This window comes from Oncorhynchus keta, unplaced genomic scaffold (genome assembly GCF_023373465.1).
Source record: "Oncorhynchus keta strain PuntledgeMale-10-30-2019 unplaced genomic scaffold, Oket_V2 Un_contig_16600_pilon_pilon, whole genome shotgun sequence".
Lineage (NCBI taxonomy): Eukaryota > Metazoa > Chordata > Actinopteri > Salmoniformes > Salmonidae > Oncorhynchus > Oncorhynchus keta.
This window is the reverse complement of record NW_026280006.1, coordinates 1-70,000: the sequence shown is the minus strand read 5'-3', so window position 1 is coordinate 70,000 and position 70,000 is coordinate 1. Positions and strand designations below refer to the sequence as shown.

Here is a 70,000-nt window from a genome sequence, read left to right as displayed (position 1 = left end):
ACTTTAAGGATGTGATCTTAGAGAGAGGAACGTTTTGCTGGATGTGTCATCCCCCAGTGATTGGTCCAGAGTGTGTGTGTGTGTTATCTCTATGACCCACTCAGCATGGAGCCAGATGGAGCCTGTCCAGAGCTCCTAGTAGTCTATCCTCAGGGTCCCTGGGGGGCCAACATAACAAACAGCCAGCTTATTCTGGTCCCTCTTACTAACAAACCCCTGTCCCTCTTCTCCCCCCCAGTCGTTCTCCAGCTCCACCATCCCTCCCTCCATTGCTCTCACATCTGGGGACCTCTCCTCCCCCCTGCTAAGTGGCTAAGTGGGACCTCTCCTCCCCCCTGCTAAGTGGCTAAGTGGGAACTCTCAGCTGAAAACAACACGTAGCAGCCTGAGATGTAGTAAGTAAAGTAAGTAGCCTCGCTTGAGAACGGCCCATAGGGCAGGAGCCAGAAAGGCCCATAGGGCAGGAGCCAGAATGGCCCATAGGGCAGGAGCCAGAACGGCCCATAGGGCAGGAGCCAGAAAGGCCCATAGGGCAGGAGCCAGAACGGCCCATAGGGCAGGAGCCAGAAAGGCCCATAGGGCAGGAGCCAGAACGGCCCATAGGGCAGGAGCCAGAACGGCCCATAGGGCAGGAGCCAGAAAGGCCCATAGGGCAGGAGCCAGAACGGCCCATAGGGCAGGAGCCAGAACGGCCCATAGGGCAGGAGCCAGAAAGGCCCATAGGGCAGGAGCCAGAACGGCCCATAGGGCAGGAGCCAGAACGGCCCATAGGGCAGGAGCCAGAAAGGCCCATAGGAAAGGAGCCAGAACGGCCCATTGGGCAGGAGCCAGAACGGCCCATAGGGCAGGAGCCAGAACGGCCCATAGGGCAGGAGCCAGAACGGCCCATAGGGCAGGAGCCAGAACGGCCCATAGGGCAGGAGCCAGAACGGCCCATAGGGCAGGAGCCAGAACGGCCCATAGGGCAGGAGCCAGAACGGCCCATAGGGCAGGAGCCAGAACGGCCCATAGGGCAGGAGCCAGAACGGCCCATAGGGCAGGAGCAGAACGGCCCATAGGGCAGGAGCCAGAACGGCCCATAGGGCAGGAGCCAGAACGGCCCATTAGTCAGGAGCCAGAACGGCCCATAGGGCAGGAGCCAGAACGGCCCATAGGGCAGGAGCCAGAACGGCCCATAGGGCAGGAGCCAGAACGGCCCATAGGGCAGGAGCCAGAACGGCCCATAGGGCAGGAGCCAGAACGGCCCATTGGGCAGGAGCCAGAACGGCCCACAGGGCAGGAGCCAGAACGGCCCATAGGGCAGGAGCCAGAACGGCCCATAGGGCAGGAGCCAGAACGGCCCATAGGGCAGGAGCCAGAACGGCCCATAGGGCAGGAGCCAGAACGGCCCATAGGGCAGGAGCCAGAAAGGCCCATAGGGCAGGAGCCAGAACGGCCCATAGGGCAGGAGCCAGAACAGCCCATTGGTCAGGAACTTATCTCTTGTTGTAACTTGAGGCAATTTGATGTATAAGTACACCCCCTGGACAGGACACAGATTGGCCTGATTTGGCATGGGATCAAACTCTACCCAGTCCCCTTCTGTCTCACACTCATACCTTTATTGTCTTCTTTTCACTGTCCTATCGTCCAATAAAACCACACAAACATGGAAGAGAGAGTGGGACTCAAGGCTGTACTGTAGGCTATACAGGCCTGCCACAGTCGTCACCGGCTGGTGTCGGCGCGGCAGCGCTTGAGGAGATAAGCGATAACGAGTATTTGTTCTTTCAGAAGCTCCTCATCCTTGGAGAGACACACACACCCCGAAGGTAATGCAACAGGAAAAGATTACAGATGTGCTTCAAATGGTTGAAATTAGAGGCAGTCAGGCAACCGACAGAGGTTCAATTGCCGGCATCCTTCTTAGGTTTGCAGAGACTCCCGGAGGAGGATGTCTCACCGCGCCATCATTACATCAGGGTTATTGCAAGGTGTGGAAGGAGATTGTTATGATCATTACCAGCATGTGATTGAGATTCATTGAACCAATAAGGAGAAGCCTAGACAGTGATAATTGTTGTTTTGCTCTAATCTCCAACATAGATGGTCTACGAGATGTTTGTAATGTGTGATTACTTGGACTAACGGTGGCAGGTTTTGTCGAGTTTATGGAAGGACAGACAAACGGCTCGTTCTACAGTGACGGACAGGAAATACAAAGAACATGTCTGAGGAATCGTCAATATCCCGATTGTTGTTTTGTCCTCATCGCCAACATACACGGTAGAACATTACATGATGTTATGTTTGGTTGTGGGCTTGGAAACATATTGATAAACAGATTATGGATGAACAACCGAACAGCTCTTTGGCTCAGTGACAGCCAGGAGAAAATGAGTGTAAAAAAACAGACCCATTTTTTGTATTGTTGTGGCAGCAGAGGGTAGAGACCAAACAGACTCAGTTATTAGCTATTTGCTGTAAAAGCCCAAACAGACCAATAAAGGTGGGGAGTAGGGACTGCCTGGCAGCATGGCATCTTCAGGACTGTGAGTTATCCCATCTGGATGAGGCCCTCTGGCTGTATTTGATTGAGCAGAGATTACTGTGTTTACTCTGGGGGATGATGTGTGTGTGTGTGTGTGCGTGTGCGCATGTGTGCTCTGTGGATGGTCTGCGAGTCATAAAACAGTGGTAATTGAATGAGTGAGAGACTGGAGCCCCCCTTCAGACAGATAGGTAGTAAATCACAGGCTGTGACAGGAAGGTTATCCTCTAGTATCCTCCTCCTACACTGTGGTGCTGTGAACAGGCCCATGAAGACATCTCTGACAGGCTAGGGCCCAACCTGTACTCAAGGCTCTATCCCAACTGACATACAGGTAGTGAGTCGGACTATGACAGTAAGGCTATCTTCCTCCTACTATATATTGACCTGGACTAGGGGCCTGAATTACATTCTAGGAAGCACCCCAAATAACACCCTATTCCCTATATAATGCACCCTATTCCCTATATAATGCACCCTATTCCCCATAACGTGCACAAAAAATAGTGTCAGTTGAAATGGAGCAATGTTGTAAAAAAAATGTTTTTTTAAAAGTTTACCAAAGATGAGTGAAAATATCTAATTTGTCGAATAATACATTCATCATGACACGCTTGGCCCTCTTCAATATCTGTTGGCCCTCTTCAATATCTGTTGGCCCTCTTCAATATCTGTTGGCCCTCTTCAATATCTGTTGGCCCTCTTCAATATCTGTTGGCCCTCTTCAATATCTGTTGGCCCTCTTCAATATCTGTTGGCCCTCTTCAATATCTGTTGGCCCTCTTCAATATCTGTTGGCCCTCTTCAATATCTGTTGGCCCTCTTCAATATCTGTTGGCCCTCTTCAATATCTGTTGGCCCTCTTCAATATCTGTTGGCCCTCTTCAATATCTGTTGGCCCTCTTCAATATCTGTTGGCCCTCTTCAATATCTGTTGGCCCTCTTCAATATCTGTTGGCCCTCTTCAATATCTGTTGGCCCTCTTCAATATCTGTTGGCCCTCTTCAATATCTGTTGGCCCTCTTCAATATCTGTTGGCCCTCTTCAATATCTGTTTGCCCTCTTCAATATCTGTTTGCCCTCTTCAATATCTGTTGGCCCTCTTCAATATCTGTTGGCCCTCTTCAATATCTGTTGGCCCTCTTCAATATCTGTTGGCCCTCTTCAATATCTGTTGGCCCTCTTCAATATCTGTTGGCCCTCTTCAATATCTGTTGGCCCTCTTCAATATCTGTTGGCCCTCTTCAATATCTGTTGGCCCTCTTCAATATCTGTTGGCCCTCTTCAATATCTGTTTGCCCTCTTCAATATCTGTTGGCCCTCTTCAATATCTGTTGGCCCTCTTCAATATCTGTTGGCCCTCTTCAATATCTGTTGGCCCTCTTCAATATCTGTTGGCCCTCTTCAATATCTGTTGGCCCTCTTCAATATCTGTTGGCCCTCTTCAATATCTGTTGGCCCTCTTCAATATCTGTTGGCCCTCTTCAATATCTGTTGGCCCTCTTCAATATCTGTTGGCCCTCTTCAATATCTGTTGGCCCTCTTCAATATCTGTTGGCCCTCTTCAATATCTGTTTGCCCTCTTCAATATCTGTTGGCCCTCTTCAATATCTGTTTGCCCTCTTCAATATCTGTTGGCCCTCTTCAATATCTGTTGGCCCTCTTCAATATCTGTTGGCCCTCTTCAATATCTGTTGGCCCTCTTCAATATCTGTTGGCCACTTCACAATATCTGTTTCATTCATGTCATCCCATTAAGAGCTCTCTGCTCCTGGCTGATTGTTGTCCATCACACACATTAACACACACATCCCTCCCTCAGGTGCATCAGGTTCCAGCTACAACAAGATACTCATAGAAAAATGCAGTTGTATAAAAAAATCTGCATTTATGAATCACCGGCATGACTTTTTTCTAGAAATGCAAAAAATGTATAAAACCTCTAATGACGCATTGCGATGACAGAGGGAAGTGGTGTGTGTGTGCCCCCAATACTTTCCACAGGCCATTGGGTTCTAATAGGATAAGAAGGCATTCCATTAATTTCTAGCATTCTCTTTTAGTAGGTACCAGTAATGAAAAAGCCCATAGAGACTGTGGAGAGAGAATGACAGGAGAGATTTGTATAATATAATATAATATAATATATTGCTTTATGGGCTGGAGACCAGAGACGGACTGGGACCAGAAATCGGCCTGGGCATTTCTAACACACCGGTTTTCCTCGAGGCCCCCAAACTAGCCTATTGTTTTCTTCAAGGCCCCCATAATGGCCCATGGTTTTCTTCAAGGCCCCCATAATGGCCCATGGTTTTCTTCAAGGCCCCCATAATGGCCCATGGTTTTCTTCAAGGCCCCCATAATGGCCCATTGTTTTCTTCAAGGCCCCCATAATGGCCCATTGTTTTCTTCAAGGCCCCCATAATGGCCCATTGTTTTCTTCAAGGCCCCCATAATGACCCATGGTTTTCTTCAAGGCCCCCATAATGGCCCATGGTTTTCTTCAAGGCCCCCATAATGGCCCATTGTTTTCTTCAAGGCCCCCATAATGGCCCATTGTTTTCTTCAAGGCCCCCATAATGACCCATGGTTTTCTTCAAGGCCCCCATAATGGCCCATGGTTTTCTTCAAGGCCCCCATAATGACCCATGGTTTTCTTCAAGGCCCCCATAATGACCCATGGTTTTCTTCAAGGCCCCCATAATGGCCCATGGTTTTATTCAAGGCCCCCATAAAGGCCCATGGTTTTCTTCAAGGCCCCCAGTATTAACCAAATAATTATAATTCTGCTCAAGAAAAAACTATTTAGACAGGCCCACTCAGCTAACAATGGACCAGCCCATCTGGCATTTGCCAAACTGCCCTACGGCCGGTCTGTTTCTGCTGGAGACTGGAGCGCTAGGCTGGTGTATAGATTCATTATAAACCAACGGACAGAGAGGAAGAGTTACCGTGGTAAATTTGCCGACTGTGTCTGAATAGGACAGAGACGGACTGTTTCAACTGTGTCAGGAAAGGCGAGTTGTGCGTGTGTGTGCGTGTGTGTGTGCGTGTGTGTGTGTGTGTGTGTGTGTGTGTGCGTGTGTGTGTGAGTGTGTGTGTGTGTGTGTGTGTGTGTGTATGTATGTGTGTGTGTGTGTGTGTGTGTGTGTGTGTGTGTGTGTGTGTGTGTGTGTGTGTGTGTGTGTGTGTGTGTGTGTGTGTGTGTGTGTGTGTGTGTGTGTATGTAACAGGAGATTGAAATGAGTTATGATCACAATGCTTCTCAGTAGGAAGTATAAGAGATAGGAAACTTTTTTTCTTTGATAGGAAACTTTCCTCTAACAACATAACAGATACAGAATCAAGGTGTCGGGTTCCAATATGAAAGATAACACCATTACATTCAACCCCAATAAAATGACACAGAGATGCTTTCTGTAGGTATCTGTTCCAGCCCGGTAGCACACGGTACAAGTCAGTATTCTACGTCCATCCATCTGAGGACGTCTGGAGATGACGTGGAAATCAGCCACTAGGGGCAACAGTGAGCGCTGTTACCTTCAAGTAGGTTTTAGTTTTGCGAGGGTGTTGTGGACGGGGATAGACAGGAATTTCATCACAATGCAAGCACACACACACCTGTTGGCTGTGAACCTGAATCTCTTTGCGTCTGGTTTGAATTATGTGAAGGAATTCTTTGGCAATACAATCTCTGCCTGAGAGTTTACAGTTATGTGAATGTTAGTCTAGCCCTAGCTATAAATGTTAGTCTAGCCCTAGCTATGAATGTTAGTCTAGCCCTGGCTATAAATGTTAGTCTAGCCATAGCTATAAATGTTAGTCTAGCCCTAGTTATGTTAGTCGAGCTCTAGGTATGAATGTTAGTCTAGCCCTTGCTATGAATGTTAGTCTAGCCCTAGCTATAAATGTTAGTCTAGCCCTAGCTATAAATGTTAGTCTAGCCCTAGCTATGAATGTTAGTCTAGACCTAGCTATAAATGTTAGTCTAGCCCTAGCTATAAATGTTAGTCTAGCCCTAGCTATGAATGTTAGTCTAGCCCTAGCTATAAATGTTAGTCTAGCCCTAGCTATAAATGTTAGTCTAGCCCTAGCTATAAATGTTAGTCTAGCCCTAGCTATAAATGTTAGTCTAGCCCTAGCTATGAATGTTAGTCTATCCCTAGCTATGAATGTTAGTCTAGTGCATGTTGCGTTGAATGACACTGCATGTTACGAGCCTGATCAAGGTTTTGCATCCGTCTAGCTAGTATCTATAAGGTTCTTCCGAGGATCTCTTGGGGGAGATTGTCATCACCACAGCAGCCTTGCTACCACAGCCCCGGGACGTCTACCCGAGACTCCAAGCCAAACTCTACAGGGTCAACCCTCTGGATCCTTCATCTGCGGCCCTCTGCTTCATCGATTCCATTCTCATTGACTTCCTGAATCCTCATTATCACATCCATTCTGTTTCCACAACAAATTTTCTAAACTGGTCCTTTAACTAATGAATAGTCATTTCCTCTGTCTTGCTAACTCTGCCAGCAGTCCTCAGCCTTATCATAAGTTGTCAGCTGCTGTCTTCATTTCCCACCATAGTAGATGCCTGATACATAATAGTCTGCCTTTTGGGTTGTTAGTCTAGCCCTAGCTAGGAATGTTAGTCTAATCCTAGCTATGAATGTTAGTCTCGCCTAGCTATGAATGTTAGTCTAGACCTAGCTAGGAATGTTAGTTTAATCCTAGCTATGAATGTTAGTCTAATCCTAGCAAGGAATGTTAGTCTAGCCCTAGCTAGAAATGTTAGTCTAGCCCTAGCTAGGAATGATAGTTTAGCCCTAGCTAGGAATGTTAGTCTAACCCAAGCTAAGAATGTTCATCTAGACATAGCTATAAGTGTTAGTTTAGCCCTAGCTATGAATATCAGTGTCACGACCGTCGTATGGAATGGACCAACGTGCAGCGTGGTGAGCGTACAGTTTCCTTTATTTGCAAATGTCGCCAACAAAACAATAATACAACAAAACGACCGTGAAACTCCGTAAGGCTTTACATGCACAAACGAAGACAACTACCCACAACTACCAAAAGGAAAAAGGATGCCTAAGTATGATTCCCAATCAGAGACAACGATAGACAGCTGTCCCTGATTGAGAACCATACCCAGACAAAACATAGAAACAAACAACATAGAATGCCCACCCCACATCACACCCTGACCTAACCAAATAGAGAAATAAAATGGCTCTCTAAGGTCAGGGCGTGACAGTCAGTCTAACCTAATGATGAATTAAGGTCAGTAGTTATGTTTGGCAACACTGCTTCCTGTCAATGTATTTGTTCAGTCACATTGTTAATCAAAGAGCCTTTACCACCTACTGTTCACCACCTCTGTGTTCATCATAAGACAAACATATCAGGGGCCCGTATCCACAATGTCTCAGAGTAGGAGTGCTGATCTAGGATCAGTTTTGGTTTCTGGATCAAAATGTCAGTTTATGTTTAATGCCATTACAGACTGCCAAATAGGAGAGTTCTTAGGTCTAATCTCCATCACACACCCACAAGCTGTCCATCATCACCCACTCAATGTGACTTCAGATTAGAATAATAATATCTCTCCCTGAACATGAATTTGAGAACACAGTGAAGCTCTGTCCCTCCTTTACAACAGTCTTTATACTGTATGCCCTCACACAGTGAGGAATGAACACCCGGAACACTGGATCAGAGAGCACCAATAGGAATGGGTCTTAATATAACTGTTATAATCATCTATCATTATTATATCAGAATTAAACCCTATAATATAATATACTCTAATATATCCATGATTGACGTTTGTTCATGGGAAGAATCTCCTTTATGATTGTGTGTGTGTGTGTGTGTGTGTGTGTGTGTGTGTGTGTGTGTGTGTGTGTGTGTGTGTGTGTGTGTGTGTGTGTGTGTGTGTGTGTGTGTGTGTGTGTGTGTGTGTGTGTGTGTGTGTGTGTGTGTGTGTGTGTGTGTGTGTGTGTGTGTGTGTGTGTGTGTGTGTGTGTGTGTGCGTGTGTGTGTGTGTGTGTGTGTGTCTTTGCTGTATTCTGTTAAAGCCTCATTAATGCAACTGTGAGCGACTGAAAACATCAATGTTATGTCTCTTATCAGAGTGAACAGGAAATCTTCCTGTTTCCATCTACGGCACAGAGAGAGAGGAGAGAAAAAAACGGCTGAGTATGTGTGTCTGTTTAGAGTTTGTGTCTGTGAGTGTATGACTGTGTGCATGTGCGCCTGTGTGTGTTTCAGAATGACAGGAAGGCTCAATAATCAAATCCCCAAATGTCCTCTGTTTGTCTGTGAGAGGATGAGAGATAATTGCGTTCGGTAATAATGAGCTCTGGAAAATAGATTGTCCACCCAAATAGTTTTCCGGGAAATCTGTGTTTAGGGAATTTGGCATCATGGTATACAATACACCCAGCCTAATACAGTACTATCCATAGAAATATAGATCTATTCATTTAAAATAGATATTCATTATATTTCTATGGTACTATCATGTACAGGTAACTGACAACCTAAAGGAAACACCAACATGAAGTGTCTTAATAGGGAGTTGGGCCACGACGAGCTGCCAGAACAGCTTCAATGCACCTTGGCATAGATTCTAGAAGTGTCTGGAACTCTTGGAGGATGCGACACCATTCTCCCACGAGAAATTCCATCATTTAGTGGAAAAGGCTGTCTCAGGTGCTGCTCCAGAATCTCCCATAAGTGTTCAATTGGGTTGAGATCTGGTAACTGACTGACACACACACACACACACACACACACACACACACACACACACACACACACACACACACACACACACACACACACACACACACACACACACACACACACACACACACACACACACACACACACACACACACACACACACACACACACGCACACACACATACCCCTATGCTCCTTTGCGACCCCTCTTTCAAAGTCACTGAGAGCTCTTCTTCTAGCCATGGTAGCCACAGTAGTGGGCAACTGGGCATTTGTATACATGACCCTAAGCATGATGGGATGTTAATTGCTTAATTAACTCAGAAAACCACACCTGTGTGGAAGCACCTGCTTTCAATATACGTTGTATCCCTCATTTACGCAAGTGTTTCCTTTATTTTGGCATTTCCCTGCATTTATCATAGAGATTATTAAGGTTATTATTAAGGTTAACCATAAACTGGTTTTGGCATATATTCATCATGTGTTGGACATACAGCCCGATCCATTATCAAATAGATTATTCCAGTTGAAGTGAACAATAGCTTTATGTGTTCACCCAGACTAGAATACAGTAGCTACCATCATTATAAATAAGAATTTGTTCTTAACTGATGGGCCTAGTTACATAAAGGTTCAATTAACAAGAAAATATATAATGTAGTTGTCATGGAGATTATTATTAAGGTTACCATGACCTATTGTTGGTATGTCCAACCTCTATGCTACAATCTCAGTGTACGAACAGTACTAATTGCAAATAGATTGTTGCCGTTATTAAGCTAACATATTTAATAATAGGTATTAAGTTAGGCCTACTGGAAGTTAATAACAGGTTTTAAATCCGATGAATCATCAACATTTTGGGGGGTATTCTACTGCCACGTAGACGACATTCTCATTGTGGAAAACACAGGTAGCTAAATACATTCATGTATCTCTTTCTCTCTCTCTCTGTCCTTTTTTATTTCTTCTTTTTTTTTTTTTTCACAATTCGTCCATTTAAAAAAAATCCTTGTTCCAGTTGAAGTCGGAAGTTTACATGCGCCGTCGCCAAATACACAATTCCTGACATTTAATCCTAGTAAAAATTCCCTGTCTTAGGTCAGTTAGGATCACCACTTTATTTTATCAATGTGAAATGTCAGAATAATAGTAGAGAGAATGATTTTATTTCATTTTATTTCTTTCATCATATTCCCAATGGGTCAGAAGTTTACATACACTCAATTAGTATTTGCTAGCATTGCCTTTAAATTGTTTAACTTGGGTCAAACATTTTGGGTAGCCTTCCACAAGCTTCCCACAATAAGTTTGATGAATTTTGGCCCATTCCTCCTGACAGAGCTAGTGCAACTTGAGTTAGGATTGTAAGGCCTCCTTGCTCACACACGTGCTTTCAGTTCTGCCCACAATTTTTCTATGGGATTGAGGTCAGGGCTTTGTGATGGCTACTCCAATACATTGACTTTGTTGTCCTTAAGCCATTTTGCCACAACTTTGGAAGTATGCTTGGAGTCATTGTCCATTTGGAAGACACATTTGTAACCAAGCTTTAACTTCCTGACTGATGTCCTGATGTTGCTTCAATAAAACCACATAGTTTTTATTTCTCATGATGTCATCTATTTTGTGAAGTGCAGCAGTTCCTCCTGCAGCAAAGCACCCCCACAACATGATGCTGCCACCCCGTGCTTCATGGTTGGGATGATGTTCTTTGGCTTTCGTACCCCTTTTTTCCTCCAAACATAACGATGGTCATTATGGCCAAACAGTTCTATTTTTGCTTAATCAGACCAGAGGACATTTCTCCAAAAAGTACGAACTTTGTCCCCATGTGCCGTTGCAAACCGTAGTCTGGCTTTTTTTTTATGGAGGTTTTGGAGCAATGGCTTATTCCTCGCTGAGCAGCCTCTCAGATTATGTCAACATAGGACCTGTTTTACTGTGGATATAGATACTTTTGTACCTGTTTCCTCCAGCATCTTCACAAGGTCCTTTGCTGTTGTTCTGGAATTGATTTGCACTTTTCACACCAAAGTACGTTCATCTCTAGGAGACAGAACGCGTCTCCGTCCTGAGCGCTATGAAGGCTGCGTGGTCCCGTGGTGTTTATACTTGCGTACTATTGTTTGTACAGATGAACGTGGTATCTTCAGGCGTTTGGAAATTGCTCCCAAGGATGAACCAGACTTGTGGAGGTCTACAATTTTTTGTCTGAGGTCTTGGCAGATTTCTTTTGATTTTCCCATGATGTCAAGCAGAGAGGCACTGGGTTTGAAGGTAGGCCTTGAAATGCATCCACAGGTACACCTCCAATTGACTCCAATGATATCAATTAGCCTATCAGAAGCTTCTAAAGCCATGACATAATTTTCTGGAATTTTCCAAGCTGTTTAAAGGCACAGTCAATTTAGTGTATGTAAACTTCTGACCACTGGAAGTGTGATACAGTGAATTATAAGTGAAATAATCTGTCTGTAAGCAATTGTTGGAAAAATTACTTCATGCATGTGTCATGTGTCATTCACAAAGTAGATGTCCTAACCGACTTGCCAAAACTATTGTTTGTTAACCTTAGTGTATGTAATCTTGCGACTTCAACTGTACCTGAAAATTCTACTCTGTGTACTTTTGATGTTACCAGTCTATATACTAACATCCCCCATCAGGGCAGCCAAGAGGCCCTCATGTTCTACCTCAATGTACGTCCCCCTAATGCTCTACCCAGCACCAATTGTATGGTGGACTTGGCTGAACTGGCACTACCCTCCAACTATCTCTTCAGAGGAGACTTCTTCCTCCAGACCAAAGGGACAACAATGGGGAGCACTATGGCTCCTATTTATACTAACCTGTATCTAGGTACTGTAGGCCCTTCCACCCCCACCTGGGTTATGGATGCCTGATGAAGACCTAGGGGTCGAAACCTTGTTGTTAATAAATATCACCTGGGAGCATGAGCAGCAGTGTGCAGCGTTTTCCTTCCTGTTGTCCATTAGTTTGCCTACAACTCCAGTACCTGAGGAAAGTACCTGGATGTGCGTATGTTTTTCAGCTTTCTACAATTCATCATCACACCAATGCCCATAATCCTATTTCCCTATTCTAACCCGATGATATTGATTGGTATGTTTGGGTAGGAACCTTGAAAAAGCTGATGTTTTTTGCTGAAAGTGCCCTGGAGGTCAGAATATTACGCAGGTGTGTTGGATTCATCATCATTTCCCTCCTCCACTATACGGTATTATAACATCACCAGTGAGGCAGTCAGGTCAAATGTGATTCCAGCTCCACAGCATCTCCTCCTAACTTCAATTGATATGTCGGAGATGGCAGGAAAGAGGGTGACATTGATTCCTTTATTTTGATTGGTTGGGCCCTCTTGGTGACAAATGAGCACTCAGGTTTGTTGATCTATCACCATGAGGGATGTGTGTGCTTTGTGTGTTGTGTGTGTGTGTGTGTGTGTGTGTGTGTGTGTGTGTGTGTGTGTGTGTGTGTGTGTGTGTGTGTGTGTGTGTGTGTGTGTGTGTGTGTGTGTGTGTGTGTGTGTGTGTGTGTGTGTGTGTGTGTGTGTGTGTGTGTGTGTGTGTGTGTGTGTGTGTGTGTGTGTGTGTGGCTGTAGACTTACCAGCCGGTCTGTTAGTTGAGCTGATTCATATGAGGTTCTTGTTATGTGGCCCAAGTGAACACAGAGCGTGGTGTTTGTTTGGAGTAAAAATCTACAAAAAAGTCTATGGTCTGTTTCTCTTAGCTAGGCTAAACTAACATAACTAGGGCTAGACTAACATAGCTAGGTCTAGACTAACATTCATAGCTAGGGCTAGACTAACATAACTAGGGCTAGACTAACATTCATAGCTAGGGCTAGACTAACATAACTAGGGCAAGACTAACATTCATAGATAGGGCTAGACTAACATTCATAGCTAGGGCTAGACTAACATTCATAACTAGGGCTAGACTAACATTCATAGCTAGGGCTAGACTAACATTCATAGCTAGGTCTAGACTAACATTCATAGCTAAGGCTAGACTAACATTCATAGCTAGGGTTAGACTAACATTCATAGCCAGGGCAAGACTAACATTCATAGCTAGGATTAGACTAACATTCATTTGATGTCTTCTTTAAATGTGAGCTCAGTAGTTAGAGAGAGCGAGAGAGAGTGTGTGTTTGTTTGTGAGTGTTCTGCCCATGACCAGTCTATCAGGTTCTGGTTTGATGAGCCAGCTTGATCCACATCCTGGGTTTAATGATGCGTGAGGTGGCGGTACGTGGAACTCTAAATGATACGTTACTCTGCAACATAGATGAGACCTGCTCTCATAACTGCCTAACTACCAGTGTGTGTGTGTGTGTGTGTGTGTGTGTGTGTGTGTGTGTGTGTGTCAGTCTGAACAGACTGGGAATTAACATTGTTCCTTTGATTACAGCTGCTAGGCTATGTTCAAAATGGAACGCTATCCTTATACAGTGTGCTACTTCTGAAATTACACACTATATTCCGTCCTCACACTGAAGCAGTGTCTTTCAGCTCTTTCGTGAACAATGATCAGTCTCACTTCTTTCTCCCGATCCCATTGTCTGTGTTCTCTCCCTAGCCATGAACTTAAGGCATTATTATTTTCATCAGAAGTAGCACTGCTCTGTCTGTCTGTGTGTGTGTGTGTGTGTGTGTGTGTGTGTGTGTGTGTGTGTGTGTCTGTGTGTGTCTGTGTGTGTGTGTGTGTGTGTGTGTGTGTGTGTGTGTGTGTGTGTGTGTGTGTGTGTGTGACCACATATACTATTGTGATGCTGTCATCTCAGAGTTGACCTTCATATAAGAGTTCAGAAACCATGACAATGGTAATTGAGAGATGTTTATTCTTTAACATAACTATGGCAAACCTTTCTCCCAGATGTAGCTTGATATCATATGAAATGGCCGTGTGTTTAACAATGAATAGAAAACACCAAGGTGGCTCAGAAAGAGACAATTATTTCAACATCATATCAACATATCATAAAATACTACATATAGCATCATACTCCTGGCCACGTTTATCCAATATTGTGTTTTAAACATTCACAAAACTGTAGAAAAACATTGGTTGAATGTTGGAACGTGGCTGGAATGGTTGAGCTTTTTTTTAAAGTCTGTATTCACAGGATAGTTTGTTTCAAGCTGTGGTGTGGCGTAGTGCTGCCGACCTTTGGAAAAACAACATTTTGATGCTTTTACTGCACGTACTGTAGTGGGTTTTAGTCTTTCCCCCAAAAGCCTTTGCAACATAAAACATGTAGATGTTTTGTCACAGGTATTTGTCATTCATACATTATTTGTTTAAAGCCACGGATCCGACCATGCACGATAACAATTTATATTTAAAAAAAAACATACAATCAACCAAAAAGTCCCAAGTCTAATCATACCATTCTTCGTTTATCCCTGCAGAGAATCTTTTTAAAAGATCTTCGGAAGTCATTGTTGAAGATTGTATAGATAATGGGATTGGCTGAACTGTTACAGTAGCCGAACCAGAAGAAGAATTTAAACAGTGTGTCAGGTATGTAACACGAGTCACAGAGCGCCGTCAGAGTGTAGGTAAAGAAGAAGGGAACCAGCAAACGACAAAACTCCAATGACCACAGCCAAGACGTAAGGTGAACCGTTTCTCCCTGTTCTGTCTCCCCTTCCATCGACTCCCCTTAGAGCTCTGTCTCACCACCAGTTTAGGCAGCGCCGGGTGGTCCACTCCTGGTTTGATCTGGCTCAGTTTGGTTTTTGCCGTGCGTTTCTTCTTCTTGATAGAACAGGGGTTGTTGACCTGGTGGTCAGACGACGAGGAGTCCTCCATGTCCACGCCGTTTATCTCCCCTTCTTTCTCGTCCTCTCCTCTGTGTTCATCCCCCTCTCTGTCTCCTTGCTCTCCGTTGAGCTTCTCGTGACAAGCGTGTTGGTCACCTCCGACTCCCCCAACTCCGTTCTCCTTCTTGCCCGTCACCGCGACACTGCGGCCGCCATTTTGGGTTTCCGGTCGCCCGGTGGTACCACGTCCGTTTCTTAGCGATCTGATAGATCCGGATGTAAACGAGGATCATGATGATGCAGGGCACGAAGAACGAGCCAATACTGGACGAGATCATGTACCACTTGTCTTCGTTGATCTTACACACCGGCCCCTCCTCTTTATCGCTCTCCTTCTCCATGCTGATGAGGGGCGGGAACGAGATCACCGCGGCGATGACCCACACGATGACGATGATGCACTTGATCCTGCGCGGTGTCCGTTTCAGGTTGTACTCGATGGCCTTGGTGATTGACCAGTACCTGTCCAGACTAATGGCGCACAGATGGGCGATGGATGCCGTACAGAAGAGAACGTCCAGTGCAAGGTAGATCTCGCACCAGACTTTACCAAAGTACCAGTAGCCCATGAGTTCGTTGGCCAGGGAGAAGGGAATGACCAGGGTTGCAACCAAAATGTCCGCCGACGCCAACGAAACCAGGAAGAGGTTCTGAGGGGCCTTCAGGGCCCGGCTAGTAAACACAGCGATGACCACTAAGACGTTGCCGAAGACTGTCAATAGGATGAGCATCCCGACCAGGATCGTTAGGGGCAACGAGATCTGGAGGCTATAGGGCGGACCCCAAAGGATGGTCTCATTGGTCATGTTGCTCATGATGGTCATGCTTGTAAGAGTCTCATTGGTCACGTTCGTCATGTTGTCCCACCCCGCCATTGATTCTCCTTAGATCCTTACAATCATGTAAGGTCAGCAAATGTCATCCAGGAGACCATGTAGTTTGCAACTGGAAGACTGGAAAGTGAGGGTGTGGGACTCTTCAGTGTTTTTGTTTTTGTTATTTTTCGCTCCATTGCATGTTGGTCGATCAAGAAGTTTAGGTTGAATACAGCTGACTGTCACTTCATCTGAAAAATAGGAGGTGCAGAAGTAAGAATTTTAGCAGGAACTGAGATGCCTTAACTGTCAATTTACACAAATACAACATAACTCTCTAGTTATACTTTCCAAGAATATAGCAGGTACACACTAAATATAACTCTTACCTCAAGCATTGTGCTGTGTCACTTGGGTCCTTTTGAGTGGCCGACAATTGAATGGACAGTGAGCAACTTCTTCATGCAGGTCAGTTACCCGAATCAGCTGGCTTCTCACGCATCTCTTCTGTGTTCCATGGACGAGCGCGAGCTAAGGTTTCACAGTCAGTTTTCCTCTGCACAGCTCTGTATCTAAGTCTGTCTCACTAGCGGAGAGCTAATAGAGCCGTAATCACGTTATCCTGTGGCTGCCTGCTCCTGCTGCCGCTGTCGGTTCTATCAGTGGAGACTATCGCCCTACTATGCTACTGTTGGCCGCTCCAAACTCAGTTCTGCCACGCCCTCTATTTATAACCCCAACCACCCAGAACTGCGTTGCTATAGCAGCACCCGGAGCCTACATACACCACGTGGAAATTAAACACAGGCTTTTGATTTACTTGGCGCGCGCCAACTCCATTCCGTTCACGAACCAACCCATTTCAAGCACCATTTATTGTCACACCAACCATTCTAAAACTGTTAAAACGATATAGAAAAAAACGAAAGGGGCTGGAGTTCATAGTCAATGGTAAGATAATTATAGACTAAGCAGTAAACTATTGACCAGTTAACATTGGCTTTAGCCTAAGCTTAATAGTTAGCCTATAGGGTAAAATAACCAATGTCAGCCCATGTGATGATCATTGATGGATCAACATTGATGGACGACCGCGAAATGTGAGTTACAGATCTGTCCCTTTTCATTGAAAGCAAGTCTAAGAAGCGATAGATCTGTTCCATGTGCACTACTTCTATGCTTCCTGTTCTTAAGTTTAGTTTTCGTGTATTTTATTTTCGATTTTGCACACCCGCTTTAAACAACTGAAAAAACAATATTTGTGGTTATTGAAAACATATTAGATGATACAATTGCTTGTTTTGTCACAAACTGAAATTAGGCTATACGGATTTTAGCAACCAGGAAATGGCAGAGCGATTTCTGCATATTGTAACATATGTCATTGAGACAGACCGCATTGGATCAACTTGAAGAGTGATAACACCAAGAGCCACTCTTCCATTTTGGAACAGGTACTTTCAATAACATAGCCTTCTATCAGTATAAAGCTTTTCTATCATATCATGTGTAGTTGGGGAGTGGAGGAAGGTGTTGTTAGTGTGATATCATATGACAGCGGAATCCTGTGTTTTGAGTAAACATCACTGCTAGTGATCATGCGTCAGCGTGCGGATGGAGCGCGAGGACACAGTGACACCTGTCGTCTTCTGAAAAAGCTTCCGCGCCCGGCGTCCGTCTCTCTCGGATTCGCTTTGGAAGAAATAGTCTGAGGCGCGCCATCACCACTGATGTTATGTGACGTTCAGGATTGTAAAACCTACCGTTAAGTATCGAATTATACCACATAGTACTCTATGCTTTTACTGAAAACAATATGAACTATTATCCGTTTTAACTTTGACCTTTTCTAATAAGACCATAGGTGCTTCCAACTTCTGTTCTACCATAAAACATTTTTAAAAAATGCAAAAGCGTCACATATTTGACATAATTTAAATAGGTTAAGAAAGGACTATCCTAGGTAAATCTTTAGGCAAGGTATTTGGTTAATGCACTAAATTGTAATGTACTCCGATGCAACATCATCATCACGTGCTAAGTGCAGTCCAAATTTGGACTTCCAGTTCAGATGACACATGAAGTATTGCGATACTTTACCAGTTATTTTACCAGATACTTTCTCCATTTTCTCGTGGTGGCTTAAATGGCAAACGACAAGACAGAAGAGAAAAAAACGTACCTCACTTGTAATATATCTAATGTAATGTATTCTGAAACCCCAGTCAAAAACCTCAATCTGACTAGAATTCAAATATATTTAGAAGTTGAAGGTTGAAAGTAAATGACGTTGACTGGAGTCGGGATGTGAGGGACCATGTTTTCAATGATCCAGTAGGGGACGCTCTTGTATTGGGACAGGCAGAGCCGTTTTCGCCTCTCTGGGTACAGGTGCAATAGAATGGAACGTGTCGAGATTGAGAAGTACAATTTCCAGTTTTATTACAGACCATATCCATCTACTTATTCATAATTCATCAACTGTAATATTGAATCAAAGTCAGACGTACCCATCCATATAAATAGAAAGTGTAATTATGTATATATCGTTTTTATTTAGACAGTTTGGAAACAGAGTGGGAGGCAGAGAAGCATCAGTACAGAAGAATGAGTGGATGTGAGATTGAACAGTGGGGAGTTGTACATGTGCCATGAATGTCACCACTCGACTACAGCTCTACACAAAGTTAGTCATTCAGATATTCTACGTGCCTGTTATTGCTCTTCGATTGCGGTTTAGACCTTTCATTGGTCAGTCTGACGTAACCTTACTGTATGTATGCATCCCAAATGGCACGCTTTTCCCAATATAGTGCACTACTTTTGACCGTAACCCCAGGGAGCCTAGTCAAAAGTAGTGCAGTGCATTGTATAGGGTGCAATTTGGGATAAACGGTCATGTGCCATAAGTGAAATAAGAGGAAGATATTGAACTAATGTAAGACTGTATTGAAACAGCAAGACACTACCAGTCTATGAATTTGTTATCGCTTTATCCAATTGGACAATATTAGGGGCAGTCTCCCACACACTAATTAAGCCTAATTGAGTTAGCTTTTAGTCCATGACCAGGCTTAATCTTTGGCCGGGAAACTGATATAATGGTCAGTTATATTTTCTCATTTGAAAGAACAACACATCCATACAACATCATTATACATTCAAGACAGAGACATGGTAACCGTTTTCTTTATGTTCAACAAGTAACAAACTGCACATTACAATTCATTGGATTAAAAGTACATTTATCCGTTTTTTTTCAGAGCTTAAATTCCACAATTTGACAAATAGTGGGAAAACCTCAAATAGAAAATGAAAACCAAAGCATTGTGCAGGCATAACGGGAGTAATATACAAACATCAGAACATTCTGAAATGATGAAGTTTGTACACTCGAATGACAACAAATGACACACACGTTTTTCTAGGTACAAAAGAGACATTTGAGAGAGAACAGCCCAGTCCTGAACATATGAAAAAAGGCACAATATTGCCTCTTTTTCAAATATGGGAAACATTTCAACTGCTTTTTCTGGGGGCGGGGGGTTGGTTAACTGACTAACATGATAATAAATCAATTCCATTTTAAATTAAGTCAAGAAGTACAAAATCAAATTCCAATTTCCCTCAATGCTCCTTTATGTAATTTCAGCAAACATCAGGAATGAACTGAATTGAAATGGATCCCTGCTGACTAACATACTGTTCAACGGTCTCTAGCTGATACTGCTGTCTATAATAGACAGAGATGTTGAATGCACTTCACTACCAAAGATATATACTGAACTCAATTTTTACCTTTAGCAAAAGGGCCAGACAATGTAGCTAGTACCGGATAATGTAGATAATGCTTCTAGAATCTACGTAGCCCAAAAACATTCTGGGCCTAGACGGTATAGCAACAATCCAAAGCCTATATGAGTTTAGTTTTAAATTTAGCTTCAGGCAACAAGTTTGGGCACCCTACGTATATCAAGTGTTCCAGAGTAGGTGTGCTGCTGATGTAGGATCCGTTTCACCTTTTAGATCATACTGAATAAGATTACATGGACAGGTGGGACTCTGGGCCAGTGTTCAAAAAGAATCTCACAGTAGGAGTGCTGATCTAGGATCAGGTCTCCACCTGTCCATATAATCTTATTCAATATGATCTAAAGGGTGAAACGGACCCTACATCAGCACTCTTACTTTGAGACAGACACTTGGGCTGCGTTTAGACAGGGAGCCCAATTCTGATCTTTTTTCACTAATTGGTCTTTTGACCAATCAGAGTAGCTCTGAAAAAGAGCTGATGTGAAAAAATCGTGTGTGATTGGTCTAAAGACCAATTACTGGGAAAAAAGATCAGAATTATGCTGCCTGTGTAAACGGTCTAAGTGCCATTCTCTTCTGTATGATTGGGATTTTGAAATTGTGCCCTTGCATTGCTAAAAGGTCATATACTGTGCAGGACTCTTGGCTTAAATGCTGCTTCATGTGTTTTGAAAATAAATACAAATTCAGTTACAGAGAAGAAGGGAAAAAAATAACAAAGACAAAAATAGGAATTACTTGAGGACATAGGCAGCTCTGTTCTGCTCTCTCAATGTGACCGGCAAACAACCAACCATGTTCATTTTGCAGTACTTTTTGGTGAAAGCAAAAAAATTAAAAATTACAAGTCACTTTTTTTTTCAATTTGTAAACGTTTATAGGTTTATTAATTAAAAAGATGTACATGCAGAACGTCAAACATTACAGTTTGTCACCCATTTTGCAAACTTGAGTCTGAATAATTTTCTTTACAATGGGTCGGCTTTGATTAAAAATTGTGTAATTTACAACCAAGCAAACAAATCCTTTTTCTAATTTCATTTGCCAAGTAATATTTAGTGAAGGCATGTCTCTCTGTACTAAACAGTAGAATGTTAAGGTAAAATAAATATGTCATGTCACCATTTTTCCAATTATTTTACATACGCTACTTGGACCATGGTGGCCACCGTAGTCAGGTCTGCATATATCCTGTACTCATATTGGTAGACAGAAAAGAGAACCTTTAAAAAACAGCGTGGTGTTCTGGAACATAGTCGATCAATCTCATTTCTGACCATTAAACAGTCAACTCACTTGTGTATAGGCCTAGGGCCAGGAGTTATTCCTAACCCTGCTGTGACCTGAGAAGGGGGGTCCTGGGCCATATAGTTATCGGCTGTAGCCAATAATAAAATATTAGCCTTAGTTTTTCCTGGTCAGGTGACTGGTCACATAACAGGTTGAGGAAAGCATTTTCCCGATTTTATATCAAACTGATTTTCTGTTTTACGTAAGTAAAAAGAGCCAAGTGACTGAAGGTCTGACTGGGTGAAAGTTGAGGGAGAGGTGATGCTTGGTGCACGACTTAAGGCAGTCAAATGAATGTTGGTTTTTGCTCCAACCCCCGTTGTAACTAACCTGATTCAGTTTATCAACCAGCTAATTATTAGAATCAGGTGCGTTAGTTTAGGGTTGGAGCAAAAACCTACAGGACAGTAGCACTCCAGGAACAGGGTTGGAGACCACTGGTATAGGGATTGTTTGGGGTGGCCTGTAGCTAGCATGGAATCTGAAATGAATTGTGTTGTTTCACTATTGCTCACTAGTGTTCCAGAATAATGAAACTGAACACAGAATTCAGTTTGGAGAGTGCTTATGTGAACTGTCAATCAATCATTAGGTCAGGTTAAAATATGCATGCACAGAGCAAGAAAGGACAGAAAATGAAAGTTATCTACTACAGCCACAGACACAAAGAAGGGTTAATAACAAAAAGGTTTAACAGTTAAGGCTGCTTGATAAAGAATAGGTAGGTAAAGCATTGCTGGCTGCACAATGTTTCAAATACTGTGAAATGTACAAAATAAATCTACAGGAAACATTTTTGCAAATACCAAATAGTAGCAACATTAGCTGGTCTTCTATATACAACGACTCGCCACATCAACGTAGTTCCAACCCAGACAAAAAACCATGTCAAATTATTTTAACATGCTTGGTTTCCTACACAATAGTCAGGCAAGAAAAAGGATTGAGACACAAAATACATTTTGCTAAAAGAAAAAATGGCCATGATTATTACACACTTTCTATGACCCAAAATCAGACGATTGAAAAATAAACACCACCTAGTTGTCTCCAAATCATTGGGATGCATCAGAACAATACCTCTTCGTCATCAACCTCAGATACAACAATCCAAAATATGACCACCCCCAAACCTAGACTGTCACACATTTATTTTTCAAAAAGCGCATTTAAACTTACATTCCTTGTTTTGATAAATGCTTTTCTGAATAATGACGATTATGTCTCAGGTTCTCTAGACATACGTCCCCTCACCTTGCAAATGGCACATAGAAACAAATATGAACAAAAACAGACTCAACATTATAGGGGACAACAGCGTTTCTCTCGCTGCATACCCTAATGCACATCTCACTGAAGGCATTTTCACAATGATTCCATTTTGTTTATAGCTAAAACATAAATACACAACCAATCCCCCAAAACAATTTACATTTTTTTTTTCATTTCTTCCGAAGCTTTTTTTAAATATAAAACCAGGAATGCAATGCCTCTGGTGGTGTTCTTTGAGCGTGAACGAGAAGAAAGCCCTTTTTACATTTTTGTCTTTTCAAAAAAGTATTGTTGTAACTGCGTCGTTATAGGCTCAAATATGCACCTTGGTTTTTCCTTGTTGTACGTCGGTCCAAACAATTTGATCTGTTTGAAAACCACCAGACCTCATGTGACCCCAAACTCAGAGGTCAAGGGCAGAGGTCAATCTTCCCAGCCAGGCTACTGTACGAGTCTTGTATATCGATGTTGATTTTGTTAAGGATAGATCTCACTTTTCCCGCCCTATCAATCGTTTACAGCATATTTTTCAAGCAGCAACAGGTTCTGCTGGTAGGATTAGAAGCAGCAATACATTTTGTCTGGGTGTGTGCTCTGCCCAGGCCTCGTTTTTCTTAGCAGTCCACAACCCACATCGAAACTGTAATCGTAAGCTGCTGCCAAAAACTAGACCCACACTTGATTGAAAATAAATACTAAAAGATGATTGAGTACAAAGCTTGGACGCAACACATTCATTTCCAAAACCAAAAAAGCTTTTGGTTTGATCTACCTTAGTTGGGATTTTAATGTACAGTCACGTGATATAATACTAACCCAATACAGTGTCAAAAAAATTATAGTAACAGAAAATGATTTACATTTTACAATGTGGATCTCAATGAATTGCAATAATTTGACAAAACATTTTTGCTTGTAGTACATATGAGCAAGATATGGGGTACTTTAATACATTTTAAACATATCAATAAGACCCTTATTGGACATATACAGTTCAAGCTAATATTTTCCATCAAGATTGATAGGACAAAAGCCAAAAGGTTTGAATTCAACGCTCCACATACTTACTAGTTTAGATTTATTTTGAACTTGTCATCTCATCCTTAATATTCATTTGACACCATTATAAAATATACATGAAACTGTTCAAAGAGATAAAATACTTCTTCACTGTGAAACAAAAATGCCCCAGTTCAACGTAACCATGGAGATAAGGATATTGTCATTGTTAAGAGGATGATGCCAATGTCATTTAGAAAGTGCATAAGAACAGCATCATTGCTGGGACAGTGTGGGACAACAAAAAAAAGGAAGCCAAGTAACACAAACTTTCAGATCTCGTGAAGAGGCGTATTAAAAAAGCAGTCAAAGAAACTGGATGTAAAAATGACAAATGGGTTTTGATTCGTGTTTTTGGCATACCTTAACGACCGTAACCATGGCAACGTTAGTCATTAGTTATATTGACACCTTTCCTTCAACGTTCCTGATATGTTGTTGTTGGTCAATCGTTTCCACGTTGTATGACAGCCCCAACACTGAAGACATAGCAAAAAAGTAAACATTACAATGACTCAAATTGCACTCAAGGCAACAATCAGTATTTATAGAATATATAAAAATCACTACAGATCACTTATCTAATCACCTGTCTTTTTATAGTTTAACTATTTTTGTTATTTTTTCTCTCAAAGCAAAAACAAATCTAATATCTTAAAACATGAGGGCAACATTACTGCCTATTTTGGAAAGGTTTGAGTCAAACTTGTTAAGTCCATTTTTTAAAGCATTAAAGATTTTGCATTTATTTTATATATTACTAGCTTACTGTTTAAAGATGACTGCTTATTTTTAAATGTAAAACCTCCGAACGCCATTGATTCAAATGTATACTTTACCGCTTTATTATATAGAATCATTGTCATCCAACTATGATAGAACTAATATAAAACAAATGTAAAAAGTAATACCATAATTCTAGAAAGAATTTGTTTAACTAAATGATACCTTTGTATAATGGACAATTGTGTTTAGAGCGTCAGAAAAACCAGTGGACCTTCCCGGGCATATAGGCACTGTTTTTTTACGTATTAATGTGAAATTAAAAACAACATTAGACCTTTGTTCTTTAACCTCAAACCTCACGATAACAAATCTTTAGTCGAGTGGTAAAAAAAATATATACATATCAAAAAGAAAAAAAAGACATGACAAAATTAACATTGATAATGGCAGCAGCAGTAAAAATTAAAGTTTCAAATATTTTTGCATACAATAGTTGTATCCTAAGCTCTCCTAATATACATACCTAATTACTGTAAATATGTTGGCATTGGGAATCTGGTTTCTATGTTAAAAGAATCATAGCCACTTTAGCTCACTGTTACTCAATATACATGATCCGGTTTGGCAAAAGGTGGTAGAGATATTAAAGGACAATTCCACCACTTTTTAATCTCCTATTCATTACCTCCAGCACTATACCAGTGTCTTCACATGTATGAAAACAGATTATGTATCATATGGTGCTGGAATTAATTAATATAATGTTTAAAAAAATAAAAGTTGTGTAATGACCCTTTAAGTTTTGTCTTACACGATTCGGGAATAAAATATTGGAGAAGTTGGCCTTCTAAATGGCTATGATTCCTCAACAGAAACACTGGAGCACAGTCTCAATATAAATGTACTTGTTTAGTTTTTTTTCCGCATATAGATAGATAATGTATGAACTGAAAATGTTTTCCTCTTTTTGTACATTTAGTTTGTTTTTGTTATGATTTATATATTTTTTACAGTGTATGACACACGTAGTTGGATAGGTAAGTGATTGGGTGGGCGTCGGCCTTCAGAATATGGGCGTGGTCTATCCAATTATGGGCGTGGTCCGTTGTCAGATCATGGGCCTTGCGTGGGCCTGGTATATCTGCCATTAAATCAGCTCTCAGACCATGGCCTCCTTCTGGGCCCTCAGACCACAATCTTGGCCTCCGGGCCCTATCAGACCATGGCCCGGTAGGGCCCCCTGCATCTTGAGGAACTGGATAATGAAGGAGGGGCCCCGGCGACGATCTGCGGGGGCAGATGGCTGAGAGGACAGTTCTCGATACTCATGATGGACAGCTTGCTGCACAGGGCCAGCTCAAACGGGAGGCTGTGCAGGTTGGGGTTGTCATTGAGGTACAGCTCCTCCAAGTTCTCCAGTGTACCTAGGATAGAAAGAAAGGATAGAGAGGGATGGAGGATACAGGAGTGTTATATTCTACCTGGAGGCACAGACAGATCAGGTACATACAGTAATTATCGCTGGGGCTAAAATATGCTAATTAAACTGTTTAGCTGAAGTTACGTTTTATATGTAATATATAAATATATGCCATCTAGCAGACGCTTTTATCCAAAGCGACTAAGTCATAGTCGTATATAGACTTATTTTTCTACTGTATGTTTGTTTTACACCATGTGTAACTCTGTTGTTCGTGTCAAACTACTTTGCTTTATCTTGGCCAGGTCGCAATTATAAATGAGAACTTGTACTCAACTAGCCTACCTGGTTAAATAATGTTAAATAATGGTTTCACCTACCTGGTTAAATAAATGCGTGCATACATTTTAAGTATGGGTGGTCCCGAGAATCTAACCACCACCCTGGCGTTACAAGCACCATGGTCTACCAACTGACCTACAAAGGGCCACATGTAGTTCTCTCTCTATTCTGTATCCAAATGAAAGCTTGTGACCTCCTCCAATAAGCTCCTTGTTTCTCGATGACATTTGGAGTTCAGGTGAGGATGGAAGGAATCAAGGAAGTACTTTTGAGATTCACTCCTAGTCCGAGTTGTTTGTAGCCTGGGTACCAGTCTTTCTGTATATTTGGCAAATGACAGAGTACAACGAGTGGTCTCAGCAGAAACAGACCGGTACCCAGTGGTATGAGGTAAAATGTACTTACCGATCTCCTCTGGCAGGTGCTGCAGCAGGTTCTCTCCCAGACCCAGGTGGGTCAGGTTGGTGAGGTGACCGATCCCACGGGGCAACGTGGTCAGCTGATTATTGGTCAACACTAGTTTCTGAGAGGATACAAGCAAAAATGGAATGTCAATATCACATGATGAAAACAGCTTAGCTGTTGGTGAATAAGTTATTCTATCAGAGCTCCATCGTTAAAACCCTGGAGATATAAAATGGTTTATTTAAAAGGTCCAATGCAGCAGATCAATATCAAATTGTTTTCAATAAATAAAAAATAAATAAAAAGAGATTATTATCCAAGAGCAATTTCTCCAGCAAAAATTGTGCTAGGAGTGTCAGAGTGGTCTGAGTGGGGGAGGGGACAAGTGAAAGATTCCCAAACCAATAAGAGCACTCTTTCTTATTGGTCTATTAACTCATTTACCACTTGGTGATGTCAGGCCAAAACTCCAATCAACCAAAACAGGCTTACATTTTAGAGACGGTCTTTTCAAACAGCTCTTACGCTAAAAGAGCATTACCATAATTTTTACAATTTCACAGCATTATTCCAACCTTAGTGTGGAAATACAAAAGTATGTGGACACCTGCACGCCAAACATCTCATTCGAAAATCATGGGCCTTAATATGAAGTTGGTATCCCCTTTGCTGCTAGAACAGCCTCCACTCTTCTGGAAAGGCTTTCCACTAGATGTTGGGACTGGCTTCCATTCAGCCACAAGAGCATTAGTGAGGTCAGGCACTGATGTTGAGCGAATTAAGCCTGGCTCACAGTCGGCGTCCCAATTCATCCCAAGGGTGTTTGATGGGGACTGCCAGATGGTGAGGCATGATTCATCGCTCCAGAAAATGTGTTTCCACTGCTCCAGAGTCCAATGGCGGCGAGCTTTACACCACTCCAGACGCGTGGCATTGTGCATGGTGATTTTAGGCTTGTGTGCGGCTGCTTGGCCATGGAAAGCCATTTCATGAAACTCCTGACCGACAGTTGTTGTGCTGACGCTGCTTCCAGAGGCAGTTTGGAACTCAGTAGTGAGTGTTGCAACCGAGGACAGATGATTTTTACGCTCTACACGCTTCAGTACTCGGCGGTCCCATTCTGTGAGCTTGTGTGATCTACCACTTCACAACTGAGCCGTTGTTGCTCCTAGACATTTCCGCTTCACAATAACAGCACTTACAGTTGACCGTAGCAGCTCTAGAAGGACAGAAATTTTACGAAATGACTTGTTGGAAAGGTGGCATCCTATAACGGTGCCACGTTGAAAGTCAGAGCTCTACACTAAGGCCATTCTACTGCCAATGCTATGGAGATTGCATGGCTGTGTGCTCAATTTTATACACCAGTCATCAACAGGTGTGGCTGAAATAGCCAAATCCACTCATTTGAAGGGGTCCATGCATTTCTATATATACACATAGTGCCTTCGGAAAGTATTCAGACCTGGACTTTTCACATTTTGTTAGATTCAATTGTTCCACCCCCCCCTCAATCTACACACGATACCCCATAATGACAAAGCAAAAACAGGTTTTTAGAAAATAACACATTTACATAAGTATTCAGACCCTTTACTCAGTACTTTGTTGAAGCACCTTTGGCAGTAATTACAGCTTTGAGTCTTCTTGGGTATGACGCTACAAGCTTGGGAGTTTCTCTCAGTCTTGTCTGTAGATCCTCTCAATCTCTGTCAGGTTGGATGGGGAGCGTTGCTGCACAGCTGTTTTCAGGTCTCTCCAGATGTTCGATCGGGTTCAAGTCCGGGTTCTAGCTGGGTTACTAAAGAACATTCAAGAGACATGTCCCGATGCCACTCCTGTGTCATCTTGGCTGTATGCTTAGGGTCGTTGTCTTGTTGGAAGGTGAACCATCGCCCCAGTCGGAGGTCCTGAGCGCTCTGGACCAGGTTTTCATTAAGGATCTCTCTGTTCGTCTTTGCCTCGATCCCAACTAGTCTCCCAGCCCCTGCAGCTGAAAAACATCCCCACAGCAGGATGCTGCCACCACCATGCTTCACCATAGGGATGGTGCCAGGCTTCCCAGATCTGTGCCTCGACACAATCCTGTCTCTGAGCTCTTCGGACAATTCCTTCAACCTCATGGCTTGGTTTTCGCTCTGACATGCACTGTCATCTGTGGGGGCTTATATACACCTTTTACACCAATCATGTCCAATCAATTGAATTTATCACAGGTGAACAACCAAGTTGTAGTTTATTTCTTGTTTACAATAACGGCTTACCACGGCCACACCCTAACAACACTGGGCCAATTGTGCGCCGCCCCTTTGGGACTCCCAATCACGGCCGGTTGTGATACAGCCTGGAATCGAACCAGGGTCTGTTGTGACGCCTCTAGCACTGAGATGCAGTGTCTTAGACCACTGCACCACTCAGGAGTAGTAATATCAAGGACGATCAATTGAAACCGGATGCACATGAGCTCAATTTCGAGTCTCATAGCAAAGGGTCTGAATACTTCCGTAAAAAGCTTTTTCACTTTGTCATTGTGGGGTATTGTGTCTAGATTGATGAGGGGAAAAAACTATTTAATCAATTTCAGAATAAGGCTGTAAAGTAACAAAATGTGGAAAAAGTCAAGGGGTCTGAACTTTCCAAAGGCACTATAAAAGTATATATAAATCTATTTTTTCAATGCATTGAGCCTTTAAAAGTAGAAGAAAGATTACTTGTGTCAATGGAATGACTCATCACAGCACTACAGTATCACTACATCGGTTAGTGGTCTTTGAATGGTTTATAACTCAACACATTTTAGTTAAAGGTAGGCCTAAATGCTTACGTGACAGTGTAGGGAAATAACGTAATAGTATCAAACCTGTAAATCTTTCAGGTAAGCGATTTCATTCGGGAGCGATTCCAGCTTGTTCTCCTCCAAGTCGAGCTCCCGTAGTTTCCTCAGGTTGCCAATACCATGTGGCAACTTCTTGAGAAGATTGTTGGACAATATCAAGACCTGTGAAAAAAACAAGATGTTTCAGAACACTGAAGCGAACGGTCACAACCTGTAGCTTGTGTTACAGACCTAAAAATAACTAAATAGTTGATCACCTACTGTATGCTTAAATAGGAGAGTGATAATAATTTAGATTTTCTGGTCCGTTTGAATAATGTATGAATTGATGATGGCAATTCATACATAGTAGTAGTAAGTCCACATTTCTCAGGAAAGATCCCATCTGGGAATTCTATCTAGGCCTCACCTCAAGCGAAACGAGACCGCAGATGTCCTCAGGGATCTTTGTCAGCTGATTGGTGGCCAGGTTGAGCTCCACCATACTGGTCCACGTGCCAAAGTCTAGAGGCAGAGACGTCAACTGGTTGTCCTGAAAAAAACAAAAAAACAATGACAACAATTCCAGAACCAGAAGAGAAAGAAGACATGATGAGCAACACCTTATTGAACAATGTCACCTCTTTACCTAAGCCACCATCATCACCAACCATTGTCAACCTTAAAGGGATAGTTCGGGATTTTAGCAATGAGGCCCTTTATCTACTGTTAGCGTCAGAAGAAAGAGACTTTGTCCTGCCTACATAATGTCTGGGACTATCGTCTTGGTCCTCTTACTAGAAGTCATCAAAACAGAGGGAAGGAGATGACAACACAACAATGGACAGCATCCTTACCTTCATGTTGAGTTTGCTGAGGACTTTGGCCCTGGAGAAGATTCCAAAGGGGATCTTGTTGATGCGGTTGTGCTCCATGTTGAGAGAGTAGATGGTGGAGAACTGGGAGGGTCCTCCCACCGGGTAGGACTGGAAACAGTTCCTCGCCAGGGTTAGACTGGTCAGATTCACCAGACTAGACAGGAGACCCTGGGATAGAGAGAAGGAGGTAGATAGAGATGCTATATCCCTAACAATACCATTAAATGCAGCAATCAATAAAAGCACCACTCACTTCTGGTAACACAGAGATGTTGTTGTTTTCTAGGTTGAGCTCTTCCAGTTCTCTGCACTTGGCTAGCGACCTGGGGATGGCTGACAACCGGTTGTACCGCAGACCCAAGCGGTTTATGCTTGCCAAGTTACCTGCAACGAGAGACGGTTAAGTACGAAAATGACAATCAACAAAGTCAGATATTAGATATCATGTTAAGCATTTCAAGTGTATGTATGTATTTGCTGGTGCAATCAAATTCCCCCTCTGGGGGATCAATAAAGTACCATCTTTTATTAAATACCAGCACTTGCAGTTCCTAAAACTGTAGATTATACAATTAATGACAATTCTCACATGTTTTATCGTCACAATGTACAGTTAAGAATGTGCAGCTGTCTCAGTATTGGTATCCTGTAGGCAGAGTATAGGCAGATGATTGCATTGAGGAGAGAACATTTCTGACTGCTGAGGTCCCGGTCAGTCTCACCTATAGTTTCTGGTAGGTCCAGTAGCTCGTTGTGCTGTAGGTCCAGGTTGGTGATCTGGGTGCAGTTGCCGATCTCCTTGGGTAGATGTTCCAGCTGGTTATGAGCTACGTCCAGGGTGATGAGGTTACAGAGCTCCCCTGCAGAGAGGCAGGGCCAATACAACAGTCAACACACAAACGTGACTAATCTGGACAAGAAGCGCAATCAGAGTTATTAGCTGATGGCTTTAGCTTATTGACAACACTGCAGCAATGTCTTCTGTAATGCCGCGTTTACACGAGACAACTTTCAAAATCCTAACGTCGCTGAGCTGCTCACATTTAACCAACATCTTTCCTGTAGTTTCTTTTTGTCTGGCTAACGTAGTGGTGCGCACACTAAACCATGTGGCTCAGACAAGCCTCAACGTTTTCAGGCAGACATTCACGCTTGCCATACAGAGTTGAAATGTCTAGCCAATACATTTGGAATTGAATAACACTGGTAGTAAACTTCAGAGCTGTAACGATTTGATACTTTGGCTTTGGTTAAAGGCAAGTACAAACGCATACTAGTAGTAGTCATCACTCCTTCTGGAGAGTCCATCATCATCATCATCTCCTGGCGAGCTCTCATTGGCTATTGCTGATCACTGTTCTCAAAACGTGTCATTGCAACTCTCACACTACAAGAGCATTGGAGATTTCGAAAATATTTGGACGTCTGAAAGACGGGATCGGTAGCCCTCAGATTGCGTCACTGAACTGAGCGTCGGTGACGGCCGTGCACCCCAAGTACGCAGCGACATGGGGATTTTGTCTCCGATCTCAAAAACGTGTCTGGGACAGCTAAAATCAGGGCCAAAAGTGTGTGTATGCCCCCAGGTTATGTTAGGCAAAAATGACGACGCATCGTCATCACCCAATCTGCCAGCCTCAACTCCCTCCTCCTCAACACTCATCTGTTTGATCTTGTTCTCATGGATGACTCTCCTTCCCGCTCTCCTCCCACTCCTTCCCCCACTCACATTTCCCTCCCTCGCCCCAACTCACCACTCTCTCCCATTTCCCTCACCCCAACCCCCCCCTTTCCCTCCCTCCTCCTCTCTCATTCACCTATCTCGGCAGGCAGCTGTTTGATCTTGTTCTCACGGATGCTGAGCATGGTCAACTTCGCCAGGTTCCGGATGTCCCTCTCCACCGCCGTGATCCGGTTGAACCTCAGGTACAGTGTGGTCAGCGACGTCACCCGGTAAACCACCGCCGGTATCTCCTCAGTTTGTTATGCCTCAGGTCCAGCATCCTCAACTTCTTCAGGAGTCCAAGGACTCTGGGAGGCTGGTTAGAGAGTTCTCACTCAGGGCTAAGGTGACCAGGCCAGACAGGCAGCCCACTTCTGAGGGGAGGCTCTGGAGCTTGTTGCTGTACAGGTAGAGCTCTGCCAGCTGGGTGAGTTCCTTGATGGAGGTGGGTAACATGTGGATGGAACGCTTGGACAGGTCCAGACGCATGGAGTTCTCCTCACGGCACTTGTTGAGCTCTTTGATCACCTGGGAATGGGAAAGTTGTGTGTCCATGTTATTGAAGACATGTTATGGGTTTCCAAAACTCCGTCTTGTGGACCCACGGTTAGTTTGCCTTAGCACTACACAGCGGATTTAAATAAATCGACTCCTCGACAAGCTTTGATTATTTGAATGAATGGTGCAGTGCTAGAATAAAAAAAGATGTGGCCCCCTTGGGGTCCCCAGGACTGAGTTTGAGAAACACTGTGTTGTGTGATGTAGAATAATAATAATAATAATAACAGTTTTTTCTGGATCAAATTGGGCTTAGGTGGTGGGTGTGGCAGGGGTGTGGACGCCAACCAATTTTTTTTTACATTTCTACACAATTTGCCATGTAGCGGAGACGAAAATATGCCATTTAAAACCTAATTTCCTGCAATTCTACACATTTTGCCATGTCTTATGCTATCGGAGTGACTCAAACATTAATTTTAGACATTTGTAATAATATCTATAGACATTTGTTCTATAGATATTTGTTCTCAAAGTATTGAAAATTTAATATTGGTCCATTATCTTTTATACATACTTTACATCTGTATCCGAAAGCTACACAACGCCATACATGTGGTCTGCGGTTGAGAGGCCTGTTGGACGTACTGCCAAATTCTCTAAAATGACATTGGATGTGGCTTATGTTAGAGAGATTAACATTAAAATTCTCTGGCAACAGCTCTGGTGAACATTCCTGCAGTCAGCATGCCAACTGCAAGCCCCCTCAACTTGAGACAACCATGGCATTGAGTGACAAAACTACACATTTTAGAGTGGCCTTTTATTGTACCCAGCACAAGGTGCACCTGTGTAATGATCCTGCTGTTGAGTCGGCTTCTTGATATGCCCCACTTGTCAGGTGGATTGCCATCCGACTGCTGAACACGCACTGCTATAAGTCACTTTGGGTTAAAGTGTCTTCTAAATGGCATATATTACAGGTTTGTTACTGCAAATAAAAGTCCTGGGCGGGCAACCCAAGTTGCTTTTGGGCTGCCCATGTCCAAACAGTACCCCCCCTCCCCCCAAAAAAACATTACATTTAAAAAAATAAATTTTCAACCACAAATAATGTGTACGTTATGATACATTAGGCTGTGTGTTTTGTGATAAAGTGTCATCTCACCTCGGCATTGCTGGACTTCTTGCGTGTCCCCGGCGCCGGGTTGGGCCTCTTTATCGTGTTGTCCACGGAGAAGGCGACGGCAGGCGGCGCGGAACCTGCATCCTTCTTTCCTTCTTTGGCGTCTTTCCCTTTGGCCTTGGGATCCTTGCCGCCTAAACCAGCCAGAGCCTTGGTCTCTTTTTCCTTTTCTTTCCCTCCTGTCGGACCTCCTTTCAGGTCCTTCTCTTTCCAGTCTTTGTCTTTGTTACCTAAAGTACTACTCATGGCGTCGACGTGGTTGTCGGTCCCCCTGCGGAGTCTCTCATGGGACCGCAACTCCCCAACTGTCACTCTCCTTGGTTTGTTTGGAGTTTTCCCTCAAAAAAGCAGTCAGCCGACAAGTAGGCGTGGAGAGGGATAAGAGTAGGAGACGACCTTTATAAACACACCAGCTGATACATACCTGTGTGGGCCTATACATTTACTTCACAAATCAATCCCTGTGATCCAAGCGGTTTCGTTTCTCAGAACGCCATAGGGAGTAAATCCTTTGAAGCTGTGACTTGACAGGAGTGGTGATGGCAGCCATGGGCCACCTAGTTGTTTGAACTGCAGACGATTCCCTTCAGTTTGGTTTGAAGCCAGTTCAGACTAGAAAGGTCATCGAGGTTCTCATCATCCTTTGGGCTTTTTGAATGCTGTTGAATAAAACATAGACAATGAGTCAAAAGGCTGTTCAACGTGATCATATTTGAAATGACGAGTCAAAAATCACATTTGATATCTTAGTGAATAGCCGTAATAAATGAGGCAGGTGGATGATATTTTAGGCCGATATTCAATATCATTAAAGGGGCAATCAGCAGTTGCTACATTCATTTTTGGACTAATGATATGTACCCATTGATTCTTGATGAATATACACTTATAAATGCCTCGTGATCTTAGTTCAACTGTCACACCCCAACAGAACCCGAAAAATAAGTTTGTTTCACTCCAATGTTAAAACAAAGTAAAATGTAAACAAACACTATATAGCCTCAAAACATGGTTCAAACGAATGTTGATATCATGGATGACTAATCCTTGCATCCAAAGTTCTGTCTATGAATTTGAGAGTGAGTCAATGTCTCCAGCCCCATGCCTCAGCTTTTTACCTAACCAGGGGTGGGGAGTACACATTACTATTGTTTCTACTACTGATTGCCGCTTTAAAATGTGAACATTTTGAAAACAGAATTTCCCCAGAGAGCCATGTACGCATTCATGTATCAATTTTAAAAATCAAACAATACATTTTACTTTGTTTTTACCAATCTAACTACAAAACATAATGGCAATAATAGCATTCAAATAAAATATCTCTTGTAAATGAAGATGGCATACGCCTACTCACAATACAGGTAAATGCATATTCAATAGGGGCGTCGAGTGATTGGGCTAGTTTTGGCTGATCAGTGGAGTCGTACCTTATTTACATAAGTATTCAGACCCTTTGCTCAGGTGCATCCTGTTTACAATGATCAACCTTGAAATGTTTCTACAACTTGATTGGAGTCCACCTGTGGTCAATTCAATTGATTGGACAGGATTTGGAAAGGCACATAAGGCCCCGCATGTTGACAGTGCATGTCAGAGCAAAAACCAAGCCATGAGGTTGAAGGAATTGTCCGAAGAGCTCAGAGACAGGATTGTGTCGAGGCACAGATCTGGGGAGGGGTACCAAAACATTTTTGCACCATTGAAGGTCCCCAAGAACACAGTGGACTCGGAGAAGGGCCTTGGTCAGGGAGGTGACCAAGAACCCACACACTGAAAGAGCTCCAGAGTTCCTTTGTGGAGATGAGAACATTCCAGAAGGACAACCATCTCTGCAGCACTACACCAATCAAACTTTTATGGTAGAGTGGCAAGACAGAAGCCACTCCTCAGTAAAAAGGCACATGACAGCCCGCCTGGAGTTTGCCAAAAGGCACCTAAAGACTCTCAGACCATGACAAACAAGATTCTCTGGTCTGAACCAAGATTGAGCTCTTTGGCTTGAATGCCAAGCGTCACATCTGGAAGAAACCTGGCACCATCCCTACGGTGAAGCATGGTGCTGTCATGCTGTGGGGATGTTTTTCAGCAGCAGGGACTGGGAGACTAGTCAGGATTGAAGGAAAGATGAACGGAGCAAAGTACCAAGAGATCCGTGATGGGAGTGAAGGTTCACCTTCCAAAGGGACAACGACCCTAAGCACTCAGCCAAAACAACATAGGAGTGGCTTTGGGACAAGTCTCTGAAAGTCCTTGAGTGGCCCAGCCAGAGCCCGGACTTGAACCTGATCGAAAAACTCTATAGAAGCCAGGAAAAGTTGTGCAAATCTTCATCCAACTTGACAGAGCTTGAGAGGATCTGCAGGGAAGAATGGGAGGATTTTATTTATTTGATAAATTAGCAAAAAAATTCTAAAAACATTTTTTTTGTTGCTTTGTCATTATGGGGTATTGTGTGTAGATTGAGGGGGAAAAACTATTTAATTTTTGAATAAGGCTGCATGTGGAAAAAGTGAAGGGGTCCAAATACACAATATATTAGCCTACTGATTAACAACATTTGCATAGAAGCATCACGCCGGCATGTAGGCACTGCTGTTAGTTTGAGGATATGAAATAACATCTATTCAATGTAAATGGGTTTGCTTATGAAACTAGTATTTGTCATTTTCTGTGAAAAATTTTTTTTTCTGCAGTCAGGACAGAACTGTAAACTCACCTACCAAGACAAAATTCAAAACAACTCAATTGGCTAGTTCAGCCATCTGTCAAGAAATGGGCGGGTTCTAACTTGTATCCTACTGCTACGATTGGATAGCGTGAGGCTGTAACTCTGTTTACTTTCTCATCTCATTTGGTGCTGTAATAATAATAATAATAAATGTACTGCTACTATGACAACTAGCTCAATGGCATTTGCTACCAAGTCATAAATGTACATCATATCTAACAAGGACAAGGGGGAAATGTCTCGTTGCCGAAAATGGTGCATGTGTAAAAACCAGCTAATGTTAGGAGCTAATAGCCAACGTAGCTAGCAATTTGATATCTTAGGACCATGCTTATCTAGCTAATATACCTAGCTAGAGTAGCTAATATACCTAGCTAGAGTAGCTAATATACCTAGCTAGAGTAGCTAATATACCTAGCTAGAGTAGCTAATATACCTAGCTAGAGTAGCTAATATACCTAGCTAGAGTAGCTAATATACCTAGCTAGAGTAGCTAATATACCTAGCTAGAGTAGCTAATATACCTAGCTAGAGTAGCTAATATACCTAGCTAACACCACAGATGACATGGCTAATAATCTTAATCTTTGCTAACAGGTCACATGTGCTTAGCTTGCTTATTTTTTTTCCACCTTTATTTAACCAGGTAGACTAGTTTAAAACAAGTTCTCATTTACAACTGCAACCTGGCCAAGATAAAGCAAAGCAGTGAGACACAAACAGCAGAGTTACACATGGAATAAACAAACATACAGTCAATAAACACAATAGGAAAAAAGTCTATATACAGCATTGGCAAATGAGGTAAGGCAATAAATAGACCAAAGTGGCAAAATAATTACAATTGAGAAATTAAACACTGAAGTGATAGATGTGCAGAAGATGAATGTGCAAGTAGAGATACTGGGGTGCAAAGGAGCAAAACAAATGAATAATAACAGTATGGGGATGAGGTAGTTGGATGGGTTATTTACAGATGGGCTATGTACAGGTGCAGTGATCTGTGAGCTGCTCTGACAGCTGGTGCTTAAAGTTAGTGAGGGCGATATGAGTCTCCAGCTTCATTGATTTTTGCTATTTGTTCCAGTCATTGGCATCAGAGAACTGGAAGGAAAGGCGGCCACAAAAGGAATTGGCTTTGGGGGTGACCAGTGAAATATACCTGCTGAAGCAAATGCATCGGGTGGGTGCTGCTATTGTGACCAGTGAGCTGAGATGAGGCGGGGCTTTACCTAGCAAAGACTTATAGATGACCTGGAGCCAGTGGGTTTGGCGGCCAGCCAAAGTGAGGGCCAGCCAATGAGATTATACAGGTCACAGTGGTGGGGAGTATATGGGGCTATGGTGACAAAACGGATGGCACTGTGATAGACTGCATCCAATTTTCTGAGTAGTGTTGGAGGATATTTTGTAAATGACATCACCCGAAGTCAAGGATCGTCAGTTTTACGAGGGTGTTTGGCAACATGAGTGAAGGATGCTTTGTTGGGAAATAGGAAGCCGATTCTAGATTTAATTTTGGATTAGAGATGCTTAATGTGAGTCTGGAAGGAGTGTTTACAGTCTAACCAGACACCTAGGTATTTGTAGATGTCCACATATTCTAAGTCAGAACCGTCCAGAGTAGTGATGCTGGACGGGCTGGTAGCGATTGGTTGAAGAGCATGCATTTAGTTTTAATTGCATTTAAGAGCAGTTGGAGGCCATGGAAGGAGTGTTGTATGGCATTGAAGCTTATTTGGAGGTTTGTTAATACAGTGTCCAAAGAAGCAGCAAGAGCGACATCCTTGATGTATACAGAGAAAAGAGTCAGCCTGAGAATTGAACCCTGTGGCACCCCCCATAGACTGCCAGAGGTCCGGACAACAGGCCCTCCGATTTGACACACTGAACTCTGAGAAGTAGTTGGTGAACTCGGCGAGGCAGTCATTTGAGAAACCAAGGATGTTGAGTCTGCCGATGAAAATGTGGTGATTGACAGAGTTGAAAAGCCTTGGCCAGAATACAGCTGCACAGTATTGTCAAATCGGTGGAGATTATGATATCGTTTAGGACCTTGAGCGTGGCTGAGGTGCACCCAGACCAACTTGGAAACCAGATTGCATAGCGGAGAAGGTACGGTGGGATTCGAAATGGTCGGTGATCTGTTTGTTAACTTTGCTTTCGAAGACCTTAGAAAGGCAGGGTAGGATAGATGTGTCTGTAGCAGTTTGGGTCTGGAGTGTCTCCCCCTTTGAAGAGGGGGATGACCACAGCAGCTTTCCAATTTATGGGGATCTCAGATGATACGAAGGAGGAGGTTGAACAGGCTAGTAACAGGGGTTGCAACACTTTTGGCTCATAATTTTAGAAAGAGAGGGTCCAGATTGTCTAGCCCAGCAGATTTTTAGGGGTCCAGATTTTGCAGCTCTTTCAGAACATTAGCCATCTGGATTTGGGTGAAGGAGAAATGGGGGAGGCTTAGGCAAGTTGTTGTGGGGGGTGCAGGGCTGTTGACCAGGGTAGGGGTGGAAAGGTGGAAAGCATGGCCAGCCATAGAAAAATGCTTAATGAAATGCTGAATTATCATGGATTTATCAGTGGTGACAGTGTTTCCTAGCCTTAGTGCAGTGGGCAGCTGGGAGGAGGTGCTCTTATTGACCATGGACTTTTTGGAATTTGTGGTGCGGGATGCACTTTTCTGTTTGAAAAAGCTATCCTTTGCTTTCCTAACTGCCTGTGTATATTGGTTCCTAACTTCCCTGAAATCGTGGGGGTTATTTGATGCTTGCTTACTGCATGCATGTCCGGGCACGTCGACACAAGCTTTATTATTAGTGAATTAACTAAAATATTTTATTTTGGTCAGTGTCAATTCATTCATTTCTCAATACTGCACCTTCCTGTTGGAGAATGAGCCAAGCTTGCTGCTGTGGTTGATTTTCCCAGCTAGACATTCCTCAGCATTGTGCAATTAGAGCTAGGGCTATCATATCATGGTATTTTTTACAGTACATTTTTTCTGCACTTATTTGAGAATTTCCACACTGCCCCATAGGGCTGCACAATACAGGCAACACATCTAAGCAAATCTAAGCCTTATTTTTAACCAAATGTTTCAAATTGTGATTTAGATCAAAAACACTTGGGTGAACTGTTGGAATCATGGAAGTAGAATGTGGGCACTTAGAATACAGTGTTATTTAACATGACAAGAAATGAAAATGCCAGGGAGGAGTTATTGTGACAGGGTAGGTACCAAAGTGTTAGTCAGCATTTCCTAGGGGACCCTATAATCTTTGCTTACATTAAAATGTTCCTTCATGTAGCCAACATAGTCATGCTTAGCCTATTCCTCTTTGATTTTGAAGATACTGTTGCGCAAACAACATGGTGATTTAGGCCTACACCATCACTGTTATCAAGATGTATTAGCTAGCTTTGCCTCATTAGATTTATTAGCTAACTAGCGATTAGCGGCTAAAACTTGCTAAGAAAAGACAAACAGTGTAATTATAGAACGCTTGAGGATTTACATTAAGCACAATGTATAGTCATCAAATGAAACAGCATCGTACATGCAACAACGTTGATGACAACTGCATTGACCATGCAGACTGAACGCAAGAGTCTCATGGTGAAGCAACAACAAATGCGCTCCTTGAATGAAAGGGGACGGGGCTAAGTCAATGTGGGAAGCGGCATGGAATGCGAGAGCGGAAGGGGATGACTCAAGTAGAGGTAACTATAAATATTTTCATTACACACGTCATATCACATTTACAAACCAAACATACAAATACTGTTATAGAAGGTAAACAAAACAAAAAAAACACTACTAAACAGTCCATGGATCAATACCGGTATATAGTAAAATACGGTATACTGCCCAGCCCTATGTGCAATGCTCGTGGCTCAGGCTGGTACAGCTTTGCTATGTAGAAGGACTATCAGCTAAGCCGATAGAATAGAAAAGGCCAATATCGTCCTGATACGTCGGCTTGGAAGATTATCGGTCGTTCTCTAAATCCTATCATACCACAACATTGCAATATTATTTGAGCTAGCTGGCTGTACCAAAACTACAGTATTTTTCCATCACAGCTTGTTCAAAACAAATTATATTTGTCACATGCCCTGAAGACAACAGGTGTAGACTTTACTGTGAAATGCTTACTTACGAGTCCTTTCAACAACAAAAAATAATTGAATTTTAAAAAATTGCAAATAAGAAAAAAATGAAATACTGACAATAAAATAACAATAGCGAGGCTATATAAAAGTAGTAGAGGTAATATGTACATGTAGGTAGAGGTAAAAGTGACTAGGCAGCAGCGTATGTGGAGAGTGTGAAAGTGTGTCAATGTGCGACTGAGTGTGTGTGGTGTCATAATGCGTGTGTATGTGTTGGAGCGTCAGTGTAGTCACTGTGTGGGTAGAGTCCAGTGAGTGTGCATAGAGCCAATGCAATAATGTCTCTACATATTTTTAAATAGGGAGACAATGTTTTCAGCACTTATTTCCATGACTGATCAAAATCATTTTTGCAGGAGACCACGGTGAGCAATAAAATCACAGTACCGAATCTACGGTGGACCCCATTTAGTCGACTGGTTGATTGGCTTTTGGTCGACCAAGATTTTTTTTTGTCTAGCAGTAGCAAAAATAAATAAATCATGGTGTACAAGACACCTGTCTGACTGGCACCTGTTTGAGTGGACTGATCCATCGTGGGGGTGGCACAGTCCATCACTAAGACATATGCTACTTAAATTGTATATGGTTATATTATGTAAGAACAAATGGTGCAACACTAATAAAAATAATATTTTATAACAAATGTGCCTTCTCCTGCGATGGATAGTGTTCGCTGTCCTCAGTTCTGAAACACATCAGCGCGTTGCTGAATTGGCACATTTTCCGAGACCATGTTGCTATGTGCATAATAGAGAAGTTAACCAGCATATTGGTGTTGAGAAGAAAGCTGTGGAGGAGGCAGCAGCGAAGTTAGGAGACAAGAACACAGCCCTTGCCTTAATCATCTAAGAAAAGTGAGGAGAGGAAACCAACTTAAATTAGGTCTATAATCAATAACCTAACTGTTAAATGTGCCTGGCTTTATAAATCATCCATATATACACTACCAGTAAAACGTTTTAAACCCTTGAATTACTAGGTGTTCTTTATTTTTAATATTTTCTACATTGTAGAATAGTGAAGACATCAAAACTCTGAAATAACATATGTAGTAGCCAAAAGTGTTAAACAAATCAAAATATATTTGAGATTCTTCAAAATAGCCACCCTTTGCCTTGACAGCTTTGCACACTCTTGGCATTCTCTCAACCAGCTTCATGAGGTAGTCACATGGAATGCATTTCAATTAACAGGTGTGCCTTGCCAAAAGTTAATTTGTGGAATTTCCTTCCTTAATGTGTTTGAGCCAATCAGTTGTGTTGTGACAAGGTAGGGGGTATACAGAATATATATTTTACCAAACTGGGCTCAAGTCCATATTATGGCAAGAACAGCTCAAATAAACAAAGAGAAATGACAGTCCATCATTACTTTAAGACATGAAGGTCAGTCAATATGGAACATTTCAAGAACTTTGACAGTTTCTTCAAATGCAGTCACAAAACCCATCAAGAGCTATGAAACAGGCTCTCATGCGGACCGCCACAGGCAAGGAAGACCCAGAGTTACCTTTGCTGCAGAGGATAAGTTCATTACAGTTACCAGCCTCAGAAATTGCAGCCCAAATAAATGCTTTAGAGTTCAAGTAACAGGCACATAACATCAACTGTTCAGATGAGACTGAGTGAATCAGGGCTTCATGGTCGAATTGCTGCAAAGAAACCACTACTAAAGGACACAAATAAGAAGAGGAGACTTGCTTGGGCCAAGAAACACGAGCACTGGACATTAGACCAGTGGAAATATGTCCTTTGGTCTAATGAGTCCAAATTTTAGATTTTTGGTTCCAACCGCCATGTCTTTGTGAGACGCAGAGTTAGTGAACGGATGATCTCTGCATGTGTGGTTCCCACCGTGAAGCATGGAGGAGGTAGTGTGATGGTGCTTTGCTGGTGACACTGTCGGTGATTTATTTAGAATGCAAGGCACACTTAACCAGCATGGCTAACTCAGCATTCTGCAGCGATACGCTATGCCATCTGGTTTGCGTTTAGTGGGACTATCATTTGTTTTTCAACAGGACAATGACCCAAAATACACCTCCAGGCTGTGTAAGGGCTATTTGACCAAGAAGGACAGTGCTGCGTCAAATGACCTGGCATCCACAATCACCCGACCTCAACCCAATTGAGATGGTTTGGGATGAGTTGGAACGCAAAGTGAAGGAAAAGCAGCCAACATGTGCTCAGCATGTGGGAACTCCTTCAAGACTGTTGGAAAAGCATTCCATGTGAAGCTGGTTGAGAGAATGCCAAATGTGCAAAGCTGTCATCAAGGCAAAGGGTGGCTACTTTGCAGAATCTCAAATATAAAATACATTTTGATTTGTTCAACACTTTTTTGGTTACTACATGATTCCATGTGTGTTATTTCATAGTTTGTCTTCAATTATTATTCAACAATTTAGAAAATAGTATACTTTTTTTTTTTATTTCCCTTGAATGAGTAGGCGTGTCCAAACTTTTGACTGTTACTGTGTATGTATATGTAAAATAATATGGGATATTTTCCTTCAACACTACCACCCCTCCCATAATTGGATTAAACTAATGAACACCACCACTTAGGATTCTACTTCCAGCTTATACGAACTATATACATTTTACAGACATTATATTTTACATTAGTTATGTTCGTCTTTAGTCCCATCCTTCAGCTCCCCTCAACCCCTTCCATCTATCTCTGAACACCATCCAGTTGATTTCTATTTGCCATATGTTGTTTTTTTTGTAACATCTATTTAACTAGGCAAGTCAGTTAAGAACAAATTATTATTTACAATGACGGCCTAGGAACAGTGGGTTGGTTAACTGCCTTGTTCAGGGGCAGAACAACACATTTTTAGGTTGTCAGCTCAGGGATTCGATCTTGCAACCTTTCAGTTAATGGCCTAAAGCTCTAACCACTAGGCTACCTGCCGCCCCAGGCTGTCAGCCTAAGAGCTGTAGCTAAGAGCACCTCCTGTTTACTCTTAATTTCAATAGGCTACAGTACTGCATCAATAAATCATGAATTCCTTCATTATATCACACAGCATACAAGTCATTCATGATTTGAAATGCAATCAACCATTTTAGTTTTAAAATAAAATATAGTGAGCCTTGAATAATTAGCGTAAACAACAAATAAACCATTCCATTTCGGAAATTTAATTCACGAACGTTACAACAAACTCTGGTATGCTTATAATTTAGTGTTGTTTACATTGTTCCAAACAGTCAGAAAATGTTTATTGTAATCTAACAGCCCCTGTTTGGCACACATAATATGCACACACTGCTTGCTCCTTACATTCTTTTTCTTGATCTCCAGTATTTTCCATAACTAGTCAAACTCATTCCACACATCTGACTTCCCCTTTACCTACTGAGCAACCAGTAAACATTCCCTCATTTTGCTGTAACGTGTTAGTGTTAAGAGTTTGTTATAAGCAATTATTGATGTGATTATGATATGCTATAGACCAGGCCCTATTGGTGACACGCATGCAATACATATATGTGAAGGCAGCAAGGATTGAGGAAATGTTTTTTCTAAACAAATTAAGGATTTCATCAACTACTTTTCAGTCAGAAATGACTGTTGCAGCTTCAGCAACACGGACAACGCGTTAAACACTGTTGATGTTCTGTGGTGGTCGCTGCAGCAGGGAGGATTGCGATCATCGTCATTTGGGTCTTAATTATTTAATTGAACAGTTTGCTTAAAGCATCAGACAAGCTCAGTGCATATCTGATTTGATTAAAGCACATAGGATTGTGTCTATTTCATGGAAAAATACACAAAATGTCAACCAAATAATTGGTCAAAAGAACAGACGACTGGTTGACCAATATAGAATTTCTCTCTTCTTCTTGGGGACAGCTCTAATCAAAATACATAGAATCACAATACATATCGTATTGGCGCCTAAGTATTGTGATAATATCGTATTGTGACGTCTCTGGCAATTCCCAGCTCTATTAGTGAATAAGCTAGGCCATAGGCAACTTCAACAGGTTAAGTGATATGACATTGTAAGCCAATGAAGGTACTACAATAGTTACAAGTGATGTTGAGAAAACCTGGTAAGTAAGTTGGCCTGACTTAACCTAAAGGTCATAAAAGACAAATTGACAACAACTGTCAAGAGCTTCAACATCAAAATGATTTATATAAAACCAAAGGCTCTTGGTTTCTGTCTTTGTTCTGTCCATAGAAATAGATTATCTAGGAAAGGTTTGGAACCTCTAACCCTCATTCTAGTTCTGTGGTTCCATCTCACAGCCTGTAGTACAGTAGTAGCATCATTTGTATGTAGTAATAGGCTACAGTATGAAGCCTAATAAAGTAATCTGTTATGCTCTAGGTATGTGTGTGTGTAGTGTAGAAAAAGAGCAGGCTTGGCAACAGATCAGAGCTAAGGGAAAGGTTAGCACTGCTGCTGAGAGTAGGTGTTTGTGTGTGTCTAATCTTTGGGAGGAAGCGGTCTTCAAAGCATAAGACTCATAAAACCTATAGGGGTAAAAAGGGGTCCTGTTAATGACAAAGAGATAAGCTTAAAGGCCAAATTTCTGCTGTTTTTATATCAAATAAATTCTGTAATAGCTCACAATTAAAAATGGTCAAAAATAAAAAACATTGCTTCATTAGCAAAAAAAACTACATTATTTTGCTAGGACTGTCAGAGTGGGGAAAACTTGAAACTTGCTGTTATTGGCAGTTTCATCAGCACAATATTATACAAAAACACAGGAAAAACTGAATGTTGACTAGACAGGGTCTTTAATATGGCTCTGTAGGTACATTTTGTGCTGCTCTTCTCAGTAACAGTTATGTTCACTCAACAGAGAAGTATCTAGCAGCACGGACCTCACTGACTTAGGATAACTGTGAACTCCATATTAGGCTACTAATAAAATGAGAGAAAATAGATGGTGAATATTAAAATACATAACAATGAGACTATACTGTGAACTAGGCCTAGAGCAAAGCAGCAATCACTGAATGACCTCTGACTCAACCCAGATTCTAATGAACTAAGAGAAAGGTGATGGACGTTGAATATCAAAACACATGACTGTATAAAATAATAGTTGGTTGTATCAAAGCAGGCAGCTTCTTTGTATTTTCTTTTGGGTCCCTCGTCACTAGTTGCCACAAAGTCATAAACCCCGTGCCACAAAGTCACTGCTAAACTTAAGACCAAAAAGCACATTTCTGTTTTCATGTAGAGTATTTTTACAATATAGCCAATTTTGACTTTGTGGCATTGGTAACTTGTGGTAAGTAGGCTATCACATCAATCATGTCTTAGATAAAGGCAACTATGCAACACGGCAGTGGGGTCTGGGGTTGCCTGGCGACTCATTCTGAATTTCATTTTGCTGCTCTAACTATCATTCAGTCAGACTGCCATCGTAGAAGTCCTTTCTGCTGACGTTAAAGTGAGGGGCGTTATACAAAACAAGTCATCTGCGATTGGATTGTCTCTAACCAATCAGAGTATCAAAAGCAATGACCATTTCTGAAACGCCGCTTTACCCACGTGTTCAGGCTCTGGCCACACCCATCGGTTACTGGGACCAACCAGAGCGGTTTGAACGTGTTCGCATTCGAGAAGTCCTCTGGGAGGAGATCAAATCCAGACTCATTGTGGAGAATACATTTTAATGGGCGTGGCATTTGGCCGGAGAGATGTGGATTGGTCACCAGGCATAGTCTGGGGTGCATCAAGTGTCAAAATCCCAACAATAAACATGGCAACGGCAAGCAGAGAACGAACCTACTGGCCCTCACCTAAACAAGCAGTGGGTGTGATGTCAGTGTTTGTTTATTCTTTAAATTCCTCTTCAAAACCATAAAATGTACCCAAAGGTTTGAAACAAACATAAGCTAGTTTAATAATATGCAGGTGACCGAACCGAAGGAGCACTCTCTCACCCCCCCACTCCAGAAAAATTACTTGTGGGCGAAGTCATGCTGTAGAAAAAGCACATAAGGTCAAGGGTCACAGAGCGCAGCAACTTTCCAGTTATTTTTCATCACTGACTGACTAAATGGATCATTCCAGATTCCACTCCATGGAGAGGAACCAAAAGGAGAGGAACCAAGTTTGGGACGAATGACAGGCAGTGCAATAGATGATATACATAAAATGAGAAGGCTGGACACCGTTTTCCTCTGATTATTATGATGATGATCCACCACCACCATCATCACTGTAGCTTTCCTCAATTCACGTGCCAATTGTTAAGCCTCTACTTGTATAATGTAGCCTATAGCCAGTTGGTGGACATCTTGGGCAAAGCAAGCAGTCACTACTACCAATCCTGCCAAGTCTTCCCATGTTGTTGCGTCATGTTTGCTCAAGACTGGCCAATTTTCTTCATCTCTGTCCTCTCCCTTTGAGGATTGCATAAGTATACGCATATATCATCATCACTGGAATAAAGTTGGAATAACACACAGGTTTAGGCTTTGATATGATACAATCACTACAATTGTGCAAATACATTTAGCTGCCAGATTTGTAATTGATTGGGGGTTAAGGACTTTGGAACAATCTCCCCATGTCCACTCCTGAATGAATGAATGACAGACAGTTTATGTCTGCTCTCTTTCCCTTGCATATCTTTTTTCATTTTACAAAGCATTTAGCTAACTAGGCAGGCTTAACAACTCTCTCACTGACTGACTATCAAAAGATGATTACAACCAATAGGCCTAATACTACGCAGCTCCTGTAATGTGTGTCTACATTTGACAGTGATGGCAAGAGATGCACTGGTGAGGTGGCAGGCAGCTACATAACCAGCCCACAGCACACGCAGGACGTAACCGTGCCAATGACAAATCCGTGGAAAGAGAGATTATCGATATAACCGGTGCCACAGTTCGTGGAAGTCAAGTTACGTCCAAGATCACGATTGATATGCGTAAAAACGAGACGCAAACCAACCTGTGTGTGTGATACAGCAGCAACCGATGGGGTGGTCCTGCTGTTCTTGTCAGAGCCACATACTAACGTTAAATTGGTTAGTTAGCCAGCCTACGAACTGGATGACATAAACTAGCTAGTTAGCTATTGATTGTTTAGGAAAAGTAGCCGCAAATAGCTAGCTATTCTTAGTGTCACCCTTGTCGTGCTAACAAAATCTAAGCAAGCTAGCTAAATCATTTAAACTGGTCATGAAATCAAAAAACGAAACGTAAACACATCAAGCTAACTTCAGAAGCTAAGTGAGGCTGGCAAACATTTTTTTGCAACCATTCAGTCAAATCGTAGAGCAAACAACCTGGACAACGTCATATCTAGGTGCAATTCTGGTAGAGGAAACAAATATCAGTCTCAGTAGCTAGATGGCCTTCTTAATTATAAAAATGAATTGCTAACGTTAACCTCCAAGCTCACATACCCGAGCGTTCTGACTGCGCGGTTCCCGTAGGCCCCACCAAAAGCAGCTGTCAGACTTGGAACACCATCCCGACAATCGCGAGCCTATCACGGGGAAATAAGCAAGCACGCAACCCCACTATCGCGCTGTTCAATCCTGTAGCTACCTTCTTCAACTGTACTGACACCTAAATAATAACAACTATTATGTTCAAATCGTTAGTTTACAGATTGACACTTGGTCATCATTCAAGACCGTTTCTCGTCAAGCATTTTCGCAGAGCCCTTTTCTCGCTCTCGTAGTGAAATGAGGAAAAAAAATAAAACATTCTCAAAACAGCGGCCATTCCGAACGAAGCTTGAACAAAAGAGTGCGGTTCTCAGCCTACCGAAAGGCTGCGTCATCAACCCAGCTATGCGGATGACAAAAAGGACATTTAAGAAGCCTACTATAAAACATCAGCTTGATTTAAAGGTGTATTGAAAGGTATGAAATAATATAAGTGTTTTACCTTCAGAGGTGTGACTCTACCATCCCTGCTTCCTCCTCTTTCCTACCACTGCTGTTGCTTGGGTCCCCTCCCTACCACCAAATTGCGTCACACGCACGCATTACCAATGTATCACGAGACTTACTTGAACAGAAAAAGGTGTTTGGGTGAGTGTAAGTGAAAGTGGTGAAAATGTGTAATTTAGCTACCTGGCATATTTATTGTCATCATAAAAGTGTAAAAGTCAGAAAAACCCGGAATATAACTCAGAGCTTTTTCCTGGGAGTGAAATTGAATGTTTGAAGCAAGCATATATTGTTCGTAGGGTTCAGTATAAATTCGTTTATATTCGTATTCAAACAGTCAGTTCGAATAATAATGCACATCCGAAGAGGTTGGATTAGGTCTGCTCCATGAGCATCTATTTTAGCCACGACCAGAGCTGCCAACTCTCACGCATTAGCGGTGAGACACGCATTTGACCCTCTTCTCATGTTCTCACGGCACAGCTTTTATATCACACGCATTGAAAAGTCCTCTGATTTTATTTGTCTAATTATTCAATTGTATAGACAGCGCGTTCACTTTTCAACTGTGCTCCAAATCGTTTTGAAATCAGGGCATCTGCGTCTGCAATGTAACATCACGAGCAGGGCCTTGTCTTGCCACAGCACTGTGAACAGCGGCACATTGAAGCATATGATTGGCCTAATTATGTAAGAGATCAAGGGGATTGGAGGCATGTTTTAAAGAAACGCCCCTCAAGATTTGAGTGGCGCTAAATAGAGAGAGAGAGACCACGTTCTGTGCTGAGGTGTGTGCACAACGGTAGCGCGCTGTTTTATGTACAATGTCGTCAACAAAATGTGCTTGCTGTTACTGCCTTCCCTATTGCAGAATCCAGATTTTAGACAGCATGTACTAATGTCGATTTAATCCACGTTTGCATTTAGTCCCCTCGTTTGGTGATTGGCATTTAGGTTGTGACAACGAACAGGCAGCAGACAGACGCACACAGTTTTAGTAGGGAAGTTTGGTATTGTGACCTAATTGGTAACTATAACAAATAATTTGGTCAAACAGATTGTGAACTACGTTTGATTCAAGAGGGGGGGGGGGGACAAAACAATATAAAAATGATTTGGTTTTGGTGAAGGGGTAGTTTTATGTGATTTTCAGGAGATTGTATTATCTATTTACTTTATTTAGTCTGATCAGTGGAACAATTCTCATTCTTAACATCGGGCTACATTTTCAGAAAGAACACAACTGTTATTCCCCACACGTATTTTATTCTTCTGCTTCTTCCCAATTTTGCCAGTGTATTTAAGTATTTGAAATCTGATATGCTGACCTGTGTCTTTGAAAATGATTTTTAAATTTTAATTTTAATTTTATTTCACCTTTATTTAACCAGGTAAGCTAGTTGAGAACAAGTTCTCATGTACAACTGCGACCTGGCCAAGATAAAGCAAAGCAGTGCGACACAAACAACAACACAGAGTTACACATGAAATAAACAAGCGTACAGTCAATAACACATATAAAATAAAATAAAGTCTATATACAGTGTGTGCAAATGATATGAAGCTATGTATTTTTTCAGCCGTACATGAACAGTTTTGAATAAGTCATACAAATAAGCATTGGATATTAAATGCTCCAGGAATCAAATATCATTTTTGACATTGTAGAATTGTGTGGCGGTTCTAGCTTGTATGGCTCCCTGGGCGAACCCCTGTGCTAACTTGTCATTTTTATTCAGACATTTGGAACAACATAAATAAGTAATCATAACATTTAAAACTATATAAATATATACACAAAAATAAGACTCATAAATATAAAAAAGAAGTAACAAAGACAAATAGAAACAAATTGTAGTTTATAAATACAAATAAAAAAGAGAATTGAATTATTAAACTATTACCCTATTGCTAACAAAAAACACACAAATAAAACTAAATTGCACCAATCCTATATTACACAAATACACAAATAGAATAACACGCTTAAATGGAAGAGAACCTGATTATTACACTATTGAACTTCAAACAAGAAACACACACAACTAAATTGCACAAGTACTTGCATTACTAATTGCATTAGTACTGTACTAAGTTAGAGGTGCGCTATTTGATAGGTTCCCCGCTTCCCCTTCCTCTGGCTTCCAGTGGGGAGACCTGAGGTCAACCTACCCCCGTCCCCTCCCTATCTCGTACTTCTGAGTGGGAGAACTTCCCAGGCAGTAGCCTGCCTCGCTTACAAACTAGAATCAGGGCTCCCACTCCGACAAGGTTAATTGACCCACAGTCCCACACGGTGACATGATATCATTGATATGACGTGCAAATGAGTGATAGAAAACCATCGCGCAAATGTCACCATTCGGAATATTTGTTGTTTCTTTGTGGTTTTTTTATTCATCTTGCCCCAGGCAAGATGCTGCCCCGGGCGGCTGCCCATGTCGCCGATGCCTAAATCCGCCACTGGTGTGCATGCTAGGCAGAGATGGTATGGGGTCTCACAACTCATAAACACATCATATCAACTTCATTTACGCCTACGAGTTGAAGGTCCTTGGCATCATCTTACTGTACATAGACAATAGTTTTGTCTATGTAGAGTAAGATGATGCCACTGATATTCAACTGGTAGGCATACACCACCTGAATATTGATAATCATTCGATTTTTCTTGAAGGTTGGGTGATCTTGAAAAATGTATTTTTATAACAACAACATTTTCAAACACCTAGCACTTATAAAATATACAGGGTCAGGGGTGGCTAACCCTCTTGGAGAGCAAATAACATTTTCTTCCAGCCTGATTTTAAAGAGAGTTCACCCAAATGACAAAATACAAATGTTTGTGTCCTTACCTTGAAAGCAGTCTATGGACAAGGAGAGTGCAATCTATAATTTGGTTACCCACTGTCATGAACAGTTAATATTAACATTTCCTGTGGAGAGCCTTGGTGTACTGGTACAAGTCACATACAACTTTCCACCCGAGAACGGGGATCAATCCATTTAACATTTACATTTACATTTAGCAGACGCTCTTATCCAGAGCGACTTACAAATTGGTGCATTCACCTTATGAGATCCAGTGGAACAGCCACTTTACAATAGTGCATCTAAATCTTTTAAGGGGGGTGAGAAGGATTACTTTATCCTATCCTAGGTATTCCTTAAAGAGGTGGGGTTTCAGGTGTCTCCGGAAGGTGGTGATTGACTCCGCTGTCCTGGCGTCGTGAGGGAGTGTGTTCCACCATTGGGGAGCCAGAGCAGCGAACAGTTTTGACTGGGCTGAGCGGGAACTGTACTTCCTCAGTGGTAGGGAGGCGAGCAGACCAGAGGTGGATGAACGCAGTGCCCTTGTTTGGGTGTAGGGCCTGATCAGAGCCTGGAGGTACTGAGGTGCCGTTCCCCTCACAGCTCCGTAGGCAAGCACCATGGTCTTGTAGCGAATGCGAGCTTCAACTGGAAGCCAGTGGAGAGAGCGGAGGAGCGGGGTGACGTGAGAGAACTTGGGAAGGTTGAACACCAGACGGGCTGCGGCTGCAATCCCTACTTCCAACCTTCCCACTGTTTCTAGCATTTGCCTGTCTCCCTATCTCATTTCATTATTGTCTGAACAAAGTGTCAAATTACTTAAAAAAAACATGTTTACAAAAAATATTTGCATAATGTCAAAGTAACAATGTCGTTGAATTCTGAGAGCTTGTTTCATGTTCAAAGCCTCCTGTGGTTTTATTTTCTTATCCCCCCCTCCCCAATTGGCCTAAGCCATGTCAAAATACGTAGAATTCCAGGAAATGAGCTTTAAAACTAACATTTTACTGGTGGAGGACCCCTAGTTCCCATCTAGGGGTTGTGCCAGGAGGCAGTGCAACTCTCATAGCAAATCCCACTCCAAGCTTTCTTTAAAAGTTGGCAGCCCTTCACTGCCAACCTCTACATATGACATTATCTTCTCACTCCTTATTTTCTCTCTAGGCTACATAAAATATGTTTAAATTAAATTATGTAAAGAAAATTCGTGATTTCTGTCTTTATCACATTTATATGTTGTGTGGTGTTTTTTTTAAAGATTTTATGAACTCAATATAAACTTCCAACTCTGCCCACCAGATGGCTGCAATGCGATGCACTGTTTCTAAACCGGGTCGTAAAACTGTAGAAGAAAAAGCCAGTTGACAATCCCGGAAAGGAACAAACATTGGTTTGTTTGGCTTGGCAACCCGAATCTGTCAATTGAGGTAATGTTATGGTTAAAAAAATAAATTTCGTGACGATAACATCACGTACCTATATGACTGAAGAAGGATTGATAAATGTGTTTTGAATCATCAGTGACTAAATAAATCGTGTAGTAGCTAACTAAGCTCAACAACAGTTGCTAGCCATCTTATCGTGCCTTAATATTTTTCCAGATGCCAACTATAATTATTCATGCTTTTATTTCAGCTGGACCTAACAATACATAATGCCTGAAGTCAAATCGATGTTCAGAGAAGTGCTGCCCAAACAAGGTGAGTAACGACCATTATCAATAAAGACTGGTATAAATGAGCAATTTCGTCTATCATGCAACTCAACACAGCCACCCCTTCACTTCTGCAGTAACGTTAGATGCTCTAAAATACCGTAAACACATTCCTTTCAGTAGAAGGAACACCTCGAAACACTGCCAAGTGTGTGCCGACCGATGTTATGTTCCTTCAGGTTTTTACTCCTACTGAAAATACCTCTCTACTGTTGAAACCGGTCACTGACCCCAAAAGATACACCTACACGTAGCCCACCAGATTTGTTTTCTCTTTACCTGAACTTAACTACAGTATGTTCAGAGAAACTGCACAGTGCTACAAGAGTATACCATGCTGATTGTATTGATCATAGTATTGAGTCTATTCTATAAAGACAGTCTTGGTAAGTGTACGAGTTGGTTAATTCCTAGGCTTGTGGCATGCAGGAAACCTGGGTGTGTCTTATTTTGTGGATGCATTCTGATAACTGGAAGACAAGCCTGTAACTTCACTCTTGGTTATGCTACCATCCAAAGGGCAGTTGTCCATGGAGGATGTCCCCACCATGGTGCTGTGTAAGCCCAAGCTGATGCCTCTGAAATCAGTCACCCTGGAGAAACTGGAGAAGATGCAACTGGAGGCCCAGGAGGCCATCAAGCAACAGGATCTGGCACTGAAAGAGCAGCAGGAGACACAGTAGACATGCAATGGCAGCCCATGTAGTAGTAGGGTCAGTAGACACAAAATGGACAATAGCCAGAGTAGTTTTATTATCAAGCAACAGGAACTAAATGAGCCACAATGGAGGACAGTAGCTACACAAGTAGACACAAAATGGACTACAGACAGAAGTTAAGATGGATACAATGGAGGGCAGAGGTTCACACTAGTCACAACCTAATATTGCAATATAGCACTGTTGGCATCAATCTCATGGATTATTTTTATAGCCTTGTGATTATGGGAAGTCTTATTTCTGAGAGAAGTTGAATTGGAGTTTAGGTAAATAACATTGTTGTGAACATGTTCTTCAAATAAAATATTTCCCCTTATGGTGTTTTCTAAATCTAGTACCATGATTCAAGTCATCTTTCATCTACTCACACAAATACATTGACAATAGCAAACATTTTGTATTGCAATTTATTGAACTTTTGACAATCAGGGAGCAATTAAGACTTGCTACATTTCACAACAGTGTTCCCCAAATATAAAAATAAACATTCTGGACACCATTTTGTTGTGAAATGATCAAACTAGTTCCCAATATCTTAACTTTATTTTTTTATTAATTGCCTTGAGTAATTAAAAAAAAAAAAGTCAAGCACAGCATAGAAATAGACTAGTCTGGTACCCAGATCTGTTTTGTGCCATCTTGCCCAAATTCCTATGATAGTTGTGTAAAACAGCACAAACAGATATTGAAACCAGGCTAGAAACAGACAGCAGCTGGTGAGTGAAGGTGTTGCTTCGAACCAACGATCTGTCCCCCCTTTTCATTAAAAAGCTTTATACACAAACCAGTTTAATTCTTGTACAAACACTTTCATCTAGAACAAGAAAGGAGTGGCAGTGAAATAAAGAGAAAATATAAAAACAACATGGAATGACTCGTTGAGGTGTGGCACTTTCTGGGTTTTCAGCTTATACATGTATACTCAAACACCTTAAATGGGTGTATCGTCTAACTTTTCTTCAACTAAAGAACAAAGTGCGATTTTACGCATTATTTTATAAATGTACATTCTTTCACTGTTAAGGAAAACGATAACTGACATATGGATCATAGTAAAAAAGTAGCTTCAGTTTAGCGGAACATCTCTGGCACAAAATGGCTTCTCAGTAGCTTTCCAATTTGAAGCGACCGCCGTCCCCCTCGCTCACAAATCTCTTCCGGCCCCTGTGAAAATAGCCAAAATCAGTACATCTCCATCAATCTTAAAACATGGATGTGTGAGAGAGAAACAAAAATAGCAAATTAAAAAGATACTTACCGACTAGGACAAAGATCCCTCAGCTTTTCACAGATGAAGCCAGCACTGAAACTCTTGTCGACAAACTGCTCCAAGATGAAGTACGCACGAGGGACGTCGATGTTGATTTCAGCTATGTCCATGTAAACTCTTTCATATCCCTGCAAACAAGAGAATTATCATGTAAACAGTGACTTTCAATGTAATTCCAATGATAATAATAAGTGTGGAACATTTTATAGATCAATGGTAAACAAGGAGATGCAGTTGATTTTCAGGTAAAAAGTATTATATATCCCATTGGTTCTCGACCCACAATAGTTTCAACACCAGGTGGCGCCATATGCACTGCAGTAGTAGAATGTTACCACCAGGTGGCACTCAAGCTCACCCTTCTCATTTGGTCCACAGTGATGATGGAGGACACCCACAGAAACTTCAGCAGCTGCAGAACCATTTTGAACGTTCTCTCCCCTTTGGATTCTAGGACCATGACTATGGCCTATTGATAATAGGAAGACAAGATTAATAACTTTTCTTACAATCAACTAAGGAAAATTCAGTATGTCAGTTTGATATTCTCAAGCAAAACAACCTTCCAACAGAGTACATTTCCAATGCACCTACAGGAAAGACGTTCATACAAGACAACATGAAAACTGGGGAAAGAAAAACTACACAACAGATGCCGTGAGTTACCTCATAGACAAACTCATGGTGGAAGTGTGGCACCTCCAGTTCTCCCAGACACCTCTCTGCTTCCTTGTTGTCTCCAGACAGAAGATACTCCTTCAGCAACAGGGTCATCTGATACAAGTAGAGAAAAGGGGATATCCAAAGTCAATGTATGCCCATTGAACACCTGAGGTTCATCGATGACAACAAAAAGGCCCCTCATAGATAGTTCAACGGCTGAGATATTCACGTGAAGGGTGGCATGTACATCCGAGTAGCCGTAATGGATGTGTCGATATCATGTGATCACTGGAGACATCAGTTAAACTAAAGCAGGTCTCGATGACCTCACCCTTTCATAGTGAAAGCTCAATGAAATTACATTCCAATAACTTAACAGCACAGACAGGATTTTAATAGCTGGCAGACATAAAGGACAGAGCATAGAGAACACACCTGACAAGCAGCTCGTTCCGTCCTCTATAAAATGAGCAGGTCTCACCTCTCTGACGAGCTGGGTGACAGGTCTCTGACCCCCGCCTGTTCCCCAGAGGTTGTCGATGCGCAGGCCGCCCAGACCCATCTTCAACAGCACCGCCGCCCGGTCCAAGGCCGCCCTATATGGAAAAACACATGGCGACAAGTCAATGTGGACGCTGTCATCATTCAGTCAATCATCCACCTCTACCTCCCTCGTTCATGGAATTATCCTTCCCTTAGTCATGAATTCTGCTGCCCTGGTTTATACCCTCTCATTCCAAACTCCCATAAACCATCCCTCGGGATGTATTAGATTTCCCTCAAGTTCCCAAAAGCTTCACTCATTGGTCTCTGTGAATACACCCACCAAATTACAAGGCGAAACACAACATAACCCAAGGGGTTCCCAAACTTTTTGGGTCCGGGGGACCCCTTTTATGATAGATAGCAAATTCATCAGGGACCCCTCAATATCAGAACACAACTCCAACTTTAGAGTGTGATAAAAAAAAAGTGTTTTATTACGATTGCTGCAGTGCTAAAGAACATTTTTAAAAAGGCCCACCCCTCTGCATCAGAGAGAACATTTTGCGATTTTAAAGCTAATTTCCTGAAACTCCACACATTTTCCCACGGAGCAGGCAATTTTACAGTTGAGTTGAAAAACTGGTATGGAGTTGAAAACGGAATCTTTGATGGAGTATTGTAGATCTCTGTGAGCCTCCCAGACCTTGTGCCTATAAGGGTATACTGTAAACCCCCTCAACAACATCTCCATGATCATACCACAGAAATGTGAGAAGGCGTTTCGTGTTTAATAAAGGACACCAACACATACCTTGCATGGACACAGTCGACTCTCCCCTTGTAGCCGTCTAAGTAGCTCTTGGAGAGGATCTTATCTTTGACAGCCCGGGCAATGAATTGGCCGACGAGCTGAAAGACAAAAAGAAAACACTGTTAACACACACACACACTGGTCTCGAACACTGTTCTCTCTGGTCCACCAAAAACAACAGAACAGGAAGTTAGCTCTGCCAACAAAGAAATCAAAATAAAGAGGACAGACTGAACTGTTGCCAAATAGCATGCCCATGGGCCTGAAATATCCTGCCTGCAGAATAATGTAATCCATTTGGAAATGAAGCGTCAGGAACACATGCAAGTAACTGCACAGCCATAAACCATTATAGTACAATACACACATTTTATAATGAATTACTGCAGAGGCAAATAGACAACAAATCACTTACATTTAGCATCAAAGTAGGCCAACGGAGAGACCAGAGGCTGGATGGATGCATAAACACTTGTTGTTTGGGATGAGGTGACCGTGGCAGTGTTTGTTGACATGAGTCAGAGATATGAGAGAGAGCGTGACGGGGAGGAGAAAAGCCAGAGAAAGAGCTGGCCTTGCTGTTCTGGACAGGACAAACTGGACAAAGCCTGTTGCTAACAAGCCATTGTGTCTGTGCAGACAAGAGAGCCCCAAACGCATCTGACCAGAACCAGTCTGGAAAGAGAGGAATGAGAGAGAAAGAGACTGCACAGTCAGGGGGAAGAACAGAGAGGGTGGCCTTGCAGGGAAGTGAGAGAGAGAGAGAGTAGGAGGACAGACACGTGAGAGAAAGTGAGAGAGGGAGGGATGATAAATAACCCTTCTATCAGCCTCCTACGCTGAGCTGGCATTTTGTGCCTGGCGCTGCCGAGACAATGAGGCGAGAGATCGCATGTCTGCTCTGTGTGGACGGGGAGAACAGAAAGAAAAGAGCTGAAACTCACCATTGCTTTCTTTCAGACAGTCTTATCTACAGTAAACAGTACCAGTGTTATTCAGTGGTGTAAAGTACCTAAATAAAAATACTGTAAGGCACAACTTTAGTTTTGTACTTTACGACTTTTACTCCACTACATTCCTAAAGAAAATAATGTACTTTTTACTCCATACGTTTTCCCCGACACCCAAAAGTACACGTTACATTTTGAATGCTTAACAGGACAGGAAAATGGTCCAATTCACACACTTATCAAGAGAACATCCCTGGTCAGCCCTACTGCCTCTGATCTGGAGGACTCATTAAAACACAAATGCTTAATTTGTCAATTATGACTGAGTGCCCCTTGGCTATCAGTAAATATATACAGTACCAGTCAAAAGTTTGCATACATCTACTCATTCAAGGGTTTTCTATATTTTTACTATTTTCTACATTGTAGAATAGTGAAGACATCAAAACTATGAAATAACACATATAGAATCATGTAGTAATAAAAAAAATAAGTGGTGAACAAATAAAAATATATTTTATATTTGAGATTCTGCAAAGTAGCTCCCCTTTACCTTGACAACTTTGCACACTCGTGGCATTCTCACAACCAGCTTCATGAGGTAGTCACATGAATGCATTTACATTAACAGGTGTGCCTTGTTAAAAGTTCATTTGTGGAATTTCTTTCCTTCCTAATGCTTTTGAACCAATCAGTTGTGTGGTAGGGACAAGGTAGGGCTGGTATACAGAAGAGCCCTATTTGGTTAAAGACCAAGGCCATATTATGGCAAGAACAGCTCAGATAAGCAAAGAGAAAACAGTCCATCGTTACTTTAAGACATGAAGGTCAGCCAATAAGGAAAAGGTCAAGAACTTTTAACATTTATTCATGTGTAGTCATTGTCAATAACAATTTGTTCTTAACTGGGCTTGCCTAGTTAAATAAAATAAATAACCAAGCGCTATGATGAAACGGGCTCTCATGAGGACCGCCACAGGAAAGCACGACCCAGAGTTACCTCTGATGCAGAGGATAAGTTGATTAGAGTTACCAGCCTCAGAAATTTCAGCCCAAATAAATGAAGTAACAGACAACTGTTCAAATGAGACTGTGTGAATCAGGCCTTCATGGTCGAATAGCTGAAAGGAAACCACTAAAGGACACCAATAAGAAGAGACTTGCTTGGGCCAAGAAACACGAGCAATGGACATTAGACTGGTGAAAACATGTCCTTTGTCTGATGAGTCTAAATGTGAGATTTTTGGTTCCAACCACTGTCTTTGTGAGACGCAGAGTAGGTGAACGGATGATCTCTGCATGTGTGGTTCCCACCGTGAAGCATGGAGGAGGAGGTGTGATGGTGCTTTGCTGGTGACTGTCTGATTTATTTAGAATTCAAAGCACACTTAACCAGCATGGCTACCACAGCATTCTGAAGCAATACGCCATCCCACCTGGTTTACGCTTAGTGGGACTATCATTTGTTTTTCCAACAGGACAATGGCCCAACACACCTCCAGGCTGTATAAAGGCTATTTGACCAAGAAGGAGAGTGATAGAGTGCTGCATCAGATGACCTGGCCTCCACAATCACCAAACCTCAACCCAATTTATATGGTTTGGGATGAGGTGGACTGCAGAGTGAATTAAAGCAGCAAAAAAAGCACTCCGCATATGAGGGAACTCCTTCAAGACTGTTGGAAAAGCATTCCAGGTGAAGCTGGTTGAGACAATTCTTCAACTGGGCTTGATTGAGCTTGCCTGGCGCAGTGGAACGGAACACACAAAGTGGAAACCTTGTCCACCTGGCACTCTGAGGCAAATGTATTTCAAATGCTGGTTGAACCCAGCCCTGTTATGCACACAGGGTACAATACAACAACATACATCCCACACAGTAGTGACACCAACAAAAAGCATTGTATCTGGGACAAATCATTCACCAAATCATGTAATGAATAAACTGTCGTGGTAAAAACACATTGATACAACAGCAGCTAAAATGGGGAGAAGTCTGTCCATAATAAAGCACTGGTCTACCTTATTAACAACACTATCAACAAGGCAGGTCCTACAGACTCTAGTGTTGTCGCACCTAGACTACTGTTCAGTCAAGTGGTCAGGCGGCACAAAGAGGGACAGGAAAATGACAATTGGCTCAGAACAGGGCAGCATGGCTGGCTCAGAACAGGGCAGCACGGTGTCAATGGCTCAAAGTGGACAGAGATTGACTCCACTACTTGTTTTTGTAAGAAGTGTTGACAAGCTGAGAACAGGGTCAAAAACACGGCTGGCCCATTAAATGTACACAGAGAGCTAATATTAATAACATGCGTGTCAATCTCATGGCTCAAAGTGGAAGAGAGATTGACTCCACTACTTGTTTTTGTAAGAAGTGTTGACAAGCTGTAATGTATGCCGAGGTGTCTGTTTAAAAACTACTAGCACACAGCTCGGACAGCCATGCATACTAGAGGTCGACCGAGTAATCATTATACATGTTGTATTGTTATAACAATACGATAATCATTGTTTTTGGACGTTGATTACATTGCAATTCACGTTGTATGGAAACTGCATGTAACTGTATGTATTATACATGTTGTATTGTAGTGGTGTAATATTGTTGTATGGTGGTATTATACATGTTGTATTGTAGTGGTGTAATATTGTTGTATGGTGGTATTATACATGTTGTATTGTAGTGGTGTAATATTGTTGTATGGTGGTATTATACATGTTGTATTGTAGTGGTGTAATATTGTTGTATGGTGGTATTATACATGTTGTATTGTAGTGGTGTAATATTGTTGTATGGTGGTATTATACATGTTGTATTGTAGTGGTGTAATATTGTTGTATGGTGTTGTATTATACATGTTGTATTGTAGTGGTGTAATATTGTTGTATGGTGGTATTATTGTATAATATTGTTGTATTATACATGTTGTATTGTAGTGGTGTAATATTGTTGTATGGTGGTATTATACATGTTGTATTGTAGTGTAGTGGTGTAATATTGTTGTATGGTGGTATGTTGTATTGTAGTGGTGTAATATTGTTGTATACATGTTGTATTGTAGTGGTGTAATGTATTGTATTATACATGTTGTATTGTAGTGTAATATGATAATATTGTTGTATGGTGGTATTATACATGTTGTATTGTAGTGGTGTAATAATGTTGTATGATGGTATTATACATGTTGTATTGTAATATTGTTGTATGGTGGTATGGTGTAATATTGTTGTATGGTGGTATTATACATGTTGTATTGTAGTGGTGTAATAATGTTATATGGTGGTATTATACATGTTGTATTGTAGTGGTGTAATATTGTTATATGGTGGTATTATACATGTTGTATTGTAGTGGTGTAGATGTTGTATGGTGGTGGTGTAATATTGTGGTGTATGTTGTATGGTGGTATTATACATGTTGTATTGTAGTGGTGTAATATGTTGTATGGTGGTATTATACATGTATTGTAGTGGTGTAATATTGTTGTATGGTGGTATTATACATGTTGTATTGTAGTGGTGTAATATTGTTGTATGGTGGTGGTATTGTATACATGTTGTATTGTAGTGGTGTAATATTGTTGTATGGTGGTATTATACATGTTGTATTGTAGTGGTGTAATATGGTGTGGTGGTATTATACATGTTGTATTGTAGTGGTGTAATATTGTTGTATGGTGGTATTATACATGTTGTATTGTAGTGGTGTAATATTGTTGTATGGTGGTATTATACATGTTGTATTGTATTGGTGTAATAATGTTGTATGGTGGTATTATACATGTTGTATTGTAGTGGTGTAATATTGTTGTATGGTGGTATTATACATTATGTATTATTGTATTGTAGTGGTGTAATATTGTTGTATGGTGGTATTATACATGTTGTATTGTAGATGTGTAGTGGTGGTGTAATATTGTTGTATGGTGGTATTATACATGTTGTATTGTAGTGGTGTAATATTGTTGTATGGTGGTATTATACATGTTGTATTGTAGTGGTGTAATATTGTTGTATGGTGGTATTATACATGTTGTATTGTATTATACATGTTGTATTGTGGTGTAATATTGTTGTGTGGTGGTATTATACATGTTGTATTGTATGGTGTAATATTGTTGTATGGTGGTATTATACATGTTGTATTGTAGTGGTGTAATATTGTTGTATGGTGGTATTATACATGTTGTATTGTAGTGTTGTATGTGGTATTATACATGTTGTATTGTAGTGGTGTAATATTGTTGTATGGTGGTATTATACATGTTGTATTGTAGTGGTGTAATATTGTTGTATGGTGGTATTATACATGTTGTATTGTAGTGGTGTAATATTGTTGTATGGTGGTATTATACATGTTGTATTGTAGTGGTGTAATATTGTTGTATGGTGGTATTATACATGTTGTATTGTAGTGGTGTAATATTGTTGTATGGTGGTATTATACATGTTGTATTGTAGTGGTGTAATATTATTGTGTGGTGGTATTATACATGTTGTATTGTAGTGGTGTAATATTGTTGTATGGTGGTATTATACATGTTGTATTGTAGTGGTGTAATATTGTTGTATGGTGGTATTATACATGTTGTATTGTAGTGGTGTAATATTGTTGTATGGTGGTATTATACATGTTGTATTGTAGTGGTGTAATATTGTTGTATGGTGGTATTATACATGTTGTATTGTAGTGGTGTAATATTGTATGGTGGTATTATACATGTGTGTGGTGTAATATTGTTGTATGGTGGTATTATACATGTTGTATTGTAGATGTGTAGTGGTGTAATATTGTTGTATGGTGGTATTATACATGTTGTATTGTAGTGGTGTAATATTATTGTATGGTGGTATTATACATGTTGTATTGTAGTGGTGTAATATTGTTGTATGGTGGTATTATACATGTTGTATTGTAGTGGTGTAATATTATTGTATGGTGGTATTATACATGTTGTATTGTAGTGGTGTAATATTGTTGTATGGTGGTATTATACATTTGTTGTAGTGGTGTAATATTATTGTATGGTGGTATTATACATGTTGTATTGTAGTGGTGTAATATTGTTGTATGGTGGTATTATACATGTTGTATTGGTGTGTAGTGGTAATATTGTTGTATGGTGGTATTATACATGTTGTATTGTAGATGTGTAATATTGTTGTATGGTGGGTATTATACATGTTGTATTGTAGTGGTGTAATATTGTTGTATGGTGGTATTATACATGTATGTATGGTGTAATATTGTTGTATGGTGTAATATTATTGTATGGTGGTATTATACATGTTGTGTATTGTAGTGGTGTAATATTGTTGTATGGTGGTATTATACATGTTGTATTGTAGTGGTGTAGTGTATGGTGTAATATTGTTGTGTGGTGGTATTATACATGTTGTATTGTAGTGGTGTAATATTGTTGTATGGTGGTATTATATTGTTGTATGGTGGTTGTATTATACATGTTGTATTGTAGTGGTGTAATATTATACATGTGTGGTAGTGGTGTATTATGGTGGTATTATACATGTTGTATTGTAGTGGTGTAATATTGTTGTATGGTGGTATTATACATGTTGTATTGTAGTGGTGTAATAATGTTGTATGGTGGTATTATACATGTTGTATTGTAGTGGTGTAATATTATTGTATGGTGGTATTATACATGTTGTATTGTAGATGTGTAGTGGTGTAATATTGTTGTATGGTGGTATTATACATGTTGTATTGTAGTGGTGTAATATTTTTGTATGGTGGTATTATACATTGTTGTTTGTATTGTAGGTGGTGGTGTAATATTGTTGTACATGTTGTATTGTAGTGGTGTAATATTTTTGTATGGTGGTATTATACATGTTGGGTGGTCCTATTGTTGTGTGGTGGTATACATGATCATGTTGTATTGTAGATGTGTAGTGGTGTAATATTGTTGTATGGTGGTATTATACATGTTGTATGTAGTGGTGTAATATTGTTGTATGGTGGTATTATACATGTTGTATTGTAGTTGTATTGTAGTGGTGTAATATTATTGTATGGTGGTATTATACATGTTGTATTGTAGTGGTGTAATATTGTTGTATGGTGGTATTATACATGTTGTATTGTAGTGGTGTAATATTGTATGGTGGTATTATACATGGTATTGGTGGTGTATACATGTTGTATTGTAGTGGTGTAATATTGTTGTATGGTGGTATTATACATGTTGTATTGTAGATGTGTGTAATATTGTTGTATGGTGGTATTATACATGTTGTATTGTAGTGGTGTAATATTGTTGTATGGTGTAGTATTAATATTGTTGTATGGTGGTATTATACATGTTGTATTGTAGTGGTGTAATATTGTTGTATGGTGGTATATTGTACATGTTGTATTGTAGTGGTGTAATATTGTTGTATGGTGGTATTATACATGTTGTATTGTAGTAATTTATTGTATGGTGGTATTATACATGTTGTATTGTAGTGGTGTAATATTGTTGTATGGTGGTATTATACATGTTGCATTGTAGTGGTGTAATAATGTTGTATGGTGGTATTATACATGTTGTATTGTAGTGGTGTAATATTGTTGTATGGTGGTATTATACATGTTGTATTGTAGTGGTGTAATATTGTTGTATGGTGGTATTATACATGTTGTATTGTAGTGGTGTAATAATGTTGTATGGTGGTATTATACATGTTGTATTGTAGTGGTGTAATATTGTTGTATGGTGGTATTATACATGTTGTATTGTAGTGGTGTAATATTGTTGTATGGTGGTATTATACATGTTGTATTGTAGTGGTGTAATATTGTTGTATGATGGTATTATACATGTTGTATTGTAGTGGTGTAATATTGTTGTATTATACATGTTGTATTGTAGAGGTGTAATATTATTGTGTGGTGGTATTATACACGGTGTATTGTAGTGGTGTAATATTGTTGTATTATACATGTTGTATTGTAGAGGTGTAATATTGTTGTATGGTGGTATTATACATGTTGTATTGTAGTGGTGTAATATTATTGTGTGGTGGTATTATACACGGTGTATTGTAGTGGTGTAATAATGTTGTATGATGTATTGTATTATATGTGATGTAAGTGCCTTAATGTGTTTGGACCCCAGGAAGAGTAGCTGCTGCCTTGGCAACAGCTAATGGGGATCCCTAATAAATACCATGTTTGAACAGTGTGTCTTGTCTTTACAGTAGAACGGAACGGTCAGGTGGCTATTGTAACTGTAAAACACTTATTTTATGACCCAAATATAGAATTTCCAAACAGAACATATGCGTTCTGTGCTGAGATACACTGGTCCAGTTTGCATGCAGAACACTGGTCCAGTTTGCATGCAGAACACTGGTCCAGTTTGCATGCAGAACACTGGTCCAGTTTGCATGCAGAACACTGGTCCAGTTTGCATGCAGAACACTGGTCCAGTTTGCATGCAGAACACTGGTCCAGTTTGCATGCAGAACACTGGTCCAGTTTGCATGCAGAACACTGGTCCAGTTTGCATGCAGAACACTGGTCCAGTTTGCATGCAGAACACTGGTCCAGTTTGCATGCAGAACACTGGTCCAGTTTGCATGCAGAACACTGGTCCAGTTTGCATGCAGAACACTGGTCCAGTTTGCATGCAGAACACTGGTCCAGTTTGCATGCAGAACACTGGTCCAGTTTGCATGCAGAACACTGGTCCAGTTTGCATGCAGAACAGTGGTCCAGTTTGCATGCAGAACAGTGGTCCAGTTTGCATGCAGAACAGTGGTCCAGTTTGCATGCAGAACACTGGTCCAGTTTGCATGCAGAACACTGGTCCAGTTTGCATGCAGAACACTGGTCCAGTTTGCATGCAGAACACTGGTCCAGTTTGCATGCAGAACACTGGTCCAGTTTGCATGCAGAACAGAACACAGAAGCACAGCACAAGCATAAAAAGACACCACATATACACACTGCAGTGCGCCTGCTAAGTCACTCAAACATTCACAAGGGCACACGGTCAATTAGACATTTTCACAGATACACCCAAACACTTCTATTCTTAGACGGCGCGATATCACACACACTACCTGAGGGGCTCCAGGTGTGTCCAACACCAGGTCAGGCAGCTCCCTTAGTAACTTGTCAAATGAGCTCTCCACGTCGCTACGGCTCAGCACGCGGCCACACAGGTCCGTCAACAGCCTGGACGTCAGCTCTCTGTGGCTGGCCTTTGCCTCCAGGGCCAGGCTCACAGCCAGCATGGGCACCCCACTAGACATGGAGCCCAGGTTGAGTTCACCCAGGAGCTCCTACGGAGGGGAGAGAGGGGGATGGGTTTTGGTCAGATGGAATAAAGAGTCGATCATGGAGAGAGACAGAGAGACTTGGGCCAAGAAGAGGGAGTGGGCTCATAGGGTCAAATCAGAGCACATAGCTACATCCTTCAGAATTAACTCTGTCTACTGTTAGATAAAAAGGCAGAAGCAGGTCCACCAGTGTTTAGGACATTAAAAGCACTAGTTCGCCCTACAGAGAACTCCGTTGAAATTAACCTACCGCTACTTCATTGGTGTCGCCGTGTTCAAAGTACTCCTGTACGATGGGAGTGAGCGTCTTCTCAAAGGCCCCCTCCTCCAGCGGAGGAACCACCGTCTCATACACACAGTTCTCCTGTAGACAATGAAGCCCATCAAGACTGGATACCAAAAAACGTGTATAGTTTACTTAAGGCCCCGAGTTCTTATGAGCAGGTAAAACTCCGGTACAATATGGTTAGGACCCTAACGCAGACGGTCATAGGTCCAATATAAAAATGGTCCAATACCTGAGCTTCGTCATAGTTGGGGTCTTTGACGTCGACCTCCTCCAGGTCGTACACTTCTCCAGGTGGGCCCCACACCCCTTTGCCCCCCGCCCCACCTGACAAAGAACAAAGACAATGCCTGTGATGTTTTCAAAACAGAAACAGTTTCATGGTGCAAAATAGTTTAAATCTGTATGTAGCAAAACATTAAAATATTATAATCTGGCAGTGCGATTTAAAAGATGCAATATGCAGAAATCGCGCCGCCATTTCCTGGTTGCTGAAATAGTTTGCGACAAAACAAGTAACTATAGTGTAGAGAATCATTGTACCATCTAAACCACTGAAGTGTCTTTTACATAGCCCAAAATGTTGTATTTTCAACTGCAAAGACAAAACTTAACAGGAAGCATAGAAATCGCCACATATACTGAACAGAAATATAAAAAGCAACATGCAAAGTGTTGGTCCCATGTTTACCATAGGCACAAAAAGCGTATTCTCCCAAATTGTGTGCACAAATTTGCTTATATCCCTATGAGGTGAGCATTTCTCCTTTGCCAATATAATCCATCCACCTGACAGTTTGTGGCGTAACAAGAAGCTGATTAAGCAGCATGACCATTACACAGATGCACCTTGTACTGGGGACAATAAAAATCCACTCTAAAATGTGCAGTTGTGTCACACAGAATGCTACAGACGTCTCAGGTTGAGGGAGCGTGCAATTGGAAAGCTGACTGCAAAAATGTCCACCAGATCTCTTGCCAGAGAATTAAATGTTCATTTCTCTACCATAAACCGCCTCCCAATGTCATTTTAGAAAATTTGTCAGTACGTCCAACAGGCCTCACAACGTGTAACCCTTCGCCAACCCAGGAGCTCCACATCCAGATTCTTCACCTAAAGGATCATCTGAGACCAGCCACCCGGACAGCTGATGAAACTGAGTAGTATTTGTCTGTAATAAAGTATTTTGTGTGGGGAAAATGCATTCTGATTAACTGGGAAGTCAGGCCCAGCCAGTGGGCCTATGCCCTCCCAGGCCCACCCATGTCTGCACCCCTGCCCAGTCATGTAAAATCCATAGACTAGGGCCTAATGATTTATTTCAATTGACTGATGTCCTTATATGAACTGTAACGCCATAAAATCGTTGTTTATATATTTGTTCAGTATAAAAATAGCCACATAATGCTCCTTTCTTCAGCAATGTGAGTTATAAAAAGGTTGCTACTATTGATGCATTGCTCAGATTAAGTCATCCCTAGACATTGGTTTTAGGGTCAGTTTCGCATTTCCCCCTCTTGGGGTTAAGGTTAGGATTTAGGGAAGGCAAGGTGATCCTGGATCTGAGTCACCCCAGAGCTTTCAAAAACATACTACTATCCAGTAGCCGGTATGTGGTCACCTGCAGCGGGTTGACATTACAATGCAGCCTACATTTGAACGGCACACAAACACTGTGCTGACAAAGGAAAGAAGATCAACAGTACAACACACACACACACACACACACACACGCAGCAGCGTTCTGTGCTTCAGACAGGATGTCTCCAATACAACTGAAGTGAAACACTGAAAACCCTCTTCTCCAGAAAGACAGAACATACGTCACAAAACACCACAGGCAGACGGAGACACTACTGATCGCAGAGGCCAATATGAAACATTACCAACAGGAACTGGCCTAACTATACAGGGGTACAGATAAGGGGAGCACAACAATACCCCCTTCCTCGATATGACACTTCCTATATAGTGTGTGTTGTCAGAAAGGATAGCACTTTAAAGGCTCAACTGGTGACAGACCACATATTTTAAAAAAGGGGTCATTCCTCATTAGTAAGTAAGTGTTACACAAAGCCACATCTGTTGGTGGCTCTGTAGAAACAGATTGTCAGTCTATTTAAGAAGAGAGCCATTTCCAAAGCAGCTCAGCGTGTCTAGGCCTACATGTTTTAAACTCCCCACCCTCCTATAAGTCCCACCCAGCGTGTGTGTGTGTGTGTGTGTGTTACATTTCGCCTGTATATAGCTCTGCCCCTTTAGAATGTTGTCTGTGCCGTGGCTGATTCCGGAACATGATGTACAGTGCCTTGCGAAAGTATTCGGCCCCCTTGAACTTTGCGACCTTTTGCCACATTTCAGGCTTCAAACATAAAGATATAAAACTGTATTTTTTTGTGAAGAATCAACAACAAGTGGGACACAATCATGAAGTGGAACAACATTTATTGGATATTTCAAACTTTTTTAACAAATCAAAAACTGAAAAATTGGGCGTGCAAAATTATTCAGCCCCTTTACTTTCAGTGCAGCAAACTCTCCAGAAGTTCAGTGAGGATCTCTGAATGATCCAATGTTGACCTAAATGACTAATGATGATAAATACAATCCACCTGTGTGTAATCAAGTCTCCGTATAAATGCACCTGCACTGTGATAGTCTCAGAGGTCCGTTAAAAGCGCAGAGAGCATCATGAAGAACAAGGAACACACCAAGCAGGTCCGAGATACGGTTGTGAAGAAGTTTAAAGCCGGTTTGGATACAAAAAGATTTCCCAAGATTTAAACATCCCAAGAAGCACTGTGCAAGCGATAATATTGAAATGGAAGGAATATCAGACCACTGCAAATCTACCAAGACCTGGCCGTCCCTCTAAACTTTCAGCTCATACAAGGAGAAGACTGATCAGAGATGCAGCCAAGAGGCCAATGATCACTCTGGATGAACTGCAGAGATCTACAGCTGAGGTGGGAGACTGTCCATAGGACAACAATTAGTCGTATATTACACAAATCTGGCCTTTATGGAAGAGTGGCAAGAAGAAAGCCATATCCATAAAAAAAGTGTTGTTTAAAGTTTGCCACAAGCCACCTGGGAGACACACCAAACATGTGGAAGAAGATGCTCTGGTCAGATTAAACCAAAATGGAACTTTTTGGCAACAATGCAAAACGTTATGTTTGGTGTAAAAGCAACACAGCTCATCACCCTGAACACACCATCCCCACTGTCAAACATGGTGGTGGCAGCATCATGGTTTGGGCCTGCTTTTCTTCAGCAGGGACAGGGAAGATGGTTAAAATTGATGGGAAGATGGATGGAGCCAAATACAGGACCATTCTGGAAGAAAACCTGATGGAGTCCGCAAAAGACCTGAGACTGGGATGGAGATTCGTCTTCCAACAAGACAACGATCCAAAACATAAAGCAAAATCTACAATGGAATGGTTCAAAAATAAACATATCCAGGTGTTAATGGCCAAGTCAAAGTCCAGACCTGAATCCAATCGAGAATCTGTGGAAAGAACTGAAAACTGCTGTTCAAATGCTCTCCATCCAACCTCACTGAGCTCGAGCTGTTTTGCAAGGAGGAATGGGAAAAATTCAGTCTCTCGATGTGCAAAACTGATAGAGACATACCCCAAGCGACTTACAGCTGTAATCGCAGCAAAAGGTGGCGCTACAAAGTATTAACTTAAGGGGCTGAATCATTTTGCACGCCCAATTTTCAGTTTTTATTTGTTAAAAAGTTTGAAATATCAATAAATGTCGTTCCACTTCATGATTGTGTCCCACTTGTTGATTCTTCACCAAAAAATACAGTT

General features: G+C 41.6%; 2 protein-coding genes and 2 pseudogenes across 2 annotated transcripts; 1 reads left to right on the top strand and 3 right to left on the bottom strand.

Moving 5' to 3' along the window:
• Window positions 1-14,478: 14,478 nt before the first annotated feature.
• Window positions 14,479-17,012, bottom strand: LOC127919418 (alpha-2A adrenergic receptor-like; annotated as a pseudogene).
• A 1,908-nt stretch (window positions 17,013-18,920) lies between these two features.
• Window positions 18,921-47,945, bottom strand: LOC127919416 (leucine-rich repeat protein SHOC-2-like; annotated as a pseudogene).
• A 4,335-nt stretch (window positions 47,946-52,280) lies between these two features.
• LOC127919417 (BBSome-interacting protein 1) lies at window positions 52,281-53,748 on the top strand. The gene is made up of 3 exons (XM_052502922.1): window positions 52,281-52,408; window positions 52,617-52,681; window positions 53,215-53,748. The coding sequence occupies exons 2-3, from the start codon at window positions 52,636-52,638 to the stop codon at window positions 53,376-53,378; spliced, it is 210 nt and encodes a 69-aa protein (XP_052358882.1). The 5' UTR covers window positions 52,281-52,408; window positions 52,617-52,635; the 3' UTR covers window positions 53,379-53,748.
• A 55-nt stretch (window positions 53,749-53,803) lies between these two features.
• LOC127919415 (programmed cell death protein 4-like) lies at window positions 53,804-66,502 on the bottom strand (the record flags this gene model as incomplete). The annotated part of the gene is made up of 9 exons (XM_052502921.1): window positions 53,804-54,578; window positions 54,673-54,812; window positions 55,043-55,153; window positions 55,351-55,458; window positions 55,829-55,943; window positions 56,645-56,742; window positions 65,671-65,892; window positions 66,140-66,253; window positions 66,408-66,502. Coding segments are annotated over 9 exons (1,064 nt in total), but the record flags the coding sequence as incomplete, so codon positions are not given.
• Between the last annotated feature and the right edge of the window lie 3,498 nt (window positions 66,503-70,000).

Bases quoted from the DNA above. Each gene is read 5' to 3' on its own strand.
- LOC127919417 (XM_052502922.1), top strand. From the start codon at position 52,636: ATGCCTGAAGTCAAATCGATGTTCAGAGAAGTGCTGCCCAAACAAG. The intron at 52,682-53,214 runs GTGAGTAACGAC...TACCATCCAAAG, and splicing joins AGAAGTGCTGCCCAAACAAG to GGCAGTTGTCCATGGAGGAT.